A 71,497-nucleotide genomic window follows, 5' to 3' on the forward strand; every position below is an offset into this window, starting at 1 on the left:
CAGTGCATAAAGAGAAAGGAGGACTGACTGACCTCTGCTAAATAGTTAGGATTAGTTTCAATAAGATCACCACTTAAGTTCTATACCAGGAGCTTTATTTAAAACAATAATTTAAAAAGCATTATTCAAAAATGGATTTGTTAATGGAACAATTTTATGAATGGTTTTATTCCCAAATAGCTATGAAACAAGGAGAAACCAAAATGTTAAAACAAAACCAAAATTGAATTAATAATGAATGAATAATGTTCTTGAAAGGTAACAATAGTAATGAAGCTCCAACCCAACTTATAGCATCTGTTTCTATATTCAGATAAAGAAATGACCAGTTGTGCTGTAGGTGCTGGTGAAGGAAAAGTCTTGAGAGGCAATGTATCAAGATATCAGGGTTAGGGAGATAATAAGAGTCAGGGCAGGTTGATGCTTTGAAGTTTCCCTCTGGATTAAGCCAGATAAAAAAGATTTTAGCAGACAACATTGTATCAGCATCCATAGTGAATTGTTTATAGTGGAGGACCCCAGGAGAATTTTACTCTCTAACTGCTTTCCTATCAACAATTTTTCCATATTTGTCCCATTAACACTGTGAATTGCATCATTGAATATGGAAACACGAGCTCTTTCTACATTGATTGCTGAGAAGTTTTGAGTAAAATTTGTGACTCATCTGTAGCAAGAATTTAGGTAACTGATGAGCACTTCTATTCTTATTCCTGGCTCTACTCTGCAACTCTACTTTTTTCTTTCACCACTCTTTTAATCTGTTATTTTGTACATTTTATATATCTTTGCAAGCTGCTTGCTCAAACATTTTGGAGCCAAGTAGAATATAAAGATAACCAGAGTTTGCTTTACCCACCAGGTCGATTCATTAGAAAGTGAATCCATTTTGGTTCTTTGGGTCACCTATATCTCTAACCTTAGCTGAAATCAAACTTATCTCCCTAATCTGTAGTCATTCAAGACGCCTTTTCCATCACTCTCCCCATTCTCTCTCTGTTTCTTTCTCTCTGCTTCTCTCATCTGTCTGTCTCTCTGTGTCTTATCTCCTTCTACCTCTGTGTCTCTCTGTGTCTCTGTCTGTCTTGGAGGACCACCCTGACCCACTGGTCCAGGTTGAGACCTTCCTCTCTGGTCATTTATAACCCTGTACTTCCTTTTCCATATAAAGCATCATTGTTCAGTGTCTGTCTTCCCATTAGACTATAATCTCCATGCAGAGCAAGTGGTGCCTGACATGTAGTATTTGCACAATAAATTTTTGTGAGTACATTAATAATTTGCTCTATCTCAGAACATTTTTAGTTGTCAGTGACCTCCTAGTGACTAGTCTATTCCACTCCCCTCTTTCACAAATAAAGAACTGAGCCTCTGTGTGGTGAAATAATTTGCAAATGACTCACAGCTGGCTGCTGAAAGCACTTCTTTCCAGCCCAGCAATCTTCCCATGTCTACACAACAGCTGGCCATTACCATCAAAAACTTACCCAAACTGAGGTGAAAGGTTCTATAAGAAAGAATGCAATATGGTCGAAAAAACCATATTGCTTCACGGTTTGGCAGCTTTGACTTCCTGTTTTCAGGGAAATCTTGCCACTTCAGCTCTGTCTCATGAATTTTATGGAAATGAATTTTTAGGGAAAGTTTTCTCCTTCTCATCATAATTATAATACCCCAACTGGAAGAAACTGTACATAGACCGGCAGTTTTCAAACTGTATTCCAGGGACCCTGGTGATCTGCCTCCTCCAAGTGGGGAGAAGGAAATGAAGCCATTGGGTTTTGGGGCTCTGGCCCTTGTTCATCGGAGGCAGCTCTTCTTTTACATGAAAGTTTCTATGAAAGACTGCATTTGAAAATAAGGGTTCCACAGCTAAAATCATGTTTATAATCTACAAATTTAATACAGTCCTCTAATTTGGGGAATTTGAATTAGGAAATAAAAGCCCAGAGGAGAGAAGCAATTTGCAAGAGAACAACGAGGCTGGGATTCAAACTGAGTTCTCCCGACTCCCTGTGTCTTGACCAAGCATTTTTTTGCCACACACACACACACAGACACACAGACACACAGACACACACACAGACACAGACACACACACTACAGACACATACACACACATACACAGACACATATGCACACACTACACACATACACACACAGACACATACACACACTACACACATACACACACACTACACAATACACACACAGACACACACACATAAACATACACACATACACACACAACACACACATACACACACATACACACACAACACACAGACACACACAATACATGCATACACACACATACACACACAGACACATACACACACGTATACACACACAATACACGCATACACACACAGACATGCACACACACATACCCACACACACACACACAACACACAGACACACACACAGACACATACACACACTACACACATATACACACACTACACACACATACACACACATACACATACACAGACACATACACACAGACACATGTTCACACACATACACTCTCACAGATACACACACACTCACAAACACATGCACACTCACACATACACACTCATAAACATACACTCACACATACACGCACTTACACAGTACACACTCTCACACACACACATAAGTGTGGAAATGAAGGGGAAGGAGGGAACGAAACGGTTCTCGTTGACATCTTCCTGTCTGTAAAATTGGTCTGAGATCTTTCTCCACCAAAGGGCCTTGGCTTTCTCCATCCTCCCTCCGGCCGTCTCACTTACGCGGTAACCAGCTGCTCTCTGCGCCCCTGTGCCTCATGAAACATTCTGTCCTCGTCACTTCCTGAGGAAGCCGTTCAAGATGTTCTCCATCTTTCTCCAGGGGACGCAGGGAGAGGGAGAGCAGGCCACATTAGAAGCCCCACTCTCCCTGCACAAGGAGATCTGTCCCCTCTGGAGACAGGGTCTCAGACTTCAGTGAAGGTGTTCTTTTACTGGGAGGAAGGGACGTGACAGCAGGAAAGTTTGTTCTCCAAAGCCCTTGTGCCGCAATGTATGTGCCCGCACCCCCATTATACCTATGAAAAAGTTAACTGTACAAAATAATCATAACAAGAGAGGATTTGGCTGGTTGAGCTGACGCAGGGGAGACTCCCACACCTTAGACACACAGGCACAGACCCATTTCCCCAAACACAAAGATTCAAGCTCAAAACCAAGAAAGGGAAATCTGTGGGTGCTAGAAAGAGAGAACTCACAATCAGAGCAGTGAGAGGGTACTTAAGCCTGTGGCTGAGGGACATTCAGAGCCAGATGCTGACCTCAGAGCAGGTTATTGGGGCTTTAAGGGCTGTGGGAGACCACCCAGGCCACTGGTCCTGTGTACAATGTTCAAGGGAGGCTGGAACCATCCTGGGAGTCAAGAAGCACTGCCTCTGCCACCACCTGCGGATGAGGAAAACTCCACCCACACGCCCGTGGAAAATGGCTAGGATTCCTGCCATCTTACCAGAGATCAGAGAACCCCAGGCCTGTGTTGACACAGATGGAAGATCTTAGTTCACATCGACTCCAAACCAAGAAATTAACACAAACTCTGGTCCAGTATGATTATAAGGCCTCAGCAGAGACAAAATGAAAACCACCTTGGAGGAACAGCTGAACAAACCGGTGCAAACCAGTCTTGCACAGCAAACCTCAGTGGAAAAGGAGCTCGAGTCACAAATGACAAACCACACAGGGAAATAAGTCACTAAGAGGAAGTATCAGCAGGAACAACATGGGAGAACATACACTCCATGACCTGCACGAAACAGAATCTTCTAAAACTTTTAAAATAAAAGATCGCAGCCATAGCTTTCAAATTGAGGCAGGTTGTAACTGGAATGCAGACTTGTGCATCATGAAGATGCTGGAAAGGACCTCAACACACCTTCTTATTTTACAGATTGGGAAACAGAGACTCAGAGGGAGGAAATGACTCGTCTAAGGTCACCAGCAGGTTAGTATAGAATGCGGAATAGAATCCAAGTCTCCATATTTCTAACCCTGTGCTACTTTTACTGCCCCACGATGCCCTAATTTCCCAAGATAGAAATTAAAAACCTAGCTTCAAGAGAAGACCAGGAGGAAAGGGGGACACAAAAGCCTACTTAAGACCCAGGAAAACCCCAAATCAGGGCTCTGACTCTTATTAGCAAAGCTCAGGTTTGGTGTTCGAATAACTAGATTTTTTTTTTTTTTTTTTTGGCCACGCTGCACGACACGTGGGATCTTTGTTCCCTGACCAAGGATCGAACCCGCACCCCCTGCATTGGAAGCATGGAGTCCTAACTACTGGACCACAAGGGAAGTCCTCTAGAATTTTTTCATAAACCCCTCCTATCACCATTTTGCATTATACTGACCTGTTTTTCTTTCCTATTCTTCCCCTATTTTCCTTAGTCCTTCTCTTTTTTTTTTTTAATTTTTACACTTTTTATTTATTTATTTATTTATTTATTTATTTATTTCTTCATCGCAGTGCACGGGCCTCTCACTGTCGCGGCCTCTCTTGTTGCGGAGCACAGGCTTCAGACGCGCAGGCTCAGTAGCTGTGGCTCACGGGCCTAGTTGCTCCGCGGCATGTGGGATCTTCCCAGACCAGGGCTCGAACCCGTGTCCCCTGCACTGGCAGGCAGACTCTCAACCACTGCGCCACCAGGGAAGCCCCTTAGTCCTTCTCTTGACTGTCAGCAGAATGGAAATGTTACCAGAATTGCGCAAGTCAGTTCTGTGATGGTTGCTCCTTCCTTTTAACCTCCGTTCTACCCTCCAGGCAAGCCCTGCGTGCACACTGCGTAGGAAGATTAGGGAGAGAGAAAGGGAAAAGGAATGGGGTGAGGACCAAGTACCCCAAGGCCAGCTTCACTAGATGCAGACACTTGGCAGGGATGGGGACCAAGGTGGGTATGCAAGTAGGTGTGGGTTCAGTCCTGCAGGATCAAAACTTTAAATACCAGATCAGATGTAAATAAGGTAGAAGGAGTTGGCACATAGGAACATTCCGTCTGGGCTCTTATGATGCATGTATTATATCAGACACTAGGCTTACGCCCTCCCAAATTCACCAAGACACAATTACAGACCAGAAAACCAAATTAAATTTTGTAATAAGAAATACAAGTCACACAAGCTAGGCTCAGAGTAAGTGCTCAAAGATACTAATGTAAGTTGAAACAAAAATCCTATAATAATTTTGCTTCCGCTCAAGTATTCATTCCCAACCACTCAAGACCTGATTTACTGAGGACATGTTCTAGAAATATTATCAGCTTTGTTGGCTTTATTCACTTGTTTATTCATTCAATAGTAACATATATTGATTGGGTATCTGCTATGTACCGGATATAGCACCAGCCTCGGGTAATACAATGATGAACCGAAAAAACATGATCTCTTCCCATTAGGAGCTTACAGTTTACTAGGGGAGAGAGTTAAACAAAAAGTCCATTAAAATAGTGATAAATGCAAGGGATACTATGGAACACATAGAGGAACATTATAATACTAATTAATACTCTACATTAATTAATGTTCCATTGGGAGGTACAATCCCAGGGCAGCAAATGTAAAAGGAAAAGGGAGGTAAGGCAGCAAAGGACACAAAGGAAGTCTAAGGGGGTGCATTACTGAGCTGATCACAGTTTAAGGAAAGACACAGGCAATTGTTTAGTCATGCAAATGTCTTCAGACAGAGCACCCGAAACCACCAGTCCTCAAAACAGTCCACTGGAGGGAGAAACGAAGAGCAAATTATGTGCCAGATGCCTCCTATCTCTCAGTGTTCACTAGTGCAAGGAATTAAGTCCTCTGTATTTCCGGGTTGCATTACCCAGTATTCTCTTATCAACTACTGGAGAAGCCACCTCCCGCATCTGGTGGCCCAGTGTTTCATCTGAGCTCAAAAGTGAGACGGAGCCAAAGTCTCTTTCGGTCCAGTAGTGTTTAGGGTCTCCAGATACAATATAGGATGCTCAGTTAAATTTGAATTTTATTTATTGTTGGTTTTTTTTTAGTAATTTTATTTATTTTTTATTATTATTATTTTTTGGGGGCACACAGCTTGTGGGATCTTAGTTCTCCAACCAGGGATCGAACCCCAGTCCATGTCAGTGAAAGCGCAAGTCTTAACCACTGGACCACTAAGGAATTCCCAAATTTGAATTTTAGATAAACAATGAATATTTTTCTGAGTGTAAGCATGCCCCCAGTGTTGCATGGGACATACTTTGACTAAAAAATTATTTGTTGTTTAACTGGAATTGAAATGTAATTGGGCATCCCACATTTGTATCTGCTAAATCAAGCAACCTTCCCCTTGCTGTGGGGCAGGTGGAGACTATGCCAGATCCCAGACCTCCTCCTGGGAGAGGTCAAGTGGTCTTTGCAGGTGAGGGGCTGGAGGACCAGCCAGAACTCTTCGCAGGGGAACTATCTGAGGGTTTGGGAGGCTACTGCAGCTGAAGAAAGATTTAGCCTGGAGAATCTGGGGAGTAGTTCAATCTGAATAAACAGCATGCTCTGCTCAGCACCCAGACAGAGGACTTCAAATTTGTGTCACTGCCTTTAGCTGTGTTTTTGCCTGCATCTCAAAAGGCAGCTCTTCAATTCGAGTTTGCCTCTGCAACACCCCAAATAGATACACATGGTCAAAATTTTCTTGCATTTTCACACCCCTCATTCTTCTCTGCCCCAACCCCTTTCTGTCTTTACGAATTTGCTGCTTCTAGGTACTGATGCCGAAACTTGGCCTCTGTGCACCAGTGCCGAATTGCATCTCAGAGACAGAGTTTTGGTGAAGTAGAAAAGAATAGCTTTATTGTTTTGTCAAGCAAAGGGGGACACAGCAGACTAATGCCCTCAAAACTGTGTGACCCAACCTGGCGGGATTTGGTGAGGAGTTTTATAGCAATGGTTCAAGGGCAGGATTGCTGTATAAAGGGCCTGCATTCCTTTAATCTGGCCTCAGGTGCCCTCCTGATAAACTTCTGTGGTTCTCGAGGTTATCAAACTGCGCCCTTCTCTCTAGAATGAAGAATGTTTCATCAAGTAGTTATCTTCCATTGGTTGGGGGTTTTAGTTCTGCAGAAGAGCTCAAAGAGGAACTTCCCTGGCGGTCCAGAGGTTAAGACTTCACCTTCCAATGCAGGGGGTGCGGGTTCGATCCCTGGTCGGGGAGCTAAGATCTCACATGCCTCGAGACCCAAAATCAAAACACAAAACAGAAGCAATATTGTAACAAATTCAATAAAGACTTTAAAATTGGCCCACATCTGGGCTTCCCTGGTGGCGCAGTGGTTGAGAATCTGCCTGCCAATGCAGGGGACACGGGTTCAAGCCCTGGTCTGGGAAGATCCCACATGCTGCGGAGCGACTAGGCCCGTGAGCCACAATTGCTGAACCTGCGCGTCTGGAGCCTGTGCTCCGCAACAAGAGAGGCCACGATAGTGAGAGACCCGCGCACCACGATGAAGAGTGGCCCCCGCTTGCCGCAACTTGAGAAAGCCCTCACACAGAAACGAAGACCGAACACAGCCATAAAAAAAAAAAAAAAAAAAAAAAATTGGTCCACATCAAAAAAAAAAAAAAAAAAAAAAAGAAGAGCTCAAAGATATTGTTATGTGTATCCCTTGAGGTTGAACCAGGATCCTGTCCCAAGGCTGCACTATTGTTTCTTGACTGAGCCTCCCTTGTCTCTGCATTCCCTCCCTTCCTTGATTAGCAACTCAGGGAAGGTCATGTAGGCTGAAGCCTATTCCCTACAAACAAGAAATGGGGGACAAAGAAAGGTTTTCATGCCCAGGAGCCCCACAGGGTCCTGCTCGGTTTCAGTACCTCATATAAGTTGGAACCATATAATGTTTGTCCTTTGGTGTCTCTCCAGTCCCAATCTTGACAGGCCTCAGAATGTTGGCATAAAATAATTTCTGGGATGTGGATTCTTGTCAGCTTCAAATATAAACTAAATGCCTTTCCTAAATGGGATGTCATTGTCCTTTTGTTCCTATTACCTTGGGGCTTGTAGCTGTTTACCACTGACTATTTTTGAATCTCATTAATAGAGTTCTAGAATTGCAAAGTTTTTACATTCATTCATTTATTCAGTTAATCTTTCCAGCAAATATTTATTGACTACCTAGTGGGTGCCAGATGCTCTTCTAGGGAAGGCTGGTATTCATGTGACTAATGTGAGAATATTGAAATAATTTCTCCTTCTAAGTGAACATGTGCTCCTCTAAGCTCACCCTATCCACCCTGGTCCTTGCCCTGGAAACACCTGAAGTTCCCCCATGATCCACCAATGAAGGAATAATTGTCCCAGGAGGAGGCCCCTAGGACCTTCACACTGCGGTCTTTATCCATTCTCATTAGGCATTAAACAAGATAGACGTAGTCATACTCTCCAGGAGTTCCAGGCTGGTGGGCATCTAAGCCAACAACCTTCTCTTGCTTGCATCTAGAATACAACATCACTGTCAAGATGGCCACAGCACAGAAATATTATTTCAGCCACCAGAGATCACACAGACAATTTGGGCTCAGCTGAAGCAACAGGTTTCTAAGAATCAGAACTGCCACAGATTGTAGGTAGGGGGGCCACCCTGCCGTGGAGACATCCAAACAGAGGGTGGGTGACCGCTTTGGAAGTCAGTATTGGAGGAGGCTCAAGCACTGGACGGAGAGAGAGGGTCCTTTCCAATCATGGGATTCCATAATTCTACGATTCTAAATTGGATGTCAGTAAACTGCAGACCCCAGGCAAAACTCAGCCCCCACTTGTTTTTGTAAAGATTTATTGGAACACAGTCATGCCCATGCATTTACATATCATCTACTTTTTTTTTTTTTATTCATTTATCTTGGCTGTGCCGGGTCTTAGTTGTGGCACGTGGGATCTTTGTTGCGGCATGCCGACTTCTTAGCTGCGGCATTTGGACTTCTAGCTGTGGCATGCGGATTCTTAGTTGTGGCATGCGGATTCTTAGTTGTAGCATGCGGATTCTTAGTTGTGGCATGTATGCAGGATCTAGTTCCCCAACCAGGGATCGAACCTGGGTCCCCTGCATTGGGAGCATGGAGTCTTCCTCACTGGACCACCAGGGAAGTCCCACGTGTCATCAACTTTTGCACTACAATGGCAGAGTTGAGTAGTTACCACAGAGACCATTTGGTTGCAAAGCCTGAAAAATTTACCAGCTGGCCGTTTACATTAAAAGTTTGTTAGTCCCATTCTAAGAGACTCCTGAAATGAATTCTTTGATAAAGCATCCAGTCATTTCTGATTTACCTGTGTTGTTAATCTAGATGGCATGGCTACTATATTGTTTTCCTTAAAGATATGCTTATCTTTGTTCAGGATATTAATAAAAAATATTCAGGTGGTCTCTCTGAGTCAGTAGGACTTCCCATGTTATCAAATGGATGAGCAGAAAGAAGTCAAGCTCCTGAGATGCTCTAATATGGCTTTTCTCCCATTCCCCTCCTGTGAGGACTGAACTGCAGAGTCAGTCTGAAACCTGCAGCAACAAGTCCAGCAAAGCTAAAAGCTGATATGCAGTGAGCTCCTGCTTGGGTCATACAGAGCCTTACATGGATGGCTTCTGTTAATCCTCTCAACAACTTCATCTACTGCATAGAGGTAGATGCTATTTGTGTGTCACAGTTGAGGAGATGGGGGCTTAGGGAGACTCTAGAACTTGCCCTAAGTCACATATGGAGCCAGGATATTACCTATATTTCAATTCTGAAACCTCTATTTCACATCTATGCACATCAGTCTAGCTGCTGAGATATTTTGAGTGACTGTACAAAGCAGAACAAAGTCTAGACATTGAATAGACTCACAACCCTGCCCATGCTCTTAATTTCATATTTAGATCACAAAAAAGTAGTAAAGACAATAGGAATATTTCAGTGGAGGATCCAAAGCTCCCAATTCCACATAATTCCATGATGGAAGAACCACCTCCCTTAACTCACTTGTTTCCATGGTTATTTCAGGTAGAAAGAAAAATGGTGGCAATTTTTACTTCATCTCTGCTTGAAGTCCCTCTGAAGATCCTGCAGTAAAAGAGGAGAAGATTGAACGTTAGATTGGTTTTGTGTTACCCAATAATGAAACAAGTATAGAAATGTGAACTCTGCCAGTAGTCCAGAGTCCAGATGCCACCCAATCACTTCTTGGCTCAAGTCTTCCTCCAAAGAGGAGTTACATGACAGGAAGTGCTCGGGGACTAAGAAACGAGGGAATGAGAGAAATCCCACTGTGTTTCCACTCCTGTTGTGGGCAAAGCTCTCTGTGTTTAGCTGCTTTCAGCTGAAGGAGAATATAAGAGGCACTCTTCATATTAGACTGGTGTCATTAGGAAACCTGAAAGCTGATGGGGAAGGGGAATGGGTTGGTCCTAACTGCTCAATCCAGTGGAGCTTAGCTTGGAGAGTAGAAAAAAAGGAAGCAGTGGTTCCAAGGGCACACCTGCTCAGCCAGACTCTTAAAAGAGCATTAAATTTGACATTGGCTACTGCAAAAACGGTACCTACAATGGGTGCCTGAGTAATAGGTGCTCAATAAGTATTTATTTAAGGGGTGGGTGAAATAGGCTTCCTTTAGAATGTTCTGTGGAACTGTGCTAAGAATGATAATGAGGCAGCCTCAGAGCTCAGTGGAATTAATGGTGTGAGTGATTAGTGATGTCTGCCATGACGTGCAATAGGCAAGTGGTAGCTTAAAGAGGAAGTCTCTGCCACATTAAGATTTCCTTCTTCTTTACTGCAGTGGAAGTATTGCCTTAAATCACGGACTTGTGTCCTCCAAACCTAAATATGGAAATGGCAAAGAGAAAAAAAAGAGCAGAAGGGGAAAAGTTGATGAGGAGGAAAAGAATTAGAAACAACATGAGGGACAAATGTTAATAGAGAAAAGAAATAAAATGGTCGAGGTGGCCAAATTCTGGCATATTTATTGGGAATATGCAGAATTTCACATGGGCCTTCTGTTTATTTTCTCACAAGATGAAAAGAAATCAAGAAACCACTGTGTTCGGATTTTTGTGGTCAGGACACAAACAGTCCTGATGGGAAGAATAGTCTCTGAGGAGAAGGAGCCGACAGAGCAATTCTCAAAGCATTAGGTTAGCAATCAAGTGTTCAGAAAAGAAAATATTGTCCCGTTGTTACTGATTCCTCCTGGATTTGCCAGAACCAAGTTTATTCCAGAGTCTTTAAGAGTCATAGTTCTTTGATCCATTTAGGGACTATTTGACTGTCAGATTTCAGACTCCTGCTAAATCCAGTTTCCTAGATTCCTGCTAAAAATAAGAAAGGGGATGGTCCCTGCAAACACAGCCAAACTTTCCTCCCTATTTCAGACCACAGGTGAAATGCAGAAGTAGGGAACACCTGGACCAGCTCCAAGCCCACACAGAACTGAACCTCAGACATGAATCATGGTTTGGCTCTGCATGAGCTGGTGTCAGAAAGCACATGCTCAAACTGAGAAAGAAAGCAGATGTGGGACTTCCCTCTTGCCTCTTTTTGGAGGAAGTGAAATCACTCTCCTGCAACGCAGATGCATAACTTTTGTAGAAAAGTTGCCTTTTTCTTTTTAGAGACCAAAGTTTAGCTTTCAGACACAAGCCCTTGAGAGTGGCCATTTGGAGAGTTTATGCGGTTGCCTGTGCCTTTCAGGACAAGAAAAAGTGGAAGAAATTGCTGGTGAGCAGAGTAAAGCAAGACAAGAATGGGTGAAATGCTCTGGTCAAACTCTTGGAGGTCGATTCCTCCTATGTGACCTTTAGGAGCTGCAATTGCTGCTGGTGGCATGCAAATTTAAGTTGAGCCGAAATTCCCATTTGCACTTCTTCTTTCATTTTTTCCCCATGAATTGAAAAGAGAACTTCCTTGAGCACAGCAAACACAGTCATAGGCTTTGGATCATCTCAGGTATATGGAAATTCCAGAAATATTTGGTTTCTTTTGTTTTTTAAATGTATATTTGCTGCTTACTTTTCTGAGTACAAAAGTGATGGTTACCCATCCCTGTGTTTGGTACTTGGTAGATTCTCAATAAAAATTTGTTAAATGAGTAAAAACATGCTTATTGTTGAAAACTCAAAATGTAGAGAACAGTGGAAAAAATTTAAATAATTCATAAAACCTACGTACTAGATATAATTACTGTCAATGGGTCAGTTGGTGTATATTCCTCTAGTTATATTTGTACATGGTTGAGGTCATATTGAATGTATGTCATGCCTTTTTCACATAACATTATGGCATAAGAATTTCTCATGTTATTAAAATTGTTTGAAAATATAACTATGATGGCTGTAAAATGTTTTGTCATATGGATGCAATATAACTTCACTCTTTTTTGGCTCTTTTAGTCATTTTCAAGTTTCTCTTGCTATGATAAAAGTGAAGAGGAAGGCTGTCCAAAAGTAAATGACAATGACTAAGTGTTTAGAGATATAGGAACACCTGAATATAGAATTATCTATATTCACCTTGCTTGTATTTTCACTGAAGAAGAGTGAAGTCTCATCAGGATCTATTAAAGCCAAAACAAAAAGTAAGAAATTGTCAGCATGTCTTCATAACAATGTAAGTGAGTTTTCTAATTCTGATGAACTAGCCCTGAAACAGTTTGAAGAGAAGTATTTGGATATTTCAACAGACTTATTGGAAGTACTCAAGGGCTTTCTAATTTTTCTAATTCTAGGATCACTCTACTGAGCTATAAATTTATAACTAACGGATTTATAAATTAACCAGGACCTCCTGTACAGAGGCTTGCTTCTCTAGCCAAGCAGAAAATGGATACTGGTTCATAAATTAATCCCTCTTGAGTGTAAGTGAATTCCCCAGAGCATGATAACTGAGGCATGAATAGACCCAGAATGTGGTATTTCTGGGTTCACAGAATACTATCAAGGTTTTTTAAAAAATTTATTTTATTCAAGTATAGTTGATTTACAATTTTGTGTTAATTTCTACTATACAGCAAAGTGATTCAGATATATATATATATATATATATTCTTTTCCCATATGGTTTATCACAGGATACTGAATATAGTTCCCTGTGCTATACAGTAGGACCTTGTTGTTTATCCATCCTATATATAATAATTTGCACCTGCTAATCCCAAACTCCCAATCCATCCTTCCCCCACTCCCCCTCCCCCTTGGGAACCACAAGTCTGTTCTCTATGTCTGTGAATCTGTGTCTGTTTCATAGATAAGTTCATTTGTGTCATATATTAGATTCCACATATAAGTGATATCATATGGTATTTATTGTCCTCTGTCTGACTTACTTCACTTAGTATGATAATCTCTAGGTCCATCCACGTTGCTGCAAATAGCATTATTTCATTCTTTTTATGGCTGAGTAGTATTCCATTGCATGTATGTTCCACATCTTCTTTACCCATTCATCTGTCCACGGACATTTAGGCTGTTTCCATGTCTTGGCTATTGTAAATAGTGCTGCAATGAACATTGGGGTGCATGTATCTTTTTGAATTCGAGTTTTCTCCAGATATATGCCCAGGAGTGGGATTGCAGGATCATATGGCAGCTCTACATCAAGGTTTTAATAACTAGTGATGCTCAGCCTGTGAAGCTAGGCAACTGGCCTCATTATTTCTGAAAACACTTGTCAGCTGCATCAGTGAAAATCTGTGGTAATTCAGTTCCTTGAAACCTTCTTTCCAGAATGCATGCAGGTGACCTGTAAATTGAAAGATGACTTTTTCGGTCTCAGCACTGCATCTGTTTCATGGTATGATTTGGGGGAGTCATAAGGGTGAAATTGGGAGTTTTCATTAACTCCTCTGGATTCCCTGGCTTCCACTAAGTGTACTAGTTGTCCCAAAGAATTGACAGAGCTGGGCTTCAGTGAAACCTGGTTCGAGATCAATGGGCCTGGAAACACTGCTCTAAATTATGAGGTTTAATAGACTTAGCATTAGCATACAAAAGCAAATTCAGGAAATTATCTTCTCCTAATAATATAATAAATGAATTGTTGCTTTAAAAAATTGAGTAATGAAGAGCCCCACTCATTTTTACGCACCTATCCTGGTTACATGCACTTAACAATGGAATGAAAAAATTAAAGTTATAATAGTAGGTACCAACTTATTGCCAACTGTACACACCGGAAAAGGAAACTGGTATTGAAGTCCCAGAAGAGAGTAGTCAGGGAAAAGCTGAGACATCAAGAGAGTGAACAAAAAACAAAACCAAAGCTTTCTTTCAAAGCTGGAAAACTCTCCTGGGGGTAACAGCAAAGTGTGTGGCTGCACTTTTTCTGAGTGCCCACTACTGCTGCAGAGTAACAAGTCCTGGGGGAGGTGGGGGACAGTTAGGGTAGTTAACTGGTAAGGGTATAGGGCTAAGTTTGCATATCTAGTACAACACAACTTTTTCAAAGTCCTGATGGACCTTAATATTCCAATCGACTCTCATTTCCCCATTTTGCAATTAGATTAGCCTAAAGAGGAACTAGTGGCTTTAGGAGAACTGCTGAACTTTTTGTTTCAGCAACGGCTTTCTTTCCCATCAGTTCAGTCTGCCCCAAGCTTGCTGGCTGCTACTTGGGGCTAGTGTGTCAGGCTGGGGCTGTCTGAACCATGAACAGCTTGAGAGATGCCATCCTTATCTGGGCAGTGGCAGCATGGGCTAAAATGAACAAATCTCTGGGAGACACAGATGAGGATGGATTTCAAAAATGCAGGAATGCCTTAAAACTACCTGTTCTGGCAGTCTTACCTGGAGGCGGCTGGGATAATCTGCGGAATGTGGACATGGGACGGGTGATGAGCTTGACTTACACCCACTGCAGGACCACAGAGGATGGACAGTACATCGTCCCTGATGAGGTCTTTACCATTCCCCAGAAAGAGAGCAACCTGGAGATGAACTCAAAAATCCTGGAGTCCTGGGAGAATTACCAGAGTAGCACCTCCTACTCCATCAACATGGAGCTCTCCCTTTTTTCCAAAGTCAACGGCAAGTTCTCCCCTGAGTTCCAGAGGATGAAGACCCTTCAGGTGAAGGACCAAGCTGTAACTACCCAGGTTCAGGTAAGAAACCTGGTCTACACAGTCAAAATCAACCCAGATGCAGAGCTAAGCTGGGGGTTTAAGAAGGATCTCATGGACATCGCTGAGCGTCTGGAGAACAACCAGACACGGATGGCCACCTACTTGGCGGAACTCCTGGTCCTCAACTACGGTACCCATGTCATCACCAGTGTGGATGCAGGGGCTGCTCTCATTCAGGAGGACCACATCAGATCTTCCTTGCTCCAGGACAGCCAGAGCAGCCGCAGTGCAGTGACAGCGTCCGCTGGAATCACCTTCCTAAACATCGTGAACTTCAAATTTGAGGAGAACTACACCTCACAGAACGCCTTCACCAAGAGCTACCTCTCCAACCGAACCAACTCCAGGGTGCAAAGCATTGGAGGGCTTCCTTTTTACCCAGGCATCACCCTCCAGACCTGGCAGCAGGGTATCACCAACCACCTGGTGGCCATGGACCGAGCTGGCCTGCCTCTGTATTTCTTCATCAACCCTGACAGGCTGCCTGACTTGCCAGGACCCTTGGTGAAAAAGCTGTCTAAGACAGTGGGAACTGCCGTGAGATGCTATTACGCATTCAACACCTACCCCGGCTGCACAGATATCAAGTCGCCCAACTTCAATTTCCAGGCCAACATGGACGATGGCTCTTGCGAGGGAAAAATGACCAATTTCTCCTTTGGCGGAGTTTACCAGGAATGCACCCAGTTCTCAGGGAATGAGGTTGTCCAACTCTGCCAAAACTTGGAGCAGAAGAATCCACTCACTGGCGATTTCTCCTGCCCCTCTGGCTACACCCCAGTCCAGCTGCTATCCCAGACCCATGAGGAGGGTTACAACCACCTGGAGTGTTCACAGAAGTGTACCCTCCTCATCTTCTGCAAGAGGGTGTGTGAAGATGTCTTCCGGGTGGCCAAGGCAGAATTTAGGGCTTTCTGGTGCGTGGCCAGTGGCCAAGTACCTGAAAACTCGGGACTACTTTTTGGTGGCCTCTTCAGCGGTAAGAGCATCAACCCTTTGACAAATGCACAGTCATGCCCAGCTGGCTATTTTCCATTGAGACTTTTTGAAAACCTCAAGGTATGTGCCTCTCAGGACTATGAGTTGGGATATAGGTTTTCTGTCCCATTTGGTGGGTTCTTTAGCTGTGCAGTCGGGAACCCCTTGGTGGATTCTGCCATGTACAAAGATTTAGGGGCACCTTCTCTAAAAAAGTGTCCAGGGGGTTTCAGCCAACACCTAGCCCTCATCAGTGACGGGTGCCAAGTGTCTTACTGCGTCAAAGCCGGGCTTTTTACAGGAGGATCTCTGCCTCCCGTCAGGCTCCCACCTTACACCCAACCACCCCTCATGAGTCAGGCTGCCACCAACACTGTCCTAGTGACTAATCTTGAGACTGCAAGCTCCTGGGTTAAAGATTCCCAGAGCCACCAGTGGAGGCTGGGAGAGCCTCTCGAGCTTCGCAGGGCCATGAAGGTCATCCATGGGGATGGTAGTGGTCTGTCTGGGGGGGCAGCAGCCGGGGTCACACTGGGGGTCACCACCGTCCTGGCAGCTGTCATTGCCCTGGCCATCTACGGCACCCGGAAGTACAAGAAGAGGGGATACCAGGCGGTCCAAGACGAGAGGCAGAGTTTGGTTACAGGCACGGCCGTGAATGGAGACGCCCTTGACCAAGAACAGGTGCAGAGCCCAGCCTAAACTCTCCCAGGAAACTTCTCTCGTCTCCAGCCAGAGCTTCAAGCATGTCTTTCATTTTTTCTTTCCACTTCTGCCTTCCTAAGTATTGATGTGGCAAATGCAACAAAAGGCAGGTATAACTTTATGACTTTCTTAGGTCTTTGGGCCAGGAAATGAATAGAGCTACATGGACAAAGTTGGGGGAGGGGTTGGAGAACAGTTGTGACTTTTTAAGCAAAAGTCCTCCTGGAGCCTAAAACACGAGGGAGGTGTCTTTTCTCTACCTGCGTCATTAAGTATCTTCACTTGAATGCCCATGTGTAAAAAGAGAGGAGGGAGAATGTTGATATTTGAATTTGAAGACGCATTTAATCTGAGGTCAGCCATGGTTTCCAATTCATGAGCTTTAAGAATTTATGCCTTTACGTGTTACCCTCTCACTATTTTGTGTTTTTAAAAAGCTGTCTGGATTTCATGCTCCTGGAGGTGGACAGAGCCCCCAGAAGACACAGGAGGTCCTGCTTGGCTATTGCTTTTCAGCTTTGAGGGCTCTGAATTGATAAACTGTGTCATCTCCTCCGGGTCCTCTCAACATCATCTGAACCGAGACATGGTGCCTATACTAGGCCCACTTTCTCCAACTTCACCACAGTTAAGACTTACTGAGACCAGGCCACTCTTGGACTTCAGACTAGTGTCATAAAGTCCTCAGAAAACATTTTAACATATAAACTTCTATTAGGAGGTCAAGGGAGAAGGGACGGTTTGGAGACCAGGAGTGAGTGAAGAAAGGGTAAAAACTAGAAAAGATTCTGGTGCTCATGGGAAATTGAAATTCTTACCCACAGCCAACTACTTGGTTTCGTCCTCTTAGTCCATCATAAATGGGCAAAGAAAGGAGCTGCAAGAATGGATAGATCAAGCATTACCATCTCATTTTCTGTTACCAAGGTACAATCCCTTTCTCTTCCATGGATGGCCATCCCCCCTTCAGGTCCTCCCATCACATGCACACACACCCTCGAACACACACACACACACACACACACACCACATTCCAACAAGAAGTCTGCATTATTCTGGGGGTGGGAGACAAGAAAAATGCAAGAAGTCAGAGTAAGCCCACACCTAAGTATCACTTCATCCCTAAAACCTAAACAGAGTAAAAAATACCAATTATGTACCCTACTCTTATTTTTCTTTCCAGCAGAAAGGGGCTTGACATGATCAAATCAGTTCTTTTAAATGAAACGAAAAAGGCATCCAACGTCATTTGTGACGCATTTATTTCAGTTCCAGGCTGACTTCCCTGGGACATCTAGCATGACACATGATTGTTACTTGGCAGTTGGGGCTTTGCCCAATTTTAATAAGAGTATCACCTAATTGTAATTATTAGGGTGAATCTGTTAATATTCTTCTGCAACATTTTTTAGAGTTACATATTTCTTCACCAAATCAAATGTCATTGGTGAGTTATCTTTTATGAAGGATAATTTGTCCTGACCTCATTAACATTCACAGTCAAGAGTTTAGGCTTATATTAGGTCCTTCTTCTGAGGAGCTTGAAGCATCCCAGACCATGGGGAGATGGGAGTGGGGGTCACACATTCATCTCCCACTGTGATACAGGGAAGTGATTCACGGAATTCGAGTCATGCTCTCACCCAGAGACACTGATTTCTACAACCTCTCTACCAAACCCCTGCTTCTTAAGCATTAAAATGTTCTCCTTAAGCTCTGGGTGTTTTGTGGGTATGTTTCAGCCAAGCTAACCACTTTCCTGCCAATACTGACTTCCCCGTGAATTCTTTGAAGATTACTGAGTCAGAGAGACCAAGTATAGCTAGAGCCTCCCAGACTTTTAATGCACTAACTGCCCGTTGAAATTAAAAGTTCTTCACCAATTTATATTTCTAACAATGTTGCACATAAATATGCATTAAAATGTGTTCTTAAGGAATACTCTGCTCGACTGTTCATCCACAGGAAATCAGAATGAGGGAGTCGGCGGCTTACATTCATTGGTTCACTTTACAAAATCAGAACCTCCATGAGGGGTTCACAGGCTCTGCTTTCAGAATCCTGCTTTCCTGACTGGCTAGCTCAGGCTGGCATCTGTGGAAAGACTAACCACACTCCACAGACTATCAGAAATAGAGGCACATTTGGGTGACAAAGGCAGCTTTGCAATTGCATTTTATTTTTGGAATCTCACTAGTATCGAGATGATCAATACTAAACATGTATTTGAAAAACAACAGCCTGTAAACTATTGAAAAATACACGATATTGTAGTCAGGGGAAGGGAACTTTAAGAAGCAAACGTTCATGGCTTTTAAGACGGTCTTTGCCCCACAGTTTCACTTACTTACTTCCCCTGCCACATGGTCTGTTCCTTTAGAGGAACAAGAAGTCAAGCTAGGTAACTTGGTCAAACATGTGGGTAGAAAAGATGTGAAAAAGTTAGAAAAAGGGACTCTCCCGTTCAGTGGAAGGGTTTGTGGTTGCTTACGGACTTGGGGAGGTACCCCAAATGCCTCACAGGTCGGTGCACTGGTCTACAGAAAGCAGGTTGACGGCAATTTTGTGGTTGTTGATTTACCATTTATTGTTCTGCACATACACCTTATGAGCACCAGGTGGCGATGTCCTCTCACAGAGCAACACCAAGGACTTCAAAACACGCTGGTTCCAAACAATGATTTGCAATAGGACATTCACCTGCCCTCTCCCAGAACCACCATCTCCCCACTCCCCATCAATGCCAGTGACCACAAACAAGGAAAGAGGACAGGGTCCTTTCTTGTACCACACGGGACCTTCCCCCAATCCTCCCATAACCACACAGTGCAATACCAGGACGAGCACTTTTGACCAAGTATAAAACCACAGAGAAGTCCAAGCTTTACAAAAGGGAGATGAAAACACAAGGGCACACACAACTACACATACACAATTCATCTTTTAAGGGATGAGCATATAACAAGGTTCGTCTCCAATCCCATGCGTCATCCCTGGAGACTCAGGAAGGGAGAATCTAGGCTGCTGGTGCTAAGACGATGAAAGGAAAGGCATGAGATTCCCTGCACGGGGCAGGGAACACAGCAGGGCTTCTGGTGGGAGAACTTCCTGTGTCAAAGTGATGGATGCACAGGGCCTCTGCTGGCGGGGGTTCTCACCGAACCTGAGACTGTACCTTTCCAGGTTGGCACAAGAGAGAGGGCAAAGGAATGCCTCCCGCCTTGCCTGACACAGTGTTAGAGAGGAAATTTAAGATTCCTTCTTCTGAGAAGGTCCCACAAAAAGAGCAGCATGAGGATGAGGTAGCCCCTACTGAGTGAGCATCCTTAGAGAGCAAGAGACACGGGACACCGATACTATCAGCGCCCTAGCGGGGGAAAGGCTTGAAGGTACGAAGATGAACTCTCAAAGGGGTAGTGCCCCTGGCACCCTGCCTGCCTTGCATGTTCCCTGCATCCTCTTCTTTCTGCTCTTGGCCGCCCCCTTCTCCACCCACACCTTCTTCTGCCTGATCCAGGGAAATCAATCTCTCCCCACTGCCCTCTGCCAGTTGCCAAAACATTCTTCTTGCTTTCCCACCTCCTACTGCACAGCTCTATCTACCCGCTGACGCTCAGTCTGTTTCCTCATCCCCTGTGGGTGAGGAACCCAGTGGACACTTGACAAGGGTGCTGAATGAAGGTAGGGATGGTACTAGGCTTTTATAATGAGGCTCATCTCCAGCACGGCGTAGCCTTAGCCTGGCAAAGGGCATGGATGTGACATCAAAAGCTGCAGGGTTGTCTCTTCCATTGAGTTCAGATGTTTCCTTCCCCACTGTGGCAGGAAACTGCCCCATGGTGCGGTGAACTCAGGCCCTGGTCTGCTGGTGAGATAAATGACTGATGGGCAAGACTGAAACTCAGCCAGCAGGAACAATTCCTCCTGTCAGAGCTCCCTCTGCTGGAGCCGATGAACACCCCTAGAGCCATTCGGAAAAGGAGGGGAGCGTGACCCAGAAGCTGGGTGACACCTAGGTGAACCCGCTGGCCACCCTACAGTCAAAACGTCTGCAGGCCTAAGAGCAAGCAGCTCGGAGCCCAGTCTCAGAAAAGCTTGGCTTCTGCTTCTAACTTAAATACCATTTTTCCAGGTTCTTCCATTTCCATCTTTCTAGCATCGAAAACCTTCCAAATACTATGAAATATATATGCATATATATACGTCAAACCCCCCAAACATGAGGTATATAAATTCAAATTAGTATCCAGAGGAACTTCCCCCAAACACGTAGTTCAAAGAACCCACTTTCAAAGGGAGGATTGGGTTTCCCTTCTTGGTCCCCCTTCTCTCCTCCCTGACGCACAATTCCTTCTTTAATGGGAGCTGAAGGGAACGTCAGGGAGGGGATACACAGGGTCTTGGGACACAACCCAGACGCAGGTTGGACTGGACCCTAATGTGGCCCCAATCCTGCTGGGAATGGGCTAGAGTCTCCCTCACGCTCTGGGCCACCCTGTAATCGATGAGGGAGGTGAGGGGCCCAGCACCACCTCCGGGCTCTGATTAGCAAATGTGCACGGAGACAGATTGAAGCCCTCGTAGTCTGGCTCAGATCTCGTCTTGAAAGAGATATACAAAGGGGTCAGTCCAGCCCTCACCTTACACATCTTCCCAGGCATAGTTCTGTCTTCTTCTGGGTCCAAGTTTACTATGGACTGGGCTGGCAAAGGGTGAGGCAAGTCAAGGGCGCACAGCCTCGCTGTTTCATCCCCATCAGAATGGGGGTTTGACATCTTGCAAAACAGAGTGTGAGAACACGAGGGGACCCTCCACCAACCTGGCCCAGCAGTGCACACACGCGCACACACGCACACGCACATACACATATATGCACGCACACAGGTGGCACAGAGCCCAGCCTGGGCTCCACTCACAGTGACTGGATGAAACTCATGGAATCTTTGAGCTGGTCTGGGATGAGTTGGGAAGAAGGCTATGGGCTCCTCTCCCTGAGGACTGTTCAGAGGCTAAGTGGGATGCAGGCTCGGGTCTGATCAAAGAGGGGCCAGAGACATCATGGGATGCCGCCCCAGAGAGGAATCCCAAAGCCTGTCCATCTGGATGCCTCTTTGCACAGGTCACAGGTGGGAAGAGGAGGGAGGGCCCAGAGAGGCCAGGGCGATGATGAGAGCTGAGCCTGCTCCCCGGAGCCTGTGCCACCCTGACCCTCTTGGCAAGAAGCGCTTCCGTGCTGCGCACCGAGGGACGGATTTCTGACCTCACAGCAGTTCCGCGTTTCACCACTTTGCCCCCCAGTCCTGCACAGTGAGCGCTCCTCACCTCCAGTGGAGGAGAGAAAAGCGGAAACTCCACTCTCAAAGCAGAGCGGAAACAGCAAGAAGCCGGCTGAGGCATGAACCTCCGGCTTCACAAGGCCAGGATAAGGAGTGCCCCAACCCTAAGTGTGCTGCCCGTGCCCCCTGCTTAGGGGGGGTGAGGGGGGGTGGTCCCTGCCTACCCAGCACCGAAAACTCCACGGGAACAGAGGATGGCCCTCATCCCACGTCCCCTTTGCGCTGGATGAGGTTTGTGGATGACACCACCTTATTCATTCTGGCTGCGGCCCCCAGCCTGGGGCCGGGAGGGATGGGGGGATGGAGACAGGACAGGAGCGGAGACAGGGAGTTGGGAGGGCATGGCGTCAGCTTCCACCTTGACTCTCCCCACTTCCTGACCTGTGGCCCCATGGCCTCTCCCACCCCAAGGCCCCTCCGGTTCAGTCCTTCTCCTGGGCAGCGCTGTCCTCAGAAATGCCCTGGGCAGCCAGTTCAGCAAGCACATTATCCAGGTAGTGGGCATCTGGGTAGCCGTGGCCAGTGAGATTAGAGCCAAACTCTGTCTTGTGATGGACCTCATTCCAGATGACGGTATCGGACTCGCCCGTGGTGCTGGACGTACCGATGGCAAAGATGAGACGGCGATCCCAGGCCACAAGCAGCAGCTTCAGGACCTAAGAGAAGAGGCAGGAGATCAGGGTCAGGCGTTCAGTGGTGGTCAAAGACTATCCCTTGGGAAGTGGAGAGTCCTCCCAAGGGTCCTAGCCCCTCCTGCATCGTGATGCCCTAAACAGCACAGTGAATAGAAAGGGGTTTGGAAATGGAGTCAGGGACCTGCAGGTTAAGTCTTGACTCTGTCATTGACTAACTGTGTGACCTTGGACAAGCTACATCACCTCTCTGAGCTTTAATCTCCTTACTTATAAAATGGCAATGGTACACTTTACCCCTGAAGGTTGTGCGCAACTTAGGGAGCACTGTGTGAAAAGCACTTTCACAGTAGCGCCTGGCACGTCTACTCAGCAGATGTTAGCTGCGAGCATCGTAGCTGCATTTTAAAAGCTGGGATCTAGGCATCCAAGGCACTTATGATCTGAGATCTTCTGAGCTATGCCCTCCCCCGCCATCACCACCACCTGAATGTGGTATTAATTGATCCACAGCTAAAGTTGTGGAATATTTCTCCAGGGACATGGTGGAAGCGTTTTGACCTCTTCCAGGCTATTTCATATTTATTTTCTCATCTGATCCTCACAGCCACCCTTTGAGGCAGCTCTGGCAGTTACTAATATTATCTCTATTTTCTTGGTGAGGCTCAGAGAGGTGTTAGGGCTTGCAGAATGTTCTAATTCAGCTACATTAGAAAAATCTTTGTTAAGATGAATGCCTGACACCCTGACCAGCATGAAGAAGGCACCCGATAAAAGTGCATTGGGTTCAAAACTGAATGACTGTAACCATGGTGTGAGCTGGAGGTGGGGAATCTTAATACTAATAGTAATAAGAGTAGCTGGCGTTGAAACTAAGAGTTACCATTTCCTGAGTGTTTACTTACTAAGTGCCAGGCACTGGGTCATGTAATGGTTATAATAATTGGCCAAGGCAGGATGCTCATGATCCCTTCTCTGCAGAAGAGGAAACAGGCTCAGAAGACAAAAGATTTGCCTTGGTCATGCAGCTAGAAAGTGCCAGAGGGGGGCCTTGACTTCAGGACTGCTTGACTTTACCGTCCCTGGTCTCAGTCATGACTCTGTTGACTCTCAGGTGGGGATCAGTATAGCTTTCATGGAGGAGGCTGCTTCTGAGCTGAGTCTCAGAGAGAGGGGAGGATATGAGGTACATTAATAGAGTCGGATGTATAGACACTGGAAATACATATCATCCAAGGCATGGATAATTAAGATTGCTGCCACCATGCTGGGCATTTTACAAACACTACCTTCATTTAATTCTTACAATATCCTGTCCATACAGCTAGAAATGATCACCATTCTTTTATAGATTAGGTCAACTTTATGTCAGTTCCCACAGCTGGTAAATGGCAGAACTAGGATTTGAACCCAGGCTCGTCTGGCCCCAAAGCCCATGCTCTTATTACTTCGCTCTGCAAAGGAGCCCAAGGTTAGCACCTGGGAACAGCAGACAGGAGGGATAAGGCTGAGGAACTGGTGAGAGGGGACCCACGCTGCAGTAGGTCTTGTATATCAAGCAGAGAAGATTGTCCTTGTAAAGAAGGAAGGGAAAGCCATCCTAACAATTTTGTATTGTTTTCCCTCACTTTATTTCTGTTAAGCAAGGAGAGTGATGCCAGAAACTGTGTTTCAGGATTACTATTCTGGTGACAGATAACTAGGTTGGCGGTGGCAGGATTAGAAAAGGATTCAAGCGGTTTGGAGGGCAGTGCAGGGAGAAATGTGTGGTTCAGAGCCAGAGTCCAAGATGTTCATGTGTCCAATTTGGTCCCAGGGATACAGAGTATGTCATTAACATGAAGAGGGAGGCCTGGCAGAGGAGCAGCTCTTGGCTAGAGGATTCTAATTTTAACTGCGGGACTTGATGGTGGAGATGTTTAGCCGGCAGTTGGAGCTGTAGATCTCGAGCGTAGAGACATGGCTGTTCAGGGCAAACGGGTATCAGGACTGGCCCTGACTCCTAATCTGGGAACACTGAACTGGGCACCTCTTCAGGATGATGTGGTTGATTCTCTTATTGTCCCGAACTATCTGATTCTTCCCCTCTGAGAGACTATAGCCACACTCTTTGCTATGAGCCACACTCTTTGCCAAGGGGCCTCCCTGTAGGCAGGGCACCAGCTCCTTGTCTGGCTTGTCCATGACTTGCTGGGGCCTATGAAAGGTGGGTGGAAGTAACAAGCTTCCAGGAGCAGCTTTAATGGGATTGTACACTCCTGCTTGGATTCTCTCTTGGTCCTCTGCCTCATTCCATGGGAAGGGGATGGACCACGGAAGGGCTGCTCCTTTGACCTGGATTCCAGAACAGGAAGCCACATGGAGCAGATGAAAGCTGACCCATAGCAGCAACTGAGACACAGCCACTAACATGCAAAGTACATGAGAAATAAACAGTGGTTGAAGGAAGCCACTGAGATTTAGAGGTTGTTTGTTACGCAGCATGACCTAGAGAAAGCTAACAAAGGCACACCTCTTGTTCAATAAATCAACGGTTCTTTTCACTTTTGAGATCAGGGAATGTTTTGAAACTCCAATGATTTTCTGGCCTTATCCACAGGAAAATGAACATGAAATTTTCATTCTAATTTTAGAGTTCACAGAACCACTGAAGCCTCACCGGCAAGCACTAAGAATCCAGAAACCCAGTGATTTTTCCCTCTACTCTTTTGGGGGAAGGCAAAGTCTTCATTAAAAAATAAATAAACAAATAAAATTCCACAAATTAAGATCCCTGCCCCAGAGCAGTGCTTCTCAAGCTTTAATATGCTGTCAGATCACTTGGGATCTTGTTAAAATGAAGTAGGTTCTAAGGTTCTGCATTTATATCAAACTCTTAGGTGTTGCCACTGGTGCTGGTCCCAGGACCTGCCATTAGGCAGCAAAGCTCTAGAGGAAGGACCCTAAAATAGATGAATTATTGCCAGTAAAATCCAGGAGAGGAAAAAGCCAAAAGCCCAGGCCCCACCACCCTGTAAAAATAAAATTCTAAACATATCCATCCTACCTCTAGTTGACTTGACTATGACTTTGCTACATGGGCATCTAGAGTTCCAAGAGACCCAGTTCTGTTTAGCATCGTAGGGAGCAAACTTGTAGCCCTAAGAGACAAGTAAATTCCCCAGCCCTACGCTGAAACCTGCTCTCTCACCTTTCTCCCTTTCTCGCTGTCTGGAAGGTAACAGTGTCGTGGGAAGCCACGGGCGCTGAAACTTTTCCCAGGATTTGGGTGTTCTGGCCCCTGAAAGCAGAAAAAAAAGAGAGGAAAGAGCATTTTTCAAAATCTTTTGGATGCAGGGGGTGCAGGCTGTGATTGATTCAAATAATGATGAATACTAATGGCCACAGAGTCTAGACAGAGAACAGACCCAAACAGCAGTGAGAGTAGTGGTTTAACACATACTCAAGTCCTTGGACCTGGCTCTGGACCCAGAGCTGCTGCCTCCCAGCTGTGTTAGCCGGAGCAGCTCTCTCTTGGGGTGTTAATTCCCCACCCGTTAAATAAGGAGGATGTGGGATTCTCACCTTGTGGGACGTTATGAATGTTAAGGCGCACATTCAGAGCTCAGCAGCTGTTGATCACCTTCATCATCATCTATTCTGGCTCTTTTGTTTTACAAAAGAGGAAAACTGCAGCCCCAGAGGTTAAATGACTTCCGTTATGTTAATGGCTTTGCCAAAACTTACGCCCAGGTTTCCTGAAGCATACTCTGGACTTTTTTTTTTTTTTTTTTTTTTTTTTTTTTACTCTGGACTTTTTTAACCTCTAAACTACTCAGAATAACGTAAGTGCCTGTGAGCTTTGAGCCAAGAGCCATGCGATCAGAATTATCTGAATGATTCTTGGGGATTTTCTCCTTTGTCCTCAAGGGTTTTGGTTTGTTTTCTTATTTAACAATATATATTGACATATTCACGACTAAAAATCTTCTGACAATTCAACTGTCATCATCCAACACCCCTATTAAGCTAGCGGTCTCAAGCCACCAGGTGGGAAAGAAACTGAAGCAGAATTTAGTCAAAAACAAGGCTTCCTAATCAGGGTTCAGAATGGTCTACAGGTCCCTTTGAGAAGCTCATGGAAAAGGAGGGATTTTCTCCCAGTAACAATGCACATATTTTCCCCCTACACACAAATGTTTGTCTATAATTTCTGAGCACCCCTGGCCCCCCTCAGAGTCTGTGAAACCCTGTTTTAAAATCCCTTCTAGATGAAGCCAATATAATATTGATAATTCCACACAGTTCCTGGTACAAGCTCTCACACAGTAGATCAGTAACCGTATCCTGGCTGAACAAATGAATGAGCGAGTGAATGCAGGAATGAATGAATGAGTGACAAAACTTCAAGAAAACACATATTTTCCATTTTCTCTTACTATGGACAACAGTTCCAAAGTGATTTAAAAATTATGTGATTAAAACAATTTTTTTTAATAGCATGTTCAGGATCATGTATGATTTTGCAAACAGAACAGCATGATGAGTACAGTGGAGTCTCAGAGAAGGGAAAGACCACAGGGAACGGAAAGAGGCAACAGTGTCTTCTGGGAGACGCGGGACCTGAGGTGTCTGAATTTCACATTCTGAGGAAATCACGTTTACAACATTCCCACGGCCATGGCTGTTTCTAAGCCAGGCTGGACAACGGATGGCCGATTCTCACCACGGTTCTGCCTGCTCCTCTCCTGCCCGGGACTTGCCTGTTATGCGGCCAACACAGACACCTGCTTGGCCCCAGCCCAGCAAGGCTGTGCGCTCCCTGCACGGTGCTAAGCTCAGCAGTCACGACTCTGCCTTGGCCCCGCTCAGAGTCTCTCCCCCAGAGAATCATTGTCTGCAGTGAAGGCAGAGCTTAAAGGACCTCACTCCTCATGAAAGCCCAAGCCTGTGTGGTCCCTGCAGTCTCCAGGAATGGACTTTGCCCTGAGGGTTCTGCTACCGACTCTCAGGGGTGGTCTACGGAGTGGCCGTAAGGACAGTGCACAGATGCATTGCCTTTGACACAAGCTTGGGTTTTCCTAGGGGAGCCACAGCACCTCCAGAGGCAGCAGGCGGGCACCTCTATACCCGAGTGCAGGCTCCCCATTCTTTGGTCCTGGAGTCCGGGAGAAAAGAACATCCTCCAAAGTGGTGGCCCCACCCCGACTTTGCCCACGTCAGTCTGTCCTACTTCCCACCAAGGCCATTGGCTGTTCCTTGGGACTCCCGTATTCTCATTCTTGTCCCTATTATACCCCCCTGGCAGCCCCAGAATCATTCCAGAAGTCTCACTCGCCCTCACATCCAACCATATCTCCCTGGTCCCGGCCCCTCCCTTTTTCATTACTGGAAGCTAAATCATCGCCGTGGTCTCCTAATTGGTCTGTCAGGGCACCCCCAACTCTTTGCCAGACTGGCCTTCCTAAAGCATCTTCCCAATCACACGACTTTCCATAATCCTAACCAACGCCCAACAACCTTCAGGGACCGCCCCCCCCCCCCCCGCCCCACCCCACCACCAGCCTGTCAAGGAGAATCTATAGCCTTCACCCTGGTGTTGAAGGCCTTCCCCGACCTGGCCACAGTCTCCCTTCTCTGCCTGCCCTTTCACATCCTTCTTACTCCCTCCTCTTGTCCCCTACTTTGGCAAATCTTAACCCAAATTAAACTCTTCCTTATGGGCCTTCCACACCCCCTCTTTCTCTCCCTTGGCCACTCTGTTATGTCCTCCAACTAAAAACTCTCTCCTCCATTTCTTCATGTCTTTCCTCTACTAGTGAGTACCCTGCCCCCAGAAAGTCTCCTCCAACCCTCCCAGACAGACGTAGGCCCTCTTCCTTACCCTGACATGTAAGATACTCATTAATGATGGAGACCAGGTACTGAGCACCTTGGTTCTGTACCCTGGACCACAATATGCACATGTAAACATTATCACCCATCTTTACAAAACCCCTGCAAATTAGCTTCCCGGCTGTGCACATAAAGAAACAGGGCTCAAGAAGGTCAAGTGGTCAAGGTCCAAAATCACCAGCTAAGGAGGAATCAGCCAGGAATTGGAAGCCAGGTCCTGTCAGACTTTGAAGGTCTTGTGCCCTCTTTGTCCACCCTGCTTCCCACAGCTTGGATCAGTGGTTGTATCACTGTAGCACATCATGGTTGTATCAGTAGCACATCGGTTTTTACTCTATAGTTTAGTGATGTATATTTATTTCTGCCTGACTGGTTGATACGTCCTTCAAAGAAGAACCATGTTTTTTTATTCAATTTTTTTGCAGACTATTACATCTCCCTGTTTTATTTCTTCCTTATCTCACTAGAAGGGGGACTTCAGGGAAGCAAGGACTGTGTCTGTTTAGCTCACCATTCTTTCTCTAGCATCCAGAACACATCTGGCCCCCTGTCCACACTCATATGTTTGTTAAACAAAAGACAAAATGGAGGAAGGCAAGGAGGAAGGAGGGTAAACTAATAAATATTTGTTAAATAAATGAATCCAGTGAACACCCTAGAACATTTAGAAAAAGCTTCAATGTGTGAAGGAAGGGACACATTTGTATGTACTGCCAGGAAAATTGTTCAATTTGTTCCTTAGGGCTGTCTTTTGAAGAATCAAAAGAAATATCCACAAAAGTCAAGGACTATCTATCAAATTACAAATGCAAATACCATTTGACAAAAAAAAAAAAAATCCACTTCTAGAAAATTATTCTGCGGATATACTCACATGCGTGCAAGGTTATTCATGACAGCATTTTGTTGTAGCAAAAGATTGGAAACAATCCATATGCCCATCAAATGGAGATGGCTGAATATAAATTATGGTACATTTATACAAGGGATGATTATGCAAAGCTAAGAAAGAATGTGGAAGTTCTCTCTATACTGACATGGAAAGACCTACAGACTATATTGTTCATTGAAAATGCAGGGTGCGTCCATGTCCTGGCTATTGTAAATAGTGCTGCAATGAACATCGTGGTCCATGTGGGAAGCAGCAACATAGCACAGGGAGATCAGCTCGGTGCTTCCACGACCTAGGGGGGGGGGCTGGGGAGGGTGGGAGGGAGGCTCAAGAGGGAGGGGATATAGGGACATATGTATGCATATGGCTGATTCACTTTGTTGTACAACAGAAACTAACACAGCATTGTGAAGCAGTTATACTCCAATAAAGATCTATAAAAAAAAAGAAGAAAGAAAGTGCAGGGTGCAGAACAATATGTCTGATATGTCACCCTTTGTGTAAAGATGGGAGGAGTGGATGAAGCCTTTGTTGCAAATGCACAAAGAACCCTGAAAGGGTAAATAAGAAAGTGAGAACAGTGGCGGAGAGTCGGGGAGGGTGAGACTGGGTAGATGGGGGACCCGAGTGGGGAGGAGACTTTTCACAGCATAACATTGTCTTAGCAGCTCTGGCTGCTATAACAAAATAACATAAACTGGGTGGCTTGTAAACAACAGAAATTCATTTTTCACAGTTCTGGAGTCTGGGAAGTTCAAGATCAAGGTGTCGGCTGATTCAGTGTCTGGTGAGACACCACCACATAAATTGTTTGGTTTCACAGGTTCACAGCTGGAGAGGAATTGGCCTCAGGATGAATTCTACCTTGAATCTTACCCCTATCTAATGTAGATGATATTTAGCTCACCCCTATCTAATGTAGATGATATTTAGATAAGACTTTGGACTTAAACTTTAAAGTGGGTGCTGGAATGTGTTAAGACTTGGGGGCTATTGGGATGGAATGAATGTATTTTGTGTGCAGGAAGGACATGAATTTGGGGAGGCCACGGGTGGAGAGCTGTAGATTGAAAGTCTGGGTCCCCCCCATAAATTATTATGTTGAAATCTAATCCCCAATGTGATGGTATTAGGAGGTGCGGGGGGGGGGGGGGTCCCTTGGTGGGTGATTAGCTTATGAAGGTGAAGCCATCATGAATGGCATTAGTACCCTTATAAAAGAGATGCCAGATAGGCTCCTCATCCCTTCTGCCACGTGAGGACACAGTAAGAAGACGATGTACAAACCAAGAAGCGGGCTGCCACCAGACACTGAATCTGAACTTCTCAGCCTCCAGAACAGTGAGAAATAAATTTCTGTTGTTTAAAAGTCATCCAGTCTGTGGATTTTGTTTGTTTGTTTGTTACAGTAGCTTGAATGGACTGAAGACAAACATTTACTTGCAAACATTTGAACTTTAAATGATAAAAGCCAGTGGCTAAGGACGGGCTCACCTGAATGCCAGGCGGGATGCTGTAGATGATCCGGATGGTTTTGCAGTCTGGGTGGCCAGGCAGAGAGTGGGGAATGAGGTGGTACTCCATCTTCCCTGGAGGCTGGGTACCTGTCTTCACCCCATAAATGGTCTTACAGGTTGGACACTGCAAACTCCCATCCTTAAGAGACAAGGTCAGAATAGGAAACAGTTTTAGTAATGACCTCCCCACCCAACCCCAAAAGGTACCAGAGATAAAGGGCTAGGGTCGGGGGCAAAATGCACCCAAATGAGTTAACAGACCTGCGTTGCCCCCCTTCCTGGCTACTGAGGCCATTGAAAACTAAAGCTTTCTCCAAAATAAGAGGAGGGAAATTCCACACCAACCCCATGCTCCATGCTAAGGGACATGTAAGAGAGACCCCATCCTTCATAAGGAGACCGGGCTTTGCCCTGTATCTCAGGACTCTGATGGGGGGGATGGTGGGGGACTCTGGGTACAGTGACATGAGGGGTCGTGGTTTCACAGCGGGACCTGGTGACGTGTCTTCTGGAGGGATAGGAGGAGAGCTTGGGAGAGAGCCTGGACAGTAAATCCTGTTCCTAGCTTGAAAAAAGAAAGGGAGTGAGGAGAAGGAAAGCGTGGGCAGGGAACAACGTGTGTACAAAGTTCTGTCACACAGCGGGGACCAGAGCTCTCCAGGACATCCAGATCTCCTCGGGGAAGACTGGGATCTTCTGCAGGGCTATTTAAGGACGTTTCCATTCAAACTCTACTCATTTAAAGGAACAGCTCGTATTCAGGGCAATGGAAGTTACTCCGTGTGATCAAAGGATGGGAATCCAAGGCCAGGGTCCCACTCTCTGTTCTGGCCTTAACTTGCTTCATGACCTTGGATGAATCACTCGATACAATAAATTCTCTCTGGGCCTTTTCACCCCTCTTCTCTGTAAAGAAGATAAAAACTGCGTGCTTCAAAGTATTAGTGCAAAAGAGAATAAAGGATAGTGTCTTCAACATTTTTGAAGCACCATGGAAATAAACGCAAAAGTACTAGATTATTCTTGAATACAGTTATCAAAAAAGGGAATAAATGTTCTAAGAAACCCCTTTAAACCCAAAATAACCTCTTCAAATGCCAAGTCCTGATGAAACCTTTTTTCTTAGGGTCAGGAAATTGGGCAAGGGATACAGACACACATCGTTCACAAATAATTGAGCTCTCTGAGACAAAGAAAGATCCCAAGATTGGCACTTCGGGAATTTCAACCACAGGGCTATATTAGGATGAAGGGAAAAAACATACAGCCATAGTACAAAGGAGATACTAATTTGAATAACAATGCTAACAGCACCCTATAAAGTAGGGATTGTTTTATCTCCATTTTCCAGATGGAAAATGAAATGTCCGAGAGGTTGAAAATCTTGCCCAACGTCATTTGGCTACTAAGCCAGGGTTTGAGCTTAGGTCTGCTGCCTTTACTCTTTTCCCACAGCAAGAGAAATACAGAGCAGCCTCTGAAAGCCAAACATTTTTTTGGATGAATAAAAGGTTGGAGGATATCACAAAAATCCCAGACTCTGAGGCAATCCAAGCTGGGCCTGGAGAAATGAGTAGAATTCTAATTCATGCAGATGGGGAATGAAGGTTATTCCAGGCACAGGAGAGAACATGAGAAAACTCAACGGCTTAGGCATTGTAAGGAGAGGGTTATCGTCTGAGGACGCTCCCAGATTCCTGGAAACCAGCTCTAACGGGGGAATACCACTCCTCTGTCATTAGTGGACAAGACAAGCAACACAGACAGCCTTCCCCTCCTCGAACAGTAGGACCCTAAGGGACTTCCGGTTATACTTTGATGAAATCTTTAGTGCTTTTGAAGGGGCAGTGAAAGGTGTTTTGAAATTGTCCACAGAAAATGAATTGTAACTGAAAATCACTAGCCCTGGGAGAAGGAAGGGTGATGGGAAATCCATCCATGCCAGTATGAGTGAACACTAACCACTGGCCCATCATCATGGACCACTCCCCCTCGGGACTCTCAGGGACAGAAGTCTACACCTTTCAGACCACCACTCAGTGTGGATACTGGGGGAGAGTTGGGTAGCATAGACCAAAAGGAAGGTAAAGACAGATTTTACCAACGTAATAATTTCGTGGAAAACTGACCCTGCTGAGAACAACCAAGTTCATCACTCCTGCTGCCCTGGGATGCCTTTGAGACTCCCCAGACCACCTGCGTGCCGCTCCAATAAGGCCTCCATGCTCTTGCGCCCCAGGGCCCACGTGGGAGGTGGCAGCAGCCCCACGGGCTGGCACTAACCTTGTTGCCGTTGTTGTACATGGCGACCAGGCAGTAGATGTGGTAGATGTGGCCGCATCTGGACAGCTTACCCACTAGGTCAGGCTTGACCGTCGGCTGTGGACCCTTGTAGCCCGAGGGGGCCGTGAGGCGCTCCATGCAGATAGTGCAGTCCTGGGGGTGGGAGGGGACAGAGGAAAGAGGACATCAGCTCTCAATCAGCCTAGGAGGCCAAAGCATCTCCAAGGTGGTCCCCGCGTGATCTCAGAGGTCAGGTGCGCTATTTCTGCTCCTCTTCTAGAAAGCCCACAAACCAGGGTAAACATGCCTTTGGGAATCTAAATAGAATCCTGCCTTGCTTTGCACAACAGAGAAATTCCTGAAATAATACCTGATGGTGGAACATGTTCATTTAGGCTGGCCAACAGAATGATAACCTCCTTGGGGGCTGTGACCGACCGTCCTTCCTTGGTATCCTTCAGTGGCTTGTGGAGGAAACCAATGCTTGCAGATAGACTCACTGACAAGCTTTGTCTAAATGGAACGTCTGTAAAGGAATTGTATTTGAAGTGTCCTGGAGAGGCTGCTGTTTAAATAAGTCTACAACAGGATTTCTCAACCTTGGCACCATTGGCATTTGGGGCTGGATAATTCTTTGCTGTGGGTGCTGTCCTGGGCCTTCCTGGGCATCGTAGGGTGTTTAGCAGCACCCTTGGCCTTTGCCTAGTAGATACTATCAGTATCCCCTCTCCCCTCCAGTCATGTAAAATCACCTCTGGTTGAGAACTGCTGATGGACATCAAGCCCATTTTAAAGTCAGTGCCCATAGCTTATCATACTGCCTTTCTTAAATTCAGACTCTCATGTTAAGGCAGTTTAGAATCAGTCAGCAGTTTGCTGAATGGGGAGGTGGGAGAGGTTAAGCTGCAGCTGTCGCTCAGGACCATGAACCTTGGAGCCTGGGCGTCCGCTCTGACCAGCTCTGCACCAGTCAGGACTTAGAAAGCAGCTCCTGCTGCATCCTGCGGAAAACTCTAGCAGAGGAGATGCCTGTGGGTGACGGAGAAGGTGAACCCCGCCCTGTCTCCCCTGCAGTCACCTCGTCTGGTGGATGCCGGACTTTCTGCAGATACTTCTTCAGCACTTCTTCTGGGGTTTTACCTGTGGGGACAAGATGTTCAGTGGGCCACCAAGACAAGCTGGATGTGTCAGAGAGAGGGGAGTTATTAGCCAGGCTCAAAGAAGGAAAGGCAAGCAATTCATTGCGCAATTGGATTTAAGAACTGAAAGGGAACAGAGTGGTAGAAGATGGAGGGAGGTGGTCTGAGGAGATGGGAGGTGCTCACATCCGCCTTTATCTCCTTAGGTCACTTCCCTGACAGCCCCCTGCCTAATTTCAACAAACCCACTTTTAAACTGACAGAGGTTGAGTGGGCTTTTCTTCCACATCATCAAAGAGCCTGGACCCGCCCAAACGATGCAATGAGATGACGAATGAAAGCACTCTGTAAACTGTTACACATTTAAAAGCATTAGGTAGGCTTATGGCATTCCTTTTACAATGTGCTAAGTACTGTCTCAATCGGTAATGTGGAGTCAAAGTGCTATTATTTTTATGGGAAACCAGGAATTTATGACCACAGCTTCAGGATAGTCTTCTCTGGCTGTTGATGGCATGATCACTGCCAGCAGAGGTAGCCCAGCGGTAGGGAAAGGGTGATGCTCTGGGAAGCAATCACCTGACAGGTGCATTGATTCTGGAATTTTGGGGAGGGGGGGAACTGGACCCCTAAGAGGCGGCCTAGCCTAAAGGCAGGGGATGGGATGATACAGACTCACAAAGAGGCATAGAAGTTTGAGAAAAGGGTCAGTGCTTCCCTGGGTGACTTTCTTAACTTCTCGAAGCTTCTGTTTTCTCACCTAGGAAATAGGCAAAAGCAACCACTAGCACCTACTGAGAGCGATGCTTTGACAATTAAATGAGCTAATGGATGTACAGTTCTTTGGCACTTTACCTGCTAAGAGTCTGATATATGCTGTTAATAATAACAGGAAGAGTGGGAAAGTGCAAAATCCTGCCGTTTCCTATGAGACTACAAGCAAGGCAATCAAGTTTATTTAAGCAGAGAGATTTTGATAGACTGGAAAAGTAGGACAAGGGTTTGAGGAAGTGGATCCTATAACATTCAAAAGATGGGATGCAGGTCCTTCCTTCCCACTGCCCTGCTCCTCTTAGAAGAATCAAGCTTCTATTAACTGAAAGCCTATTGCTTGCAGGGCTAAGTCACAATATACATATGATCCCATTGAAATTTCATAACAAATTTGCAAGGTGGGGACTTAGGGGTGACGGTGAAATCATTTAACAACCAATACCAGAGGCTAGAAAGACCAGCCACAGAGCTGAAGTGGGGTCCTTGGTGCCCGGATAAGCACAGGTATTTGACCTCCTAGTTGTGGGATGTGAAAAGGGAGAATGGAGCTCCTAAAGGGGGGTTCGAGGGGCCAGAGTGTCTGGACTCTCCAGAGGGACAGAAGACAGTGGTTACTTCCCCAGTGACATGGATGCATTACAGGACATACCTGCCGGGTACCGGTTGTGCCCATTGTAAAGGTGAGAACATAGAGGCTGCCTGGGGTCACAAGACTGCAAGGGACAAAGTTGGGGTATGAGTCGAGTCTGTTTGGATTCCAATGTCAAAGTGATCTTTCTCTCTAATGTATTGATGTTTTATCTGTGTCACGCATCCTATTTTTATGTGTCTATATTTTTGTGCTGCATTTTTATATTTCTCAAGGTGTCGCCATCTGATCCATACCTCATCCACTTTGGTGTAATCATCAGAACAGGTACTAGGTAGGCCCATTTAGCAGATGCAGAAATTAAGGCACAGAGGGTGAAGGCATGGGTGTGACCCTCAGTGGTGGAGGCAGAGCCAGGGCTGGGAGCCAAGTCTGTGACCTCCCCGCCAGGACCCCTTTTGATAAAGAGGCCGATACCTTTCTTGGCTTGTTTCTTGGTGGTCTTGCGGCTCGTGTTGGAAACCCCTGGGATGGATTTTATTTCGCTCTTGCTGACGGGGGGTGGGTGGAGAACCAGCTTTGGTGGCCTGGTGAGACACACAGGCAGCCCTGCCGCACTCATGAGGATCCCAGTGATTCCTGGAAGGGCAAGAGCATGAGAGAAGAAGGACTGGAGAGTCAGCCCCCCAAACCCCCCCCAACCCCCCCCCCCCCCACCAGTAACCTACTCGCCTCCTTTCCACCGGCGTTCCCATAACTCATGGATTCTCTACGTAGCCTCTACTTTTCTCGGAAACGTATCCATTCCCTCATTTTCAACAGCAAGCTTTGCTTTTCACTATCAATTCTCCCCAAACTCTTCCTGCCCTTCCAACCCAACTCCTCACACCCTCATTTGTCTTAATCAACATCCGAATTGTCTCTCTTTTCACAAATGCTCACTATACCTATTTCATTGCTTTTGTTTTTCTACCTTCAGCCGGGGGCTTCTCTTACCTGCCAAGGCAGGGTTGACAGGACTGGACCCACTTAGGTTCTTCACTGGGACGGTGGGGACCCTGAAAAAGGAAAGAGCAGATGTATCATGCTTTTGACAAGTGGGACAAAATGGGCCAGTGGTGGGGACCCCAAAACTTCACCCACTGAGGGGTTCCCCTTTCTTATTACTACTAAAGAGGCAGTATGTTCTTAGCCCCTCAGCCAGAGCTGGTACCTTCAAACCTTGTCAGTCCACGTCATGCCTCCACTCAGAACCTCAAAACTCAGAAGGGCCCTGCAGTTCCCTCAGAGTCCCAGGAAGGCCTACACAGCCCTGCATGAGCTGCCAAAATCCCCCACCCCAATGCCCCCAGCTCTCTGGCCTCTCCTCACATCACTCACCTCTTTACTGCACTCTAGCTGTTCCTCCTACTGGCCAAGAACAGTCCTGCCTCAGAGCCTTTGCATAGGCTGTTCCCTCTGTCTGAAATGCTGTTCCACCTGACACCTACTTGGTTCCCTCTTACAACTTCTTCAGCCTTGGCTCAAATGTTCCCTTCTCAGTGATGTTCCTGAGGCCATCTTATTTAATACTGCTAACCACCCCTCCATCCCACCCTGAGACCCCCCAAGCCCTCTTTCCCTGGCCTTTTTTTTTTTTTTTTGGCCACGTCCCACAGTTTGTGGGATATTAGTTCCCCAACCAGGGATTGAACCTGGGCCCACGGCAGTGAAAGTGCTGAGTCCTAACCTGTGGACCGCCAGAGAATTCCCACGTATGATCTTTGAAAATAAGTTGTTGCTTCTTATCTTCCCTCCTAAAATCTAAGCTCTACCAGGGCAAATATCTTTGTCTGTTTCATTCAGAGCCTGACACTAGTAGGCATTCAACAAATATTGGTTGAAGAAATGAAAAAAACCTAAAGAAGCAAGTTCAAACTTGGGTGTACAGTCACCTCAGAAGCTTTTGAAAAGGCAAAGCCCCTTGCCTGCCTCAGAAGCTCTACCTGTGGCCAAGAGAATCTGCATTTTTACAAGCTTCTGCTGAGAGGACGCAGAGGCAGCCGAACCCTAGTCTAACATTTGGAAACCATTGCTCTAACAGCTGTCACTTCTCCTTTTCCCTGAGAAACATAAATATCAGGCAAGGCCTCCTCCCTTTTCTGTCCTTCTCCCCAGCAACTTGAGCCAGGATGGAGAGAACACAGCACAGCTGCCTGGGAAAGTCGAGGCCTCCCACGGTGCTGAGTAGAAAAACAGGAGACACATGGGGCTAGGTCTTGCACCATCCCCCTTGCCACCCAGACCTCCACAGCTGGGTTTGGGAGGGGATGTGGGCTTGGAGAGCCGGATGAACGGGGTCACCGATGACTCCAGGAGCCAGAGTTTCTGCTGTGGGGGTAGGGTGGTGCTGGGAAAGTAGGGGGAGGGGAAAGAGTACTTGTTTATTTGTTTATTAATTTATTTGTCCATTCATACTGAGCCCACTTTGTCTTGGATACTCTGCTGGATGCCAGGGACACAGCAGTGAACAAGACAGCGCACAGCCCTTCACCCGTGTGTTAAAATCGCTAACAGGAGTAGAGTCAGGCACTTAATCCCAGGCACCATTCTACCTGCTCACCATATATACATCCATCTAACCCTTCCAACAACCTATGCAAGAGGCATTATTATTATTATTAACTCCGTTTTAATAGGCAGGGAAGGTGAGACACAGAGAGGTTAAGCAAACTTGACGAAGGTCACACAGCGAAGGATTTGAACCCAGGAAATCTGTCTCCGGAGCCCATTGTTTTAGCCACTCACTAGGCTGTGCTCTTGTGTCTGTGTAATCCTCCTAACACCCCCATGCTGCAGACAGAAAACACGAAGCTTCAGGTTTAAGGAATAAACCCACAACTCAGAGGGGAGGTTGGAATGTCACCTCAAGGCTGAGCCCTGGGTCTGTCTGTCCCCCACGTGCCCAGAAGGATGGGTGCTTGCCTGGCCATGCCGAGTCTTCTGGGGCCTCTGTCCCTTCCCAGGGATGATGACGTGTGCACCGGGGTTGTGAGAAGGATGTGGAAATAACAAATGTGGGTGTGTTTGTGTCTCAGCAGGCCACCAAAGGTTACTTGTCCTCAGAAACTGTCCCCAGGATAAATCAAATCCCGATGGGAGGAGGGGAAAGCTGAATTCAACACAGAAGAAAGACACCAAGAAAGAGAGGCACAGACTTGATTCCGGACTCTGTAACCTGCCCCACAGGGCCAGGCATGGTATTGTGGATGGGGGGGGGGCAGTCAGAGAAATCAGGTTAAAGACCCCATCCTGCCAGTAACAATGTCCATCAACTTTTCTGAGCCTCAATTTTCTTATCTGTAAAACTGTGAAAGTCTTGGGTTAGAAGCTGCCAAGGAGACTTCCTGATGATTTCCCACCCCACTACCTGGGGACCCAAGGTGCCGTCTCTGCCCTGGGTCCCCCACCTGGAGCTGATTCTCCTCCCGCCTCTCTCTGGGGAGGGTGGGGTGGGCAGGGTCCCGCCTCTGCGCCTGTTCTCTGGATCCGCACCAGGGGGCAGTGGGCAGTGGGCGCCACCCAGCCCAGCACCTGCCTTCCCCCCTCACCATCTCCAAGGCCCCCACTTCAGCTGATAAGTAGCTGTGATCTGGGTGACAAAAGCCACCTTTGTTGCCACAAACTGGACTGGCAGGTTTCCACACCCAACCTGGTTAACCAGGAAACAGTCCGTCCCCAGCGCGCACGTCCCGGGCAGCCCGAGAACTCAGGGTCGGGGGCAAGGTCTGGGGAGAGGGAGGGTCTGCTGGTGAATACTGCGGAACAGGTGGGTGTCCCTGCCAGGCCAGGAAAGGGACAACATGGTGGAAGGGCTTGTCAGGAGGCTCTGGAGGCTTCCCCAGCAGGGCTTGGGGAAGAGGGGATATTTGCTTATGAAATACAGAAGGGTCCAGCGGAAGGGGCCCTGCAAGGGGGTCAGGATATCTGCTTCTAGCCCAGCTCTGCACTGACTTTGTGCCTTTGGGAGAACCGTGCAGCCTCTCTGCCATTCATGACCGCATCTGAGTTACCACGCAGTAAACAGGGCACCCTAAATCTCTGTCCCATGGGTTCCCGGGGAGGATTTAGGATCTAGGTCGAACACTTTGTAAATAGCCAAGCCCTATGCAAATTTGGGTGATTGTTTACATTTTTTGGTTCCCAAAGGTGAGAGGAAGTTGGGCTTGATATAAAGCCTTTTCCTGCTTAATATTCCAATTTTCTCAGATTCTTGAGGATGTCAGGTGTAAAGTATTAATACAAAGTTGAGAGCTGGGCAGATTGTTGAGCTGGCAACACTTGATCACCCTTCCCCCACCGTTATTCGTTAAAATGAAAACCAAGAACAGCCTGTATGGTCCACACCGGTCACAGCCTGTTGGGGCCCCCAGGGTTACAGGTGCCTGACTCCTTTTCCTGGAAATCAGCAACCCAAAGGCAGGTGAGCGTTCACATCCTCCAGGCAACTCAACTCAGCAAAAGCTGCCTGACCCAACTACTTGTTGGCCAATCAGCAGACACCCCCTGCCCCCATGCTGTGGGGAAGTTCCCAGTTATGGAGGGTGCACATTTTAATTTCTGTCTCTAAAATACAAAACTAAGAAAAGAGAAGAGCTGGCAAGGTGGCAGGGGAAGGGGGGTTGATGAGGGGAGAATAGCTCTGCAGATACCATGGTGAGAAGTGTTTTTCTGGGAGTTATGAGCCAACCCAGGAATCCTCGGCAGAACAATGGTCTTGTCTCTCCAGCAACCGAGGTCTCGCTGGAGATAGAGAAGCCTCCATTCTGGAAAAGAGGGCCAGAGGGGCGACTCCCGCCCTCCTCAGCACAGCCCTCCTCTCTCCTCTTTAGAAACCCCCTGCTTGTGTCTCTGAATAATTCACAGGATCTTTTGTTCCCCCCAAACCCTTCCCTCCATCCCACCTCTCCCGCCCTCCCTGGTCTTCCTTCTTTCCGTGGGAAAGTTACTGGAAGAGGTCATGGGCAGAGAGGGGAGGGGGAAGGGGCCGTTGGACGACAGAAGGTCGATGGCAATGGCAGACAAAGGGAATAAACACGCTAATTAAATGGCCAAGAAAGGCTGGAGGAGAAGATGGTAGTGGGGGTGAGGGAGGTGGTAAGAGGTGAAAAGGAGAGGGCTGGAAGACAGAGAGGGTAGGGAGGGGCCTCCCTTGTCAGGAAAACAGAGCAGAGAAAAAAACAACTTGTTTCTATAGCCCTTTTGAAATTGCACTGCCCAGACCTCCGCCCTACTCTGCTGCTCGGATTCTATTGGCAGGCAGATACTCAAGCAGAGAGATAAAGAGCTGCCGACTCCTTCATTGACATTTAAAGCAATCTGGGGTTCCTTTCCCTCAAGTATGGCATGGGGTTACTTGGCTTTTGTCTAGGGCGCCAGAAATGAAGTAGGGTGTTAGATTCTGCTCAGCTCGGACTTCAGTAACTACAGAGCGCATAGATACTGTTCGTAATAATAATAGCAGCTAATACTGAAAAGACTCTTAATATGTGCCAAGCACTGTAGTAAATCCACACTGAATATTTCACTTAGTCCTCATGACAAACCCTATAAGCAAGGTACTATTCCTATCCCCATTTTACAGATGAGTAAACTGAAGATAGAGGATGCAAAACTTGCCCCAAGTTACGCAGCCAGAAATTTGGGTTCCAGCCCAGCCAGTCAGATTCTAAAGACTGAGTTCTTACCCACTATAGGAGCCTCCCTCTGCCATGCCAGCAGTTGCCCTGGAACTCCGTTAGAGGCCCCGGGATGCTTCTGTACGCCAGTGTGGAGAAATTGAGCAGCGGCATTGTGCGGGTAACCCCTTCCCCTCTGCCAAATACTTCTGCAGGCTCAGAGGAAGTCATGAAAATCCCAGGCATCTGACTAGCATCTGACCATTTATAAATTGCCTTCGAATACAATGAGGAGCTGGGCTTTGGCCAAAAGAGCAGAAGACTAGGAGACGAAAATCTAGGTTCCAGCTCCCACTCAGTAACACATGGGCTGTGCATCTCTCCTTGGGGAGTTAATTCCTAGCTGAGTGCCCATGCCTGACACTTGCATCACTGTGTAAGGTAATGAGTTAATGCCGGCGAGTGCATCGGGTCAGCTGTTAAGGGGTGACTTCTCTTAGCTGAGGTTTTTACACTGGCTCCATGGGGTAGGCAAGGCAAGCATGATGATCCCCATTCCACACAGGGGGAACAGGGACCTTGCAAAGATTCGATGCCTCGCCCAGTGGCAGAGGCAGGAGTGAAGGCCCGGCCTCACAGTCTGCAATCTACCCTCCTTCCTGTCTCCTCCCAGCCCTGAGCCTCTATGTGCAGAGATCTTCCTCTGGGCAGCCTGACCTTCACACTCTTGTGTCCAACCTACCTCTGAACCATCCCGAATGTCTGGGGCTTGGGTGGCAGGCAGGGCCAGGCTCCTCCAGAGAAAGGGAAGATTGGACAGATATAAGTGGCCAATCTCACATGAAATCAGCGGCTGGCAGGCAAAGGCTACGGGTACCACATGGACCTGCGTCTCTCCCATTTTAGGATCAGGAAGGCCAAGAGGATGATAAAAAGTAGTTATAACAGAATCTACAACGTCCCCAAGTTGTCACAGGAATGACTGAGACAGTGCATGGAAAGTGCCTGGGAGGTAGTAAGTACTCGTTAAACATGGGCTGTTATTCCAATCTGGAGGCACCAGAGGAAAGGGACTAACCCTCACTTGGCACCTACTGTATGCTCGACACCGTGGTATGTGATTGACAGGGAAGCAGCATGGCTGAGTGGGGAAGAGTCTGGGCTCAGACTTCCTAAAGTCTGAATCCCGTTCTCCGCTGATGATTAGGTATGTGCCCTGGAGCGAGTGAAACTCTCATGTCTTCAAGGGCAAAATGGGATCAAAAAATGCCTACTCCACCGACTTGTTGTAAGGATTAAGTAAAGTGATAAAGCCCCCAAACTAGAGCACGGTGGGAGCCCATGAATGTTGCCTGCTATTTCTTGGTAGGCATCACCTGCTTTAATCCTCACTGCAACCCTAACATGAATATTGTGGCCAGCATTTACAGATGAGGAAGTTGGGGCTCTATGATGTTAGGGATCCGCCCCCATCGCAGGGCTAGGAAGAGGCAAAGTCTCCACTAGAATCCAGATCTGCTGGACCCCACAGGCCGCATCCTTGCTTACCCACCACACCGTGCTGCCTTCCACCTGCAGCCAGGGGGTCAGGCGAAGACGAGGAGGAGCTTAAGCCTTGGCAGCCCTTCCTTCATCTCTGACCCGGATGATCAGTGACGTCTGACTCCCCTGATCAGTCGATGCCCAGAGGCAGCCATGGAAGCACCTACCCGGAGGCGATCAGTACCCGGGACTGGGCGATGGCCAGTCGCTGCAGGTTGGTCCGATTCAAGGTCGCCAGGGCCACCCTTCCGGTCTTGCCATTGGCTCCCGGGGGGCTAGCAGGGGAGCCCGCATTCGCCCCTGCCGGCGTGCTGGAGGCTTGTCGCCGGATCGCCTGCGATGGGACCGTCTTCACCGGGCCTCGAATGGTCCCCGTGCTGTCCAGTGGCTTGGTCCCAGGGCCTGGCGGCGGAGGCACCTTGACCGCTCCAGACTCGGGCATGTTCTTGCGGGCAGCCGGGGGCTGCAGGGGTCCAGCGCTCCCGTTGGCCACCGCGGCCTTGACGCTCATCACCAGGACGCACTGTGGGCAGGAGCAGGGCGGGGCGGGGGGCGCGGCGGCAGGCCCGGGGCTGGCTGGCCAGGACTGGGCCTTGGGCAAGGTGCCAGTGACCATGGGGTAGATAAGATCCAGCCGCCGGCGGACGCGGCGCTGGCGCTGGGTCTGCCGGTTGATCTGGCCCATGGTGCTGAAGTCAATGACATAGCTGAAGCCGATGGAAGTGAGGTCGATCCAGGGGTGCTGCTTCTCGTAGGCGTGTTGGATGGTGATGCCCACTTCCATGTCGTACGGTGTCCAAGAACCATTGTCGTTCTCCCACTCCCACACCACGCCCTTCCCAGGGGCCGAGGTCGGGTCGTAGTAGTTGCGGCGAACTGGGCGGAGGGTCCCTGCCAGAGTGGGACAGAGGAGAGGATCAGGGTCACCAAGGGATGAAACTGAATTGTGTTACATTAATAGGCAGACATTAAACGAGTCCTACAGCGTGCCGGCACTGGGCTGCCGGTTGAGATATCAGCTTTGAGTGAGGCTCATTCCTGCCATGTTGAAGTCCAGCAGTCACAGGGGGGTGAAAGCAGATGCGTTACAAGGGGAAGGATGTGGGAGATAGTACACGGTACCAGAAAGAGCACTTCCTGGTTTGGAGTCGGGAGACCTTAGTTTGCAGCCAAATTTGATCACTTAATATAACACCCCCCAACCTTCTTTTCTCCCCTCAAGAAACAAGACGATAACTCCTTTGCCGAGTTTTTGTGAAATTAAATGTGGCTCACTCACTCAACGAATATGTATTTGTCTGTGGCAGGCCCTGGATTTCTCATGTGCCCTGTACTTTGCAATAAGATATATAAAGCCCTTGACACGTGCTAGGTGCTGAGAAATATCATTTCCCTTCTTCCTTGATTCTCCAAATGCCTCAGCCCCGAAGGTTACAGAGGAAAAGAACACAGGGTCATGGGACCCTAGAGGATAGAGGAAGACTCTGCCCCCACCTAGGAAGGCTGCCCAGGGCTAGGGGCGATGGAGCTGGCTCTCTGGACTTCTTTGGGTGTGGTAAAAAAGAAAAAAAAAAAAAAAAGATCAGGTTGAAAGAACTCTTTCATATTTCCCAGCATTAAATCTTATAACAACAACGGTGATAGTGATCATAAGAATAACTTTCTATTTATCTAACGTCTTTTGTTCCGAGAAGCTCAACCCTCCTAAAGATTGGACAGTCTCAATTTTGATAGTCTCACAGTGGGTGCGGTGGGGGGTGGTGAGGGCAGGGAGGAGATTAGGGTTTATTGCAGGGGAATAGGACAGCAGAAATGAACCTGCAGGACTGGCAGGGAAAACTAAGCCTGTAACTGTTGCCTCTTTCTCCTCTATCTACCGGAATCTTGACTTCAGATCCATGCCCCACCAGGGCTCATTTCATGGATATTAACATCAAGGCTGAAGATGCCTGGTTCAAGGCTGGGTAGGGAGACTGGGGAGAGCTCCGAGGATGCTGGAATCTCCGCATCCGTCAGCTTAAGCTCTATCCATCAAAGTGGTGGGAAAAGGCTCCCCTTCCCTGGCCTCTGACCCACCCCCTCCTCCAACCCAGAGGGAGACACCAAGACTGGGGACAGAATCTCATTCAAGGGGGGAAGAAAAGGAACAGTGACTATTCAGGCCTTTGCCAGGTCATAACCGCCCCCCCCCCCCACCTCCAAGCCCCTTGATGACCCAAAACATCAACATTCAGAGGCAGGAGGGAGAAGCAGAACAATCCCCTATTCAGTGCCAGGAGGTCTGCTGGATGTGGGGGGGAGCAGGAGAGGAGGAGGAAGAACGGGGTGGCCAGTAGGCCCCTGGTTTGCCGCCATTTCCTTCCTAAGGCGCCAGCTTGCTGGGGGACAAAGAGCACAGCCTTTGGATCCAACAGCAGAGCTTCCATCCCTTCCAGCTGTGTGATTAAGCCTTAGTTTCCTCATCTGTTTGGGTCCTGGGTAGCTTCTTCAAAGGGTGGATTTGAGGATTAAATGCAGCAATGAATATAAATGCTAAGATAATACCTGTCGCATGGCAAGGGCTCAATAAAAGTTGGTGATTATTATTGTAATTTATCTTCTATTTTATGTCTTAGCAGGATGGAGAAGTCACGGGGAAAGGTTTGTCCAGGGGATGTGAAGTGTGTGTGTATGTGTGTGTGTGAGAGAGTGAGAGAGAGAGAGACAGAGACAGAGACAGAGAGAGAAGAGGAGGACGAGAGAGAGAGTTTAAACTCCCTCTTTGCACAATCTTTGTTACTTAGAAAGCACCTTCAGCTATCCTAACTCATTTGATCTTCCTGGCAATCCTATGAAACAACGTTTAAAGGTGAGGACATTAAGTTTAGAGAGCTTAAATGACACTATTTTATTCTCTGTCCAGGGTAGCAGGGACAAACAATGCACTTGACCAATTCTCATAAATGTGCTTAAAAGGCATTTTTCACAATGGTGGTGTCAGTCCCAGCTATGCCTGGGAGTTGCCCCAGAACTTCTGGAAACTCTGCCCTGCCTCTTTCCAGGTTTATCCTCCTCTCTGCCCTGGACAGATGCCCCCTTTTCCTCCTGCATTCCCTCAGTGTTCCCTGACTCCCCGCTGCCCCTACTATTCACCAGGTCCCGTCTATCAAAATGCCCTCCTTTGCTGTTTTGATCTACTGAAATTTTCCTTATCATTCAGGTCCTATGCCATTTGCCATCCATTTCTTGAAATGCTCTCCTAGTCCGGGCTCCATCTTCAAAGAGTCTGGGGTGCACAGCTGCTTATGTCTGATGGGTACAAGCATCTCGGCACTTTTCATATCAGTGCCTAACGCAGAGTCGGCAGTAACGAGGGCTCCGCAGACGTGCTGTGATGGGGTGAGGACTTCTGGCTACGTTGGCATTTGATCATTTATCCCGTATTGCTGAGTATGCATTAGCTGCTGTGAGGAATGCAGATTCAGGCACTCCCGAAGCACCTCCCAGTCTAAAACGAGGCAACTGCCTAGTTATGAGGCAGAATATGCCACCAAAAAGGGTGTCAACAAATGCAGTGTTAGCAGAAAATGTAACCACAACCGCACCGTGCTTCAATCTCTTCCTCACTTCCTTGTAGGTCAAGACCAAGATGCTCTCCACCCACAACCTCTGTGGTCTCCTCGAATCCTAATACACTCTGCCCACATTTCTGCCCCACTGGCCTCCTGCAGACTCTCGCCACTGCCTCTTCTCCTCTCTGGGTTGCTTCACAATCTTGGTCCCTCCCCACCCACACTCTGGCATCCTCTTGGTTACCCATCCTTCAGATTTCAGCTCATTTCCTCGAGGAAACCTCTCTGGGTTGTCCGACCAGGTAAAATTCCTGCTCCTGTTTTTTTACACCGTCTTGAGGTGCAGTTACACATTTATTTGTGTGATTCATTGGATGAATGTCCACCTACCTCATGGGACTCCCAATCTCATGAGGGTGGGCATCCAGGAGTTTGCTTATGGCTGTAGCCCCCATGCCTAGCATGTCCTGAGGGCTCAATAAATATCCACTGAAGGAAGTAATAATAATTTGGAGACCATTTCAAGAAATGGAGACCATAACAAAGAGCATAGGGCCTGAATGATAAGGAGAACTTCAACAGGTAAGAGTGATGAGGAAGGGCATCTCAGGAGCAGGGACCTTGTGACTAGCTGGCGGGAGGGTGTCTAAGGGAATGCCGGAGGATCAAAGGCACATCTGTTTGGCAGGAGTAGAGGAAAACATGGGCACACAGGAAGATAAACTTGGAAAGGTGTGTGAGAGCCAGGGCATAGATGGTCTGGACTGCCAGGCTGTGAGGGCTTTTATTTACAGGCCACGACGAACCACAAACCAGGTTTGTGACACAGGGAAGTGATGACACCAGAGCTGTTCCATTTATTAGTTCCAAATGAGAAGTAATGCGGGGGGGGGGGGAGAAGGGGGAGGGTGCTGGCAGCAAAAATGCAAAGCAGGTGATAGACCAGAGGGACCCTACAGAGAGGTAATGGGTAGGACCTGACCACAAGTAACTTGGAATGCATTCCAAGTGATCCAGGATCACGTGCTTTCGAATCTCCTGGGGAACAGATCAGCAACACCCTCCAGAACTGAGGGTCGGCATCCCTGGGAGCTGGGCCCGGGAATCTGCACGTGAACAACTGCAGAGTATTCATTCATCACATATGCTCAAATTTCAGTTTCTACATGCCCGTATATATGGGGCATCCAAAAAGAAGGATGAGACGAGTCAAAGAGCCCTGAGGCTTTGACCACGGGCGAGTGGTAAGGTAGTGACGCCATTTAACAAGAGGGGTGTCACAAGGAAGAGCAGATTTTTGGAAGGAAAGATGCTGCGTTCAGTTCAGCCCTAGAGGGTTAGTTAAAAACAGAAGGCAGACCTCAGCGCGAAAGTTGTGGGACAAGAGAGGTGGTGGGATTACATTCTCTGATTATTTTGAGACCACTCCATCTGACATGGGCGAGTCCTGGACCTTTCTATTATCAGGACCCTGAATTAGATGATCTGAGGAAATCCACTGGGTCCTAAGGTGCAGTGTGACCCAAGGACAAGGTTTCTAATGGGACAGGGATAAAGGATTTCACAGACGAAGGAGGAAGAAAGAGGAAAAAAGTTTTTTCCAGCAACTCAGACATGTACATCCCAAAGCACCCAAGTTGTCCTGGCTCCTGGGAAATGAGAGACAACACCTTTCAGGCATGACCCTAGGACTCCAGGGCATTTCACCCACGTCCACACAACACGATGCTCCTGTACCCAGGAAATCCCAGGCCTCTCTTACCAGCACCCCTCACCCCCACTAGAATGTTCCATGAGGGCAAAGACTTGGATGGTTCACTATCGCTATATCCCACAAGCCTGGAACAGTGCCTGCACGAAGTAGGACATGGGCACTTGATTCAGAATCTCAGCTCTGCCGTGGACTAGCTGTACAACTTTGAGCAACTTCATCTTTTTCAACTTGTTCCCTTTCCTATGAAATGAGAACAATGGGTCCTTCATAAGATGGCCCAGGATGAAACCAGATAATGTGTGCAATGTGCTTGGCGCCTCCCTCGTACCGTAGCTATCATGTGGTCATGACATGTGCTCCCACCACTCTTGTGCTCACACAGGGTGGGGAGTATAGTTGGGGGGGACGAAAAATCAGCTTCTATCAAACCCTTTAATCACTCTCCATCTGACTCGTCACTGCGTTAAAGACATGAAAGAGGCAAAAGTTGCACAGAAAACTGAGCTGGAGGGGCTTCCCTGGTGGTGCAGTGGTTGAGAATCTGCCTGCCAATGCAGGGCACACGGGTTCGAGCCCTGGTCTGGGAAGATCCCACATGCCGCGGAGCAACTAGGCCCGTGAGCCACAACTACTGAGCCTGCGCGTCTGGAGCCTGTGCTCCGCAACGGGAGAGGCCGCGACAGTGAGAGGCCCGCGCACCGCGATGAAGAGTGGCCCCTGCTCGCCGCAACTAGAGAAAGCCCTCGCACAGAAACGAAGACCCAACACAGCCAAAAATAAATAAATAAATAATAAAAAAAATAAAGGAATTCCAAAAAAAAAATAAGAAAACTGAGCTGGAAAGAACCCTCCCTCGTACCATGTTACTTCTAATTAGCGTCATCACTGGTGCAGAGTCCAAACCCATTCACCTGCCGATCTGGATGACGGGAGGAAAGGAGCCAGAAGGAACCCTAAGGCTGCTCTTCATTCTACGAAGGAGAATGAGGCCTGAGCAGTCAAGGGACTTGCTGAAGGTCACAGAGTAAGCCAGTGGGTCTGGAATGAGACCCTGAGTCACGTCTCCCACTGCCAGCCCGGGTCTTCCCCCATCCTGCTGCCAGGCCCTGAAAATGGCAGTGATCAGATATGTTGGAAGATACAGAGCACAGTGATGTTGGAAGTTACAGGGGACAGAGCTCCAGCCACTGCCCTACAACAGAAAAAGGTCAGCCCAGTCAAGGTGAATGATCGTGGGTAGAGCGGACCCGATAGAGGCTTTTGGAAGCAGCCAAGACTCCTTCACCTCTATCTAGCCCTGTCTCTTCCCTTCTTCCCCATTCTCTACCCCAAAATGCCTAGAGGAGACCAGCACAGAATGCAAATAAGCTCAGACTCAGAGATGGTCTGGGGAAGGAGAAGGGCCCAGGACAAACAGAGGTGGGCAGAGGGTATCTGCAACCTCCCAGCCATCTCCCTGGAGACAGGCTGGATGAGGTTGGAACCCCGGGGAGTGGAGAGTCTGAGGACTTCCTTGGCAGCAGGGCAGGCAACTTCTGAAAAAACACAGCTCCCATGTCAGGAAATGTCCCCACATAGAGAAGGCAACAAAAAAAAAGAGAGGAATCGCCTCTGGGCAGGGGACTTCCAGCTCTCCTTTGTTTATGGGGATGTTTCTGGTTCCCAGCTTCAAACTGTGGCTTGGGGGTGGTGGGTAATTTAATTAAACATTGCCAGGGCTTGGCCGAGGTTGCCTGGGAGCCGGTGGTTTACAGTTCCTACCCTGTCACGGCTTCATCAATGAGCTATATTGAGAGGAACTGTGTGTCTGTTGATGGAGAAGACAGCGGAGGGGGCTGTGAGCCCAGAAACCCAGAGATTCTATTCTGCTTTGACAAGCTCCCTGACAGACCCAGCAATCCTGGGAATTCAGCCCAGTGCCTTATGCACCCAGCGCACCCAGCACGGGGCCTGGCGCTGAGGATGGAGGCTCTCGGTCCACGGTGGCCGATCAACCATTAGAATGAGTGGATGATACCAAAGCAGTCTGAATCCCTCAAAGACAGACAAAAAATGTAAAACACACCCTGAGGCAGTTTGAAAAATGATCCAGGGCCAGGTCGGGTCTAAAATCTGAGGAGCTCCAGCCTCCGACTTAACTGTGGACCACCAGGCAGTGGGCAGCCTGTCCTCAGGGAAGGGTGGTCAGACCCGGGGGAAGTAGCAACTGTCCTGCAACCCAGTTTTCTCCAGAACTTCATTTCTGTAGTAAGGGCCCTTCAGGCCATGACCCTTCCTAGGAACCACGTCCATCTCAGACATCCCTAAACACTGGCTAAACTTTCCCCCTTCTCAAATGTGGGACAAGGCCTGGGACCTTTATGTCACCAAGGTGTCTCTCCATCTGCTGCTGAGATTTAGTCTGAAATAGAAAAGCTAACACCTGCCCATTTATTCTGAGCAGGAGTGCAGTCCCCTGTCAGGTAGGTGTCTTGACTGTCAGACTCTCTGGCCCCACCTACAGGGCTAGTTTCCCCCTCCCCCCCAGTCTGATGCCTCCACCCTCACCTCTCTGACTTCTATCCAAAGTACACAGTTACCTTCTCCCCCTTCCCCCTTGGCCACACTTAGTCCTCTTTCTCAATCTCCCCACATTCCTCCTTATTCCCTCCTCCTCCCAGTCTCTCTCAGCTCCACCCCCCTCCCTCTCCCACCAAGGTTTAAGCCCCTCCAGATGCTAACACTTCTGGAATCCTTTCCCCAGAAAGCTTCACTCAATCGGTCGGTGTCTACAAAGTCCTTGGCAAAGAGGTTATTAGGAGTTATGACTAAAGATGAGGACACGAGGGTGGAAAGATACCCCTTTCCCATGACAATCCTAATTAGCGCACAGGATGCGGGGGCTTTCCAAGGAGGCGGAGATGCCTTTGCTCACACAGCTGTTCTCTGACCCTCTGGGACTCTCCCAGTCCTCCTCTCCGGTCCCTCCCCTCCACACCTGTCTCTCCAGGCTCCTCGGTCACACTCTCGAGAAAGCCGAGCCAGAATCCCCAAAACAACTGCTCACTTCCGTGAAGAGGCTACTGGAGAGACAGACCTGTCCCAGGTAAATTAAGCCTGGGCACCATGCGTGGGCCACGCAAAGAGATGCAGCCCCCTCTGCCCCTCATGCCAAGGACCTGCCACCCTGACCTCCAGCCTGCAGGCTCTCTTCTTTGCTCTGACCTGGAAAGGCTGGCCAGCTGGGATGTGGGATTTGTGGTGGCCACAGTGGCAACTTGATTCTCAGAAAAAGATAGGAGTTTAGTGTCCCCCATAGGGGACCTTTACGGGGCGAATCTTGGGGACAGTTTCTTTTTAGGAATCCTCCTCCTCCTCCTCCTCCAAGGACAAAGCGATCAGCTTCCCAGCCAGGCATTCCGGAGCTGTGTCCCTCCCCCTCCTCTCTCCATCTGCTCTGGCCTGTTGCTTCAACACTTGGAGTGCCCAAGCAGAGGCACTCACCAATGCCCCAGCAACCCGGGTGTTTCCTGCCCTGGAATCCCCCAAGTCCATCTCTGCTCCCAGAAAGGCCCTTCCCTTCCCATACTAGACTACACTGAAAGCCTCCCGGGAATCCCTTCTTCCTCCCCGCCAGTTCCCACCCTCCAGGTTGCAGCTGTGGGAAGCCATCCCACCCCGAGGGGTAGAGGCAGCAAGGTGGTTGACCAGGGGAACGTGTGGCAGGCCCAAGGGTGCCTGAGGCACAGTAGGGCCAGTCAGCCAAGGTGATGTGTGAGGAATGAGAGCAGGAAGCCTTTCCTATCAGCTGGGATTGCTTGTGGACTGGTGAGCCCCTGAATTTCTACAAGAGCCACCAAGCGTTTAAAAGGGGGGCGTGAAAGGGGGTCTTTTAGGAGCTAGGTTGAAGCTCGGTTTGCATAACCAAACCACGCATACTATTTGCATGGACGTTTATTGCAGGGAGTATCTTAAGAGGATCGTGGGGCGTCAAGCGCCCCCTCCACGACCACCTCTCGGTGACACCAGTGTATGGAGATGCGGACAAAGGTGGGCCCCGGTGGGCTCGCGACGTGGGAGATCTCAGGGCAGGCAGGGGAGGAGGCGCGGGCGGGGCAGGGGCGGCCGGCTCACCGGTGTCCTGGCGAAACTGGTTCATGGACTGCAGGTCGATGATGTAGGGAGCGAGACGGCTGTCCACCTGGCCCAGCACCACGCTGCCCCCGGCGCGGGGCCCGGCGCGAACCACCGCCTCGATGTGGTGGCTCACGGCCGGGCTGTAGGGACGCCAGCGGCCGTGCTCGTTCAGCCATTCCCAGACCACCACGGCCGAGGCCAGGAGCATGGCGAGCCCGGGGCTGCGGCGGCGGCAGCGCTGCGATGCCTGCCTCCCGGGCCCAGCGCGCCCGCCCTCCTCCGCTTCCTCCTGCGCCGCCGCCTCCGGGCCTCGACCGCGCCCCCCGCCCCGCGACCCGACACCCCGGGCAGCCTCAGCTCCGGCCCATGGGCCGCTCCCCAGCCGCGCATCCACCGGGGCCCGGAGACCAGGGCCGCCGGGCTCCGACCGCGCGCCGCCGCCGCCCGGGTGCGCCGCTGCTGCCGCTGCTCCGTGGGGTCGAGTCGCTTCATGCAAATGTCCGGCTCTCTGCAAACTGGCACCCGCCTAGCAAAGCCAGCCGGCGAGCGCGCGGCCGGAGCCCCGGCGGCCGCGAGCTGGCGCTGACGGCGAGGCGAGCATCGAGCCCTCGCACCAGTTGCGCCTCGGGCTCCGCAGACGCCGGGGTGGGATCTCGCCGCGCGATCGCGCTCGGACTGAAACGCCGAGTTCCCCACCCCTCCCTCCCCACCCTTTCACCGCACGTTCAGTTGTCGCCGCCTGGGAGAGAGCTCCCCCTCCCTGTGGCTCCGCTCAGCTGCTTCTAGAATGAATCGCCCCTCCCAAGCCCAGCGCTCGGGCAAACCCGCGCCTGCGGAGGGTTTCTCCGGTCCCTAGACGCGGAAAAGCGACCCACAGGACAAAGCCCCGGGACTGCAGCTGTTGCGTGCCGTAACTTTGCAGTCTCCCTCCCAGAAATGGAATTTTCTTTTTTCTTTTCTTTCTTTCTCTTTAATGCAGTGTGATCGGTGTCCGTACCGCGAGCTCCGAGACACTTAGTGTCTTGCACACTCACGCTCGCGCGCACACGCGCCCACATCCGCACTCTGTCCTTGATATGGTTGTATTACCTCATCTTCGTCCGCATCCTCAGCTGTCCGTCAAGGATGCAGAGCCACGCCCCCTGACGACTGGAGCAGGTGCCCTGGAGCTCAGGCGCTCCCTGCTGGCCTAAAGAGACGCGTGCCGGCCACTGGCCACACACTAGTTAGCTCAACTAACTGGGCCTCTCTGCTTATGAGACCCAGTCCAAAGGGATGCAGCAATTTGAGAGGTGATGGATTAACACTGTCTATGTAGGGAGCAAATGTGGTTTTTCTGGCCTGCTTAGACGTTACTAGAATCAAGAAGACACGTGCTAAATTGATTTATTTTTGCAGGATTTCTATGACCGAAATAATGAGACACTAAGACAGACACAAGCTAGACTTGGTTGTTTTGGTCATCAATAGTCAACGTGGAAAATAATCTAAAATGGGTGCGTTCTGACTAAAAAGGTAGATTGACATCGGGATTACATATTAATCTTGCCAGAAAACACAAACTTTTTTTGCTAAAGTTGCAGCTACGTAAAACAATGAATTCATACGCTCAAGAGCCAGGATAGGATATAGAAAAATGAAAGTAGACTATGTGTTAGGAACCAGGATTATGAAACTTTCTGAAATAATCGTTTTCTTTCATAACATATGATCTCTTTTGCTTTGGAAGATTTGCTTTCCCTCTCTGTTTCTTGCTCTCTCTTGAATTATACCTGTCCTTTCTCCCATCACTAGTACTTTCCAAATCTTTTTCACCCCTCTACCTTTATTTACCTCCCTCCTCACTGAGTTCTAAGTACAAAATAAAAGAAAAAATATCAACCATGCTCTTCTTCGGGCCTCCAAAAGCACCAGGCTTGAGGCTACCTCTGAGCTTTGTTCTTGCTGGTCCCCTTGCCCAGAAATCTCCCCAGGGTGACCTCCAGAATCTCCAGTAAACCTCTTCCCTAAGGCCAGTCTCCCAATCCAACTCAATCAACACCATTCATTAAAACATGGAATTTTAGGGTTTGAAGGACAAAAGGAAAAGGAGTTAAGGCTACCTCAGTTAATCTTAACAAGAGTCACTATTATTCCCATATTATAAATGACAAGGCTTAGGGAATTTGAGCAGTTTGCCCCAGTTACATGTTTAGCAGAGGGGAAACTGGTATCCAAAAATTAGTTGGGCAAAAAACCCAAACCAAACCAAACAAACAAGCAAACAAAAAACTCACCTTGTTCCATAATACAAGTTATATGATGAGGAGATGGTGCGATAAGAGGCAAGATATATGGCAATGTAACAGTGCTTCAGTGTGAAAGAAAGGAAGGGAGAAAATGAGGATAGAGTGTCCTGAAAGGACACAAGTAGAATTGAAGAAAAGGTCATGTAAATTTGTATTGAGCTATTTTTACTTTCAATCATGAGACCAAGTGTATGAAGACCCTGGAAACTCTCTTGTGGTCTGTGAGGTACAGATCCAGAAACTATAAACTAACAGTAACAACTGAAGGGGAGGCTGGAAGTACCAGGGAGAAAACAGCATCTGACCAGCTAAACCAGAAATTCCCAAGTAGAAAAAGCCTCAACCTGCTAAAAGGGGTATCTTCTATGTGTACTCAAAAGGAATGTGTATTCTGTTGTTGCGTGGAGTGTTCGATAAGTTTTCATGAAATGCTATTGGTTGATGACTTTGTTTCGTTCTTCTTTAGCCAGGCTGACTGTCTGTATAGTTGTTCTATAAATTATTGAAAGAGGTGTACTGAAGTCTCTAACTACAATTGTGGATATGTCTACTTCTCCTTTTAGTTCTATCAGGTTTTGCTTCACATATTTTGCCACTTTGTTGTTTGTGCTTTGCACATTTTAGATTGCTACATTGTCTTGGTGGATTGATCCTTTTATCATTATATAGTATCCTTCTCTGTGGTAATTTTCTTTGATCTGAAGTCAACTTTATCTGGTATTAAGATAGACACTTGTATTTTCCTTTTATCCATGTCTTCGTGATGTATATTTTTTCCATCCTTTCACCTTCAATCTGCCTATGATGTTCAATTTGAACTGAGTCTTTTTGTAGACAGTTTACAGCTGGGTCATGTTTTAATCTACTCTGCCAATCTCTGCCCTTTAATTGGTGTATTTAAACCATTTGCAATTAATGTAACTATTGATACCTTAGGGCTTAAGTCTGCCAGTTTATTTTTTGTCTTCTGCTTGCTCTGTTTTCTTTCTCCTGCAGGTTACTTGCACATTTTGAAGATTCCATTTTGACTTATGTATAGTGTTTTTCAATGTTTCTCTTTGAATAGCTTGTTTAGAGGTTGCTCTAGGCATTACACTATATATTTACAACATCACAATCTACTAACGTAGTCATTTTGGCAGTTCAAGTGAAGTACAGAAATCTTACTTCCCTTTAACTCTTTTTACCCTCCCCCATTTATAATTGCTCTATATACACTTAGGACCACATCAGTGTTACGTTCTGTCGACTGATTATTTTTTCCCAGTTAGTTGGCTCTCTTCTTTTTCCTACAGTGTTATGTAGTGCCTCCTCACAGTGATGTGAATAATCCTCTGAAGTTAAGGCAAATCAGGTGGGAGAGTCCTGATTTGATTACTGCTTCCAGATATGTAGTCAACTGAGCCACTGAGATGAGAAACAAATTTGGGTACTTTAACTGTAGTGCAGCTGTTCATCAGTTTCCCAAGGCAAAGAGCATGGTAGATTATATTTTCCAGAAATGGCCTCAGCAATATTTCTGGTTCCATATGCTCTTCCAGAACATTGTCACTCCTTTATGAAGAGGTTCCATCTGTGGGATCCTTAGTTGCATTGTCTAATAGGGCACCATAATAGAAATGACATTATCTGACATTCATGGGTAGATTATAAAAGACAATAAAGTGTAAAAGCCAATATGGGATTTCAACTTCTGGGAAGAAGAAGAAGCAGCAGACATAATTTTCCCTATGCCTCTAGCTAAGTACAACTAAAAACCCTGGCAAACCATGCGAAGACTCTGAAAGTTGGAGGAAAGACAGATCATTTAGGGACCTTGGGGCCCAAGGAACAAAATGGTGGTGTTTCCCTAGTTTTCTTTTTGCCTCATATACCCAAGACTTGGATTGGAAGAAGCCAGCAACTTGGAATTGCCATGGGCATGGACCCAAAACAAAGCAAAATGAACAAACACAACATGAAAAGCCTACTCTCTCTAATCAAAAAAACAAAGAAAGGGGCAGCACAGCAAAGCTGAAAACTTTTGAATAGTAACCACTCTACTCTAGCCAAACAGCACAGAGAAACTGTGGTCCCATCCCCACCAGTGACCACAAAGGCTGAGTGGGGAAACTATGTCCTTGCCAGGCTGTCATGAGACACCCCAACGCCACCAGCTCCTTGCTGATTTTCTCCTTCTGTTTTGACAGCTGAGTGACACATACATGTTTTCACTTTCATCACTTTTAAGCTTGCCTTTACTTTTTCTGTGTTTCATGTAGTTTGGATCCAAAGCAGTGGTTAATTTCTCCTTTAAAGGAGTTGTCTGCCCTTTGGGATTTTCCTCAGATGAATATATTCCTTGAATGTGGATGCCAGTCATCTTTCTTGAACTTTTCCTGAAGCCTCTCTGACCAGAAAAAAAAAAAAGATTTCTTTGAGAGTACCTGACTTACCTTAATTGTCTTTGGAGTCCTGAAAATAAAAACTTCACAGATCTAAATTTCTAAAGCAACTGAAAACTTTTGCTTCTTTGTTGGTACACGATGTACAGTTTTTTCTGTGGAAAGTTCAGAATACATCTCAAAACCTGGTGAATAAAATCTGATCAGAGTTGGACGTGGGACCTAAACTACAGACTAAATATCCCATCACAACCTCTGTTGCAGTTAGGGTTCTCTAGAAAGCCAACTCTGAGACAGAGCTTAGTGAGCAGAATATTTATAAAGGAGCATCCTTTGGCTTAACACCTGGGAAGGAAGGAGGGAAGGAAGGAAGGAAAGAAGGAAGGAAAGAAGGGAAAAGGGGGCAAGGATTGGGCAAAGGGAGCTGTGCTGGAATGCAGGTTCTGTAGGCAATAAAGGATTAATTGTGCCCAAAGAAAGATTTGGCCCTTTGCCCTTGGCTCCTGGGAGGTAACCTCTAAGCCTTTGGAATGTCCTGATTGATAAGAGTGTCTTTGTTTATCTGGCGGGCTTGGGCCATGACAGATTGTTTATACTAACACAACATGATATATGGTAGAGGACTTAGGGCACACAATATCAGCTTGACATTTGGAGGGGCTGGTGACTAAGGTCAGCCTCATGGGTGGTCAACTACGTCTACATGACAAGCCCCTAATAAAAACTCTGGACTCAAAAGTTTGGGGAGCTTCCCTGGTTAGCACTACTCATGCATATTGTCACAAGCCATTGCTGGAGAAATAAACACAAGCCACACAAATCCTCTGGGAAGGGACAGACAATGGATAGCTCCACACCTGTTCTCTCCCTATCGTCTCTCCCTTTGATGATTTTTTAAAATTAATGCACTTTATTTTGGGGGCAGTTTTAGGTTTATAAAAATGCTTAGTGGAAAATACATAGAATTCTCATGTATCCCATCAGTGCCGTACCCCTTCAGTTTCCCCTAATATTAATATCTTGGGTTAGTGTGTTACATTTGCTATAATTGCAGAGGGAATATTGATACATTATTATTAATTAAGGGCCACATTTTCCATTAGGGTTCACTCTTGGTGTTGTAAATTCTATGAGTTTTTATATAGAACCCATAGAAGATAGGTAGTTGTAGCTCATTACTGTTTTAAGTTGCAGTTTTCTAATGACGTGTGACATTGAGCATCTTTTCACATGCTTATTTGCCATCTGTCTTTGGTGAAATGTCTGTTAAGATCTTTGCCCATCTTTTTAATAGGGTTATTTGCTTTCTCGTTGTTGAATTTTAAAAGTTTTTGTGTATTTTAGGTAACAGTCTTTTCTCAGATGTGTCTTTCACAAATATTTTATCTTAATCTGTGACTTGTCTATTCATTTTTGCTCTTTCTCTCTGCCTCTCTTTAAAGTAACAGGAGCTTGCCCCAGCTGGCTTGCTGCAGGTGCCACAGGGCCCAAGAGTGACAGGAAGTACCTCGTGTCCCAGTGCTCAGGTGCACATGGACTTTCTCCAACCTTGCCAGCACTTACCTTTGCACTGCATGGTGGTGGGGGTGAAGTGTCTTTCACAGAGCAGAAGTTTTCACTTTTAACCAAGTCTAGCATAACATTTTTTTCTTTCCTTGGTTATGCTTTCATGCCAAAACCAAGTTCACCTAGGTTTTCCTTTGCTATCTTCTAGGAATGTTATAGTTACATATTTTACATTTAGGTCTGATTCATTTTGAGTCTACTTTTGTGAAAGGTGTATAGTATATATCTAGATTCTTTTTCTTGTTGGGTTTTTTGGCATGGAGATGTCTGGTTGTTCTAGCACCTTTCGTGGAACAAACCATTTTGCTCTACCATATTGCTTTTGTTCCTTCATGAAAGATCAGCTGACTATATTTTGGTGTGTCTATTTCTGGGCTATGTTCCACTGATCTTCTTTATTCTTTGACCAACACAACCCTATCTTGATAAGTGTAGCTTTATAATAATAAGTAGTAAAGTCAAGTAGTCACAGTCTTCCAATTTTGTTCTTCTCCTTTAATATTGTGTTAGCTATTCTGGGTCTTTTGCCTCTCCTTATAAACTTTAGTATCAGGTTGTCAATATTCACAAAATAACTTGCTGGGATGGTGATTGGGATTACATTGATGACAGATCAAGTGGGGAAGAACTGACAATGTGACAACACTGAGTCTTCTTATACATGTACATGGAATATATCTCCAGTTATTTAGATTTTCTTTGATTTCTTTCATCAGAGTTTTGTAGTTTTCATCATATAGATCTTGTACATATTTTGTTAGATTTATGCCTGAATATTTCTCTTTGCGGGGAGTGGTAAAGTAAATGGTATTATGTTTTAAACTCCAAATTCCAATTCCTCACTACTGGTTCATACAGAAGCAACTGATTTTTGTATATTAATCATGTAACATGCAACCTTGCTGTAATTGCTTATTAGTTCCAGGAGTTTTTTGGTTGATTCTTTGGGATTTTCTGCAAAGTACATAGACAACTATATCATCTGTGATCAAAGATTAGTTTTATTTTTTCCTTCCCAAATAGTGTACCTTTTACTTCCTTTTCTTGTGTTATTGCATTAGCTAGGACTTTCAGTATGATATTGAATAGGTGTGGTGAAAGCCAACATTCTTGCCTTGTTTCTGATCTTAGCAAGAAAGCATCTAGTTTCTCATCATGAAGTATGATATTGGCTGAAAGATTTTTGTAGGTGTTCTTTATCAACTTGAGAAAGTTTCCCTCTATTTCTAGTTTGTTGATAGTTTTTATAAATGGGTATTGGATTTTGTCAAAATATTTTTTATTGGAATATAATTGCTTTACAATGCTGTGTTAGTTTCTGCTGTACAATGAAGCGAGTCAGCTATATGTGTACTTATCCCCTCCCTCTTGGACCTGCCTCACCCCCCACCATCCCACCCATCTAGGTAGTCACAGGGCACAGAGCTGAGCTCCCTGTGCTATACAGCAGGTTCCCACTAGCCATCTATTTTACACATGCGGTGTATTTATGTCAAACCTAATCTCCCATTTCGTCCCACCCTTCCCTTCCCCTCACCATGTCCACATGTCCATTCTCTACCTTTACGTCTCTATTCCTGCCCTGTAAATAGGTTCATCTGTACCATTTTTCTAGATTCCACATATATGCGTTAATATACGATATTTGTTTTTATCTTTCTGACTTACTGCACTCTTATGACAGTCTCTAGGTCCAACTATGTCTCCACAAGTGACCCAATTTCATTCTTTTTTATGGCTGAGTAATATTCCATTGTATTTATATACCACATCTTCTTTATCCATTCATCTGTTGTTGGACACTTAGGTTGTTTCCATGTCCTGGTTATTGTAAATAGTGCTGCAATGAATATTGGGTACATGTGTCCTTTTGAATTATGGTTTTCTCAGGGTGTATGCCCAGTAGTGGGATTTTTGGGTCATATGGTAGTTCTATTTTTAGTTTTTTAAGGAACCTCCATACTGTTCTCCATAGTGGCTGTAGCAATTTACATTCCCACCAACAGTGCAAAAGAGTTCCCTTTTCTCCACACCCTCTCTAGCATTTACTGTTTGTAGATTTTTTGATGATGGCCATTTTGACTGGTGTGAGGTGATACCTCATTGTAGTTTTGATTTGCATTTCTCTAATGATTAGTGATGTCGAGCATCCTCTCATGTGTTCGTTGGCAATCTGTATATCTTCTTTGGAGAAATGTCTATTTAGGTCTTCTGCCCATTTTTGGATTGGGTTGTTTGTTTTTTTGATATTGAGCTGCATGAGCTTCTTGTATATTTTGGAGATTAATCCTTTGTCAGTTGCTTCATTTGCAAATATTTTCTCCCATTCTGAGGGTTGTCTTTTCATCTTGTTTATGGTTTCCTTTGCTGTGCAAAAGCTTTGAAGTTTCATTAGGTCCCATTTGTTTATTTTTGTTTTTATTTTCATTATTCTAGGTGGTGGGTCAAAAAAGATCTTGCTTTGGTTTATGTCAAAGAGTGTTTTTCCTATGTTTTGCTCTAAGAGTTTTATAGTGTCCAGTCTTACATTTAGGTCTTTAATCCATTTTGACTTTATTTTTGTGTATGGCGTTAAGGACTGTTCTAATTTCATTCTTTTACATGTAGCTGTCCAGTTTTCTCAGCACCACTTAGTGAAGAGGCTGTCTTTTCTCCATTGTATGTTCTTGCCTCCTTTGTTGTAAATTAGGTGACCATATGTGCATGGGTTTATGTCTGGGCTTTCTATCCTGTTCCATTGATCTATATTTCTGTTTTTGTGCCAGTACCATATTGTCTTGATTACTGTAGCTTTGTAGTATAGTCTGAAGTCTGAGAGCCTGATTCCTCCAACTCTATTTTTCTTTCTCAAGATTGTTTTGGCTATTCGAGGTCATCTGTGTTTCCATACAAACTGTGAAATATTTTTTTCTATTTCTGTGAAGAATGCCATTGCTAGTTTGATAGGGATTGCATTGAATCTGTATATTGCTTTGGGTAGTATAGTCATTTTCACAATATTGATTCTTCCAATCCAAGAACATGGTATATTTCTCTATCTGTTTATGTCATCTTTGTTTTTTTGTTTGTTTGTTTATGTCATCTTTGATTTCTTTCATCAGTGTTTTATAGTTTTCTGAGTACAAGTCTTTTGCCTCCTTGGGTGTATTCCTAGGTATTTTATTCTTTTTCTTATGATGGTAAATGGAACTGTTTCCTTAATTTCTCTTTCTGATTTTTTGTTGTTAGTATATAGGAATGCCAGAGATTTCTGTGCGCTAATTTTGTACCCTGCAAACTTACCAAATTCATTGATTAGTTCTAGTAGATTTTTGGTGACATCTTTAGGTTTCTCTGTGTATAGTATCATGTCTTGTTGAATGTTTTAATGTATCTATTGATATGATCATATGGCTTTTCTTCTTTAGCCATGTGAAGAATCACATCAATAAGTTTTTGAATGTTGACTCAGCCTTGTATGCCTAGAATAAATCTAACTCCTTTGCTGATTTTTATCTGTATCCTTTCACTGTAATAAACCATATCATGGGGGCTTCCCTGGTGGTGCAGTTGTTGAGAATCCACCTGCTAATGCAGGGGACACGGGTTCGAGCCCTGGTCTGGGAAGATCCCACATGCCGCAGAGCAACTGGGCCCGTGAGCCGCAGCTACTGAGCCTGCGCGTCTGGAGCCTGTGCTCCGCAACAAGAGAGGCTGCGATAGTGAGAGGCCCGCGCACCGCCATGAAGAGTGGCCCCCGCTCGCCGCAACTAGAGAAAGCACTCGCACAGAAACGAAGACCCAACACAGCCAAAAATAAATAAATAAATAAATAAATAATTAAAAAAAACAAAAAAAGATGACTACTATCTTAAAAAAACAAAAAAAACCATACCATGAGTATAATGGTTTTCTGAGCTCTACTAATCTTTTAGCAAATTATTGCACCTGAAGTTGGTCTTTGGGAACTTTGGAACTTGTACCCTATAAGAGTCTTGCCCAACAGGAAGCTCAGGAGCTAAAAATGGTCAATCAGAGATGCCTCTCATTTGCCCTTTATCAAATAACTTAACATATTCATAGGTTCCAAGAATAAGGACATGGATGTCTTTGCAGGAATGCTCCCCACATTGCCCATGCAACTCACTTGTGATTTTTTTCTCACTCATGCTCAGTTCTGGGTGTACCACTTCCAAATTACAAGAGGATATTTTTGGCCACACCTGAATTATGACTTGGCAAATCGGATAGAACTCACCACACAATGGGCAGTTCTGGATGAATTGTCACATGACATCTCATGGTCAGGTGCTCCATCTTTACCTGGGTTCACTTGCTAGTGAACCAACCAACCAAAAGTTGTTATTCCAAAGACATATAATTCTCCACTGCAAATGGCATGGCCTTGCTGCAGAACCACAGGAGTCTGCACTGTGATTCTCCCACATGTGCTGTAAACTCTACATGGTATCTTTTTTCCACATCTGATACTTCTAATACCATAGGGTCAGCTAGGCTGGATCATCCAAGCAGCAGCACTCTTTTCACCACAGACTGGATTTTCTGTAGAACCCTTTCCTAATCTAAGTCCCATTCAAAGCTGGCAGCCTGTAACTGGGCCGAATCAGTATACCCAGGTGTGAAATATGCTACTGCCAGAAACCAGAGGCAGTGTTACCTCCTTCTTCATAGTGGGGTATATCATTTTCTTTAGATGAGATGTCCTGGCATGCCCCTGACTTCGTGGGTTCTCCATAGGAATTATCTCCCAATATCTGAAATGTGTGAGTGCCAGGGCCTCTAAGATGTTGACTACTTCTTGGTCATCTGGCTTGATTAGCAATGTGATAGTCTGCTGGAAGTACACACCATCCAGATTTTTCTCTCTCTATTGTAACAAAAGGAGAGTGTGTTAATACAGTCTTGGGGCAAAACTAAACAATATATACTATTGTCTCTTCTGTGTGAGTTCAACTACTTATGATCCCCTTTTCTAATAGTAAAAGAAAAAAAAAATCACATTCATCCAATCAATGACCACATACCATATATCTGAGACCGTGTTTCTTTGCTTTAGCAAAGATACCACATCTGGCACAGTGGCCACAACTGGACCTACCACTTGGCTGACTTTTTGGAAGTCAACTGTCATTCTCCAGGACTTACTAGATTTCTGCAGGGGCCAGACTGATAAAGCAAATGCATATATGACAGAGATGGTTAATTCTGTGTTCTTCAGATCCTTAAGGCTGGCACTAATTTTCAGGCTTCCCCCACCCCAATGAGGGTAGGTAAGTCAATGAAAAGTGGAGCAGAGTTCCCTAAAGGCTTATGGTGCTGATGAGATAAAAATTGGAGTTCAGAATTTGATAAGTGAAGGGGTATTAGTAAATATCCCAAGCTCTCAGCTGGGACCCCTGGAGGGCAGAGCAGACCAGAGGTAGACAGAGCCCCAACATTTTGTAACTCCGTTTCAAGGCAGTTTCATCTCTGACTGGATTAAGATGATCTGATTTCTCTGTATCAGAAGGCAAGGTGACTCCTCCTTGGAGGGAAAAAAAGTCCTGGGGCGGGGCGCGGCGGGGATGAAGTAGGGTTTATGATTTCTCCCAGAAAGGCAGCTGCCACTTTTTCATGTAAAATCCAACAGGACGCCTAGGCTAGGGGTTGACTCAGCTCCTGAATATACCATTTGCATTTGACTGCCAATGCCTTTCAATCCTTCCTTTGTTAGTCTGTGAGTGGGAGTTGAAAACCCCCCCCAAATGAGAAGCCAGATGGAAATTCCCCTGGTCAGTTTCAACATCAGTTTAACTACCAGTGAAGGGCTGCTTTTGTTTAGAAAGTGTGCATTTTGTGGCTCTATCCAGCAGGTGGCGATGTGGTACCAGGAAAAGGCCTCTCTGAGAGTTCAGGCCCCCTTTCGGTCTTTAAGAAAAGCCCCGAATTCGCTTTCTCCTTTTGGGATTCTGTGTTATTTTTTTTGCTGGAATATCCAGACGGGACAGGGAAATAGTTTGGGGAAAATCTACACATCCCACATGAAGCAGTTCCTAAACAGGAGAAATCCCCTCTGGTGCTTATGAGATGGGAGTGGAGGCATATATGGCATCAATTCCACAACAGCCGTACATTGAGTCCATCCAAAGGGTCTCATCCACAAGTTCACGTTATTTCTTTCCTCACCTCAAATCTTGCTTAAACCCCATCGACTGAATTAGGTACCTTTCCTCCTATAGAAGCACAATGTAAATCAGGGGTTACAACAAAAGCTGCCATCTAGGGGGCCCAGGGAAGTCCAGGGTGTTGGAGAATGGCCAGCTAGGGTTGAAAAGGGAGGATAGTGGAGGTAGGAGAGAGAAAAATTGATTGTCAGTCTCTTTTCCTCCTTTGGCCCCTTGCTCCAGGGTCATTGCCCAAGTGCCAGTGCTAGTTCCTTTCCCATGTACCTCTCAGTGTCTGGTGAGAACCAAATTCAGGGGCTTCCTTCTCCCTCCACACACACTGCCTCAGCTCCATCCCTCAGGCCTTGGTGCCTTTGACTGCTTGCTCCTGTGCCCAGAATCTTTTCCTCTTCCAGGGCAAGAAAGTGACTTGGGTGCCTGAGTAGCACAATGACTGACACATGAATATGTTAACTTTTCCTTTCCTTCTTGGTAATGGTACTAATATTTTGGATCCAAAAAAAACAAAAAAGGAACAAAAGGTAATATAAAGGTACTCTGGGCATCCATACAGACTCTCAAAAAGTATCCCTTCGGCCTGATGCTTTCAGAAATGTCATACACCCCAATGGAACACTGTAATGGATTTCTGACTAGTTAAAAGATTCTTGGGCAGATATAGACACTTTCAAAAGGGGACTGGGATAGTAGTACATGGTTATCAGCTCACTGGATCATGGAGTAGGACAGAGAAAACCAGAACTATGTTGGTCTTGGCTTTTCTAGATATGGGGATGTTCTAGTTAGAACCGGATAAAAGAAAAGTTAAAGGTTTTTAACTTGCAGTCTAAAATGTTTACCATTTCTCAGCCTTCTTGTTGAAAAATTCAAGGAGCATTTTAGACTCAGGAAAGGAGATGACGGTTTGATATGATAACAGAGCCCAGTTAGTAGGAAGAGACCTGAATTAATGTCAGTAAACTTAAGTCCAAGTCTTCATTCCACTTCTGCCTTAAGCAACAACTCACTCTTCTCTCTCCTCGTCAACAAATTGAGGATAATAAAATCCTCCCTGCTTGCCTAACAAGGTTATGGTAAGAACAAACATTAAAAAAAATTGTTTTATAAACTGTAAAGCATTATACAAATGTAGGTTACTATTGTTATTGAATAGATCAGCCATGTTTGGGATGGTGTATATTTTCATGCTAGGAAATAGCATTCATTTTGTTTTCATTCCATAGTTTACTGTAATATGTTACATTTGATTTTTTGGTTGATGTTCAGGAAGTGTTACAATAGCCTTTTATTAAAGGCTGCTTTGATATGGCCAAGATTCTTATTAAAACACCTCCCTACCACCATCCTACTAAAATAAGAAGAATAAAATAGACGAGACAGATTTTAACTTTTTTACTGTTCCCTACACACAGTGAGGTCATTTCTTGGCAGGAAAAACTTTGAAGCCCAGTGTCAAGAATGGCTAAGTCTAATACTGGTATATTCTGTAAATAGTATTTACAAACATACCTTATAAAAGCAGTGCTCAGTATTTGTCTTACTCTTTTTATCTGAGTCCTTCTGTGACTTGGGCTTCTCAGAGCTCATGATGGCTTGAAGATGAATAGACAATTCAGCTGAAACACTAATTTCAAAAAGGGTCAAGTTATAGCAGTGTCTTCATGGCTATCATTAATTGTACAGAGAGTAAGATTAACAGGGACCCCCTAACCCACCTTTCAGCTCCACCCTCACTTTCCTTAGAGATGTTAATTTAGCATGTAGACAGTTTATCCACTAATTATAATGATCTGAACAATAACATCTCCTTTTTATAGAGCAGTATATCAAACACTTTACAAATATTATCTCTAATTGCCAATGCCCACATATATACCATGTAGATATATCTTCATTTTGCAGATGGAGAAAGTGTAACTCAGAGAAAATAGGTGACCTGCCCAAGCCCAGAGCTACAAAGCAGAGATGGAATTCAAATGCAGGTATAAATACACTACAGATGGATTTTCAGTTGGAGAATTCAAAAGTGTGTTCTAGATACACTGATGTTAAAATCTGGCCTCCATTTAAGATGAAGATGATACCGAGATGGTATAATTATAGGGAAACAGATGGGAAGAGAATTGTGTAGTACCATGAAGGCAAAATAAACGTAAAGTGAGAGCCCGCCTGGGAAGTTAGTGAGAAACTTTTGTTGCAGCTTTAGTTTTTAGTTTAAAGAGGGATTCTGTATTATTTTTCCCCATCTATCTTCCCTCTGATGTCTCCCCAGAAGGGAATGAACAATGTAAATAAAATAGTGAAATCTTCAAGAGTGATATATACCACTAGAATGAAAGCCATAGAGGGTAGCAGCCATCTGTCTTCAGAATTCCATCATCTAACACAAAGCCTGGCCCAGGGCAAGCCTTCAGCAAAGACATATTCAATGAATGAACGAAGTGTGCATGGGAGGAACTATGCCCTGTTCTAATTACTTTTCATAAACTACCTCATATAATTCTTACAACCCAGTGAGATAGGTATTATTAGTCCCACTTCACTAATAAAGCCTTTGAACCCCCAGACAGATCAAACTATTTACTAAAGGTCTCAAAGCCCCAGAGAGTATATTTTTGGTGACTTTTGATTATGAACATTTTCAAATAGAAAAAAAAGAGAATAGCATAATGAGCCTCCATATACTTATAACATAGGGTAATGTGCTCATTTTATTTGCAAATTTACATCATCTTCTTATTTTACTACATTATTTTACAGTTAGAGACATCATGACATTTTAACCCTAATTACCACTTTCCGTCTGAAAAATGTTGGACTTTTTCTTATATCATCACAATACTAATTTATTCAGACCAAGATCCAATTGAGGCACATAAGTCATCTTTAATTATTATGTCTTTTGAGCTCTTCTATTCTAGAAAAAGCAATGATTTGTTGAAGAGAACAGAGAAATTGTTCGTAGAATGTTCACCTCCTGGGTTACTTCTTCACCTTGTTGTTTAGTTTAAGTTCTAGCCCCTGCATTTCTGGTCAAGAAGAAGTTATCTAAAGACTATGCTGGGGCTTCCCTGGTGGTGCAGTGGTTGAGAATCTGCCTGCCAATGCAGGGGACACGGGTTCGAGCCCTGGTCTGGGAAGATCCCACATGCCGCGGAGGAACTAGGCCCGTGAGCCACAACTACTGAGCCTGCGCGTCTGGAGCTTGTGCTCCGCAACCGCGATAGTGAGTGGCCCCCACTTGCCGCAACTAGAGAAAGCCCTCGCACAGAAACGGAGACCCAACACAGCCAAAAATTCCTTAAAAAAAAAAAAAGCGTATGTCACTTTATTAAAAAAAAAGACTATGCTTATCCACTTGACTATTTAACAATGGAGCAGGATCGCTGGCTTCGTCATTTACTGGGAATGAGCTACTTAGGAAGCTCACTTCAGCCTCACTGAGCCTTAGTTTTCTGTTTGTAAAACGAGAAATGATTCTCTCCCATCTCTCTCTCCTCCCTTTCCCCTCCCTCTTCCTTCTTCTCCTCCCTCCTTGGCCCCCTTCTTTCTCTTTCTCCTTCTCCCTCCTCTCCCACTCCTCCCCCCCCCCCCCGCTCCTTTTTCTCTCCCCCCTCCTCTCTCCCGCTCCCTCTCTCTTTTCTTTCTCTCTCTCTCCGCCTCCTCCCTCCTCTTCTTTCTCCTTTTGCCCTCCTCTCTCTCTCTCTCTGTCTCCCTCCCTCCCTCCTTCCTTCCCTCTCCCCTCTTTCTACGCCTCCTCCTACCCCTCCCTTTTCCTTTTCTCTCTGCCCCCCTCCTCCCCTCCCTCTTCCCTACCCCCCTTCTCACTCTTCCCCGGCTCGGGTTCCCCAGAGCTGAGCCTGGCCATCGTCAAGTGGTAGGAATCAGATCGCGGCTGACCGTAGGCTTCGTCCAAGCCCACCACCCCGCTCCCACCGGCACGGAGCATGACACGAAGCAGCCCCTGAAATAAAAACCGTGCTCCTACTTGGGTCCCCAGTGCTCACCTGCTCCGCGGCGCGCCTCGCCCGCCGCCAGCGCCCCCCCCCCCCCCCAGGTCGCTCCTTATCTGGCGGAGCGAAGGCCTCCCAGCTCCGTCCAAGGCTGGCGGAAGAGAGTTCTCCCTCTTCTGCTCGGACAGCTTTAAAGGAGGGAGGTGGGGCTAAGGCTGCCTGACTTTCGGGAGATGCTGCTCCGCTTGTCCCTTTGGAGGCTTTCGCCTTCCTTTCCTCCCGGCTTCTTCCAGCCTTCTCCGGGTTCTTCTGTTCTTTGGACAACCGGGGAAGCGGGAACCTGACTGCTGAGGGCTTCCAGAGGGAAGCGTTTGATGCCATGCTTGTTTCAGACGGTCCCTCCAGCCTGAAACAAAACCTCCTGAACTTCTTCGTCCCCGGGACCCGCTTGAGAAACAGATTTATCAGAGCCTATGCCTGTTCTCTTTCCTGTGAGCTTTTCCTTTACACAAGTACACCGACATGTGACAAAGATAGAGACACGTTGTAGTATTGCTAATAAGGCAGATTTTCACCGAGTATAAGAGCTTTAAATATTTTGATCACATAAGCAAAACGATCCCTAAAAACGTTTCTTTGCTCCCACGGGCAAAATAAACTCATCACTTGGGGAATTCAACAAAGAGAAACTGGAGTTCAATTTAATATATGATTTACTTTCCCTACCTTTGAGTGCAGAGTGCCCGGAGAGAAAGTTCAAAGGACCTCAGAGGAACACAAGGATTCTGAGTCGGAGGCGTTGGGCTGCAGCAGCAGAAACTGAGTTGGTCTTGCTGGGACCTCCAAGAATGTCAACTGTTGGCTCCTAGAAAGATCCCCAAAGCAACCTGTTGCTAAGACAAAGCTACGTCATTTGCTTATAGAAGTCATGGAGAGCAATTACTTGACAGAATTTTGTTTGTGTCTCAGAGGGAGGAGAGCAAGATTGGGTTATTTATTAAAGTTTTGAAGTCTGGTTTAAGTTGTGTCTTTAACGTAGAGGATTGATTAGGATAAGATAAGGGTTGGGTAACAGTTTAGGATGTGGATATAACAAGGCAAGGACGTTGAGGCAAGGGTTCAAGAAATCTTGGGATGTAAACTGTACTTTGAGCTTTTCTGTTGAAGAATGGTTGGGTCTTTGAGGAAGTTACTGGAATAAACAATGAAGATATTTGCAGCTTTCATGTCCCTGGGCAAAAGCTTGCTGGAATAGCAAATTTACGTTGATGAAAAAGAGTGAATAGGTCATATAAATGTAGTCACTTATAAATCTATGTGAATGTAGATGGCTTCAGTTCTCTCAATGGTGAACCTGCCTGTGAGAACATAATCAACATTTGTCACTTAGAGTATTTTATCCTGGAAAGAAGTTGACTCAGGAAAACACATTTGCCATGATTTGTTTGTTACATACAGAATTCAGAGAGAGAGTGATCTTAGGAAACATTTTTTATGAAGTTAATGTTGGGTCTTAGAAGACCCATCCATTTTTAAAATTAGACCGTGCTCCCCCCTTGGGCACTGCAAAAGAAATACACATCCTTTTACTTTATTCTGTTCTTTTTACGTTTCCAGGGACAGACCTCATTTCCCCTTTCAGAAACAACTGTAGCCAGGACTACGTTCCAGGCCCCCCACCAAACCTGAGGGTTTTTTCGAATTGTGTCCCAGCCAGTGAATTTCCCCCAAACTTCAGATCAGCCCCAGGATCAAAGGCGTAACTCAGGTAAGGGAAGAAGTGTCTTTCCCCAACCAAGCTCCCACTCGTCTGCTCAGGTAACGTGGCGGAAACCTCCCTAATTCCGAGATCTGGGGAACTGCGCCTCTTGCCAATGGACAGAGAGATCTCGGAGTCCTGCTCTCATTGGATAACAGCTCTGCTACTGAGGAAATCGATTGGCTGAGCTCTAGCCTAGGTGTGGAGCGAGAGAAAAGGTGAGTGTGGGCTGGTCCACCTCCCTCCCCAAGAGCTCTTTCTCTTGGTTAAGATCGTGCTTCGCTACTCCGCTGCTCACTGCCCACAGGGCCTGCTTCAGCCCTCTAAGTCCTGAACAGGGGAAAGAGTCCGGGAAGGAAGAGGGGTCCGGGGGTGGGGAGGAGAGGGGGGGATGGGGCTAGAGAGGACTCGGGAGCGGGAGGCCCTGATCGCGGGAGGAGGGGCCCCTGGGGAAGCCCTAGCCCCAAGAGCCAGACCCGGCTGCAGAAGGCAGAGTGGGCGGGCGGAAAAGGGGCTCCCGGGTGCCCGGCAGGCCCCGCCTGGAGATCGTGGCGACACTAGCCTGGCGTCTGCAGCGCGCAGCTGCACCTGCTCAGGCGCACAGAGGACACTGCGCGTGGGTGGGGAGGAGGGGGCTAGGGCGACTCGGGCACTTTCCAGGGGTGTCATTCCCAGCAGCTGGGACAGGACCCACGACAAGGACAATTAGGAAGAAGCCGCGAATGCAGGCGGAGTGAACAACCTCGTCACAAACCGATTCTCCAAACTTGCCTCCTCCATACGTGCAGAAGTTTACTAACCGGAGGAGGGAAACATTATGAACTCCAGGACTGTGCATCTCAAAGCTGACAAAGATCTCGATCGGAAAGGGCTTGCAGAGGCAGCCTGCTGTTTTAAGAGTCTCCGTGGAGAGCAGGCATGCAAGTATTCCGTGCTG

General features: G+C 46.5%; 2 protein-coding genes across 3 annotated transcripts; one reads left to right on the forward strand and one right to left on the reverse strand.

Moving 5' to 3' along the window:
• The first annotated feature begins 14,616 nt into the window (after positions 1-14,616).
• MPEG1 (macrophage expressed 1) lies at positions 14,617-17,908 on the forward strand. Its single transcript, XM_057553009.1, has one exon. The coding sequence runs from the start codon at positions 14,674-14,676 to the stop codon at positions 16,825-16,827; it is 2,154 nt and encodes a 717-aa protein (XP_057408992.1). The 5' UTR covers positions 14,617-14,673; the 3' UTR covers positions 16,828-17,908.
• A 1,163-nt stretch (positions 17,909-19,071) lies between these two features.
• Positions 19,072-52,951, reverse strand: DTX4 (deltex E3 ubiquitin ligase 4). 2 transcript variants are annotated; one of them, XM_057553382.1, is made up of 9 exons: positions 52,444-52,951; positions 43,233-43,956; positions 36,863-36,924; positions 36,344-36,505; positions 34,443-34,504; positions 33,365-33,517; positions 31,059-31,220; positions 25,989-26,078; positions 19,073-22,822 (listed from the first exon to the last, which is right to left on the reverse strand). In XM_057553382.1, the coding sequence occupies exons 1-9, from the start codon at positions 52,652-52,654 to the stop codon at positions 22,589-22,591; spliced, it is 1,860 nt and encodes a 619-aa protein (XP_057409365.1). In that variant the 5' UTR covers positions 52,655-52,951; the 3' UTR covers positions 19,073-22,588. The 2 variants fall into 2 exon arrangements, with proteins under 2 accessions (XP_057409366.1, XP_057409365.1); XM_057553383.1 differs by lacking the exon at positions 25,989-26,078 and having other exon boundaries at positions 19,072-22,822.
• Between the last annotated feature and the right edge of the window lie 18,546 nt (positions 52,952-71,497).

Source organism: Balaenoptera acutorostrata, chromosome 9, assembly GCF_949987535.1.
Source record: "Balaenoptera acutorostrata chromosome 9, mBalAcu1.1, whole genome shotgun sequence".
Lineage (NCBI taxonomy): Eukaryota > Metazoa > Chordata > Mammalia > Artiodactyla > Balaenopteridae > Balaenoptera > Balaenoptera acutorostrata.

Bases quoted from the DNA above. Each gene is read 5' to 3' on its own strand.
- MPEG1 (XM_057553009.1), top strand. From the start codon at position 14,674: ATGAACAGCTTGAGAGATGCCATCCTTATCTGGGCAGTGGCAGCATGG.
- DTX4 (XM_057553382.1), bottom strand. From the start codon at position 52,654: ATGCTCCTGGCCTCGGCCGTGGTGGTCTGGGAATGGCTGAACGAGCAC. The intron at 36,925-43,232 runs GTAGGTGCTTCC...TTCCTTTTTCAG, and splicing joins CGGGTACTGATCGCCTCCGG to GGTCCCCACCGTCCCAGTGA. The intron at 34,505-36,343 runs GTATCGGCCTCT...TTGTCCCCACAG, and splicing joins CAAGAAACAAGCCAAGAAAG to GTAAAACCCCAGAAGAAGTG.